The 72,089-nt window shown below is 46.9% G+C and overlaps 1 protein-coding gene and 2 long non-coding RNA genes across 3 annotated transcripts; 1 reads left to right on the top strand and 2 right to left on the bottom strand.

Annotated features, from left to right (window-relative positions):
• Positions 1-39,708: 39,708 nt before the first annotated feature.
• LOC125939852 (uncharacterized) lies at positions 39,709-40,704 on the bottom strand. Its single transcript, XM_049655340.1, has one exon. The coding sequence runs from the start codon at positions 40,702-40,704 to the stop codon at positions 39,709-39,711; it is 996 nt and encodes a 331-aa protein (XP_049511297.1).
• Positions 40,705-53,601: 12,897 nt separating this feature from the next.
• LOC125940412 (uncharacterized) lies at positions 53,602-66,656 on the top strand. The gene is made up of 4 exons (XR_007463626.1): positions 53,602-53,764; positions 61,976-62,154; positions 63,666-64,242; positions 66,438-66,656. It is a non-coding gene; the product is annotated as an uncharacterized LOC125940412 (long non-coding RNA).
• On the bottom strand, positions 63,646-64,268 carry LOC125940413 (uncharacterized). Its single transcript, XR_007463627.1, has 2 exons — positions 64,168-64,268; positions 63,646-63,752 (listed from the first exon to the last, which is right to left on the bottom strand). It is a non-coding gene; the product is annotated as an uncharacterized LOC125940413 (long non-coding RNA).
• Positions 66,657-72,089: the final 5,433 nt, after the last annotated feature.

The raw sequence follows: 72,089 nt of genomic DNA, 5'->3' as shown, positions 1-72,089 counted from the left end.
GTCACTGAGGCGGCGTGTAACCTTGTAGGGACCGAAATACCGGCGGAGCAACTTTTCTGAGAGTCCACGGCGACGGATGGGCGTCCAGACCCACACGCAGTCGCCGGTATTGTAATGGACGTCGCGTCGACCCTGGTTGTATCGAAGGGTGTCGGTACGTTGTTTGCTCCGGATACGATGCCGAGCAAGCTGGCGAGCTTCTTCGGCTCTTTGCACAAACTCTTCCACGTTGTCGCTGGTCGGGCTATTATCAGACACAGGTAGCCTGGCGTCCAGTGTTGAGGTGACGCGGCGCCCGTATACAAGTTCGAACGGCGTAAGCTGTGTAGTCTCCTGTACAGCAGTATTATACGCAAAGGTCACATAGGGTAAAATCTCGTCCCACATCTTGTGCTCTACGTCGACATACATGGAGAGCATATCAGCCAGCGTTCTGTTCAGACGTTCCGTTAATCCATTGGTTTGAGGGTGATAGGCAGTGCTCTTGCGGTGAGAAGTATGGGTCAGCTGGAGAATGTCCTGCATAAATTCGGCTGTAAATGCTGTACCGCGATCCGTGATGAGAACAGACGGTGCACCATGTCGTAGGACGATGTGGTGGACGAAGAACTTGGCCACTTCATACGAGTTGGCTTGCGGAATAGCTTCGGGTTCGGCATACCGGGTTAAGTAGTCGGTAGCGACGACTATCCATCTGTTGCGCGAAGAGGTCACTGGGAATGGCCCAAGTAGATCCATTCCTATTTGTTGGAACGGTGCTTGAGTAGGGTCCACAGGGTGGAGAAAGCCAGCCGGTTTAAAGGGCGGTTTCTTGCGACGCTGACAATCGCGGCAGGTCTTTACGTACCGTTGCACAGAAGAAAAAAGCCGGGGCCAGTAATACTTTTGTCGTATCCTTGCTAATGTCTTAGTGAATCCCAGATGTCCCGCGCATGGCTCATCATGGCAGGCTTGCAAAATGTCTTGGCGCAGCGCCGACGGCACGACAAGGAGGTACGTATTTGGACCGCTTCCGCAGTTTTTCCTGTAAAGGACGTTGTTGCGTAAACAGTACGATGATAAGCCGCGCAAGAGCGAGCGTGCTAAAACACCTTCAACTCCTTGAAGGTGCTCGATAAGCGGCAGCAGCTCAGGGTCAGCGCACTGGTGCTCAGCCATCTTTACGGCGTCGACAATGCCGACAAATGGCAAGTCATATTCAGGGTCCGATGATATCGTAGGGAGCGGTGCGCGCGGTGCGCGTGACAAACAGTCAGCGTCACTGTGCTTTCTTCCAGATCGGTAGACAACGGTTATGTCGTACTCTTGTAAGCGTAGGCTCCAACGGGCTAGTCTGCCTGAAGGATCCTTGAGGTTGGCAAGCCAGCACAGGGCGTGGTGATCGCTGACAGCCTTAAAGGGTCTACCGTACAAGTAGGGTCGGAATTTACTAATTGCCCACACAACCGCTAAGCATTCTTTTTCAGTGGTTGAGTAGTTTTTCTCAGCCTTGGTGAGACTGCGGCTTGCATAAGCAATGGTGCGTTCCGCACCATCTTGCCATTGCACAAGAACTGCACCGAGACCCGCATTGCTGGCGTCAGTATGGATTTCTGTGTCTGCGTTTTCGTCGAAATGAGGAAGTATTGGGGCAGCTTGCAAACGCTCGCGCAGTTCATTGAACGACTGCTGCTGCTCGTCCGCCCAAATGAAAGGCACATCATCGCGTGTAAGGCGCGTCAGAGGTTCAGCAATTCTCGAGAATCCCTCGACGAAGCGTCTATAATAGGCGCACAAACCAAGGAAGCGTTGGACAGCCTTCTTGTCTGTTAGTGGTGAAAACTCGGTGACGGCAGCTAACTTGTCGGGGTCTGGTCGGACGCCTTTAGGACCAACGACATGGCCAAGCAATTTGAGCTCTTGGAACCCGAAGTAGCATTTCTCAGGCTTGATGGTGAGGTCGGCAGTACGGATCGCAGCGAGGACGCTCTCGAGTCGTGCGAGATGTTCGTCAAACGTGCTCGAAAACACGACGACGTCATCCAAGTACACGAGGCAGGTTTGCCATTTGAGTTCAGCAAGCACGGTATCCATCATCCGCTGAAAGGTGGCAGGTGCGGAACAGAGACCGAAGGGGAGAACTTTGAACTCATAAAGCCCGTCAGGTGTCACAAACGCTGTTTTTTCACGATCCTGTTCATCAACTTCGATTTGCCAATACCCGGATTTAAGATCCAACGAAGAAAAAAACTTGGCATGTTGTAGACGATCCAATGCGTCGTCGATGCGTGGCAGTGGATAAACATCGCGCTTGGTGACACGGTTCAACTTTCTGTAATCTACACAGAAACGTAGTGTGTTGTCTTTCTTTCTGACTAACCCTACAGGGGAGGCCCACGGGCTTGTGGACGGTTGGATCACGTCGTCTTGGAGCATCTCTTTCACCTGCTGCTTGATCGCTTCCCTTTCCACTGGCGACACTCTGTAAGGATGCTGGCGAACAGGATGTGCGGATTCGTCCGTAATAATGCGGTGCTTTGTGAGGGACGTGCGCCGTACTTTGGACGACGTTGAAAAACACTCGGCAAATTCATTCACGAGACTCAGTAGACGGTCTTTCTGATGGTCTGGCAGAGCAGCGTTAACGTGAATCCTTTCTTTTAGGCTGGGTAACTCAGATTGTTGAGACGATGCGATTTCCATTGTGCCAATGTCAGTAACATCAATGATTTCGCGAAGAAATGCGACTGTCGTTCCTCGTGGTACATGCCGATACTCGTTGCTAAAGTTTGTTAGCAACACGACTGAACATCTGTTTCGCACCTGAAGAAGCCCTATAGCTATGCAAATGTGGCGCTCAAGAAGCATGGGGATGTTTGCCTCAGCCATTCCTTCGGCGTCGTCCTCCATGTCGCATCGGACAAGGGTAAGCACGCTGCTTTTGGGTGAAGCTAAACATTTCGACAGAATTACCTGTCTGGTTGGGAAAATTGATAAAGACTTAGAGATTGACTCCAACCAAATAAGGAAATTTACTAGCCCGACGTTTCGGAACCAATTCGGCTCCTTCTTCAGGGGGTATTCTTCGGAGGTGGCGGTGTGCCGCTTTTAAAGGTCCGTCGTAACTGCTGCGCCAACCTATCAACACAGCGGAAGGCCGGGACATCATCAACAAGGCTCAGCAAAGACTGGTGACAGCGCGGATACACGAGTGCCACACAGTGATTAAGAAGAAAGAAGTCGATGCGTTCTTCGCCAGAAGACAGCTCGAATACAAGGTACCCCATCATCTTTTTTCATCAATTGATTCGTTTGCGAAGACCATTGCGTCCTCAGAGGAAAAGAAACACCGCGAAACGCAGAAGAAAAAACTCTCTTCTTTAATCAAGCAAACCGAAAAACCAGGAATGTTGGACAAGCACACAGTAACAAATTTATCATCGAGAAAACTCACAACAGAAGAGACTTCAGTCCTGGCAAAAGGTCATAAATTCAACGTCACCACAGATAACCTCCCCCTGCCCAAGATTATCGCCGCCCTCGAAAGCGGCATCCAGCAGCTGGACCCTAAAGTACGGGAACCGCTCAGAATAAAAGCAATAGGCTTAATAAGGTGCAATAACAACCGCCGAAGAGAAAGAAACTTGTCGTCTGACGAAATAAGAGCGCTGCGATTACTGAGGGAAGATGGGGACATTGTAATTCTACCAGCGGACAAGGGCAACTCAACCGTCGTGTTAAACACGCAGGACTACGAGGAAAAGGCGTCCACCCTCCTTAACAGCGAGGACTACGAAAAATTAAAAAAGGACCCCACCACAAGGACCCAATCAGTACTGAATAAGACGCTCGTCGAAATTTTCCGAAACCACCCAAGCTCTCGAAATCTTTATCTAAAATTAATGTGCAGGAACGGGTCCGCACCAGCCTTTTACGGCTTGCCTAAACTCCATAAACCCGGAATCCCCTTACGGCCAATCGTAGACTTTTCGTGCTCCCCACTTCGATCACTATCCACATACTTGCACCAGATTATATCACCACTCACTGGAAGGACAGCATCCCACGTGCGCAACCCCGAAAACTTCATCAAGCTGATATCAAATGTACGCCTCGAAGATGATGAATGCCTGGTCTCTTTTGATGTGATCTCGTTGTTCACCAGAGTACCCATTCAGTTAGCTATATCCGCAACAAGGGATGCCCTGGAACGCGACGACACACTCGACGAGAGCTTGAGTGTAGACGAGATCTGCCGCCTTCTCGTGAATCCTTTCTCCGAGCAGCTTTAGGCTGGGGGTAACTCAGATTGTATGAGACGATCCCCGAAGCCAAAAGTTTTCCTCAGGCATGGATTTGCTTCATCGTTGTCGAAAACCTGCAGAGCCATTTAAATTCCATAGACCCGGAATACAGTCAGTAACATTCCTAGATGTACAATGATTCTCAGTCTACCGACAGGCCGATCCGGCAATCCACAAATGCGACTGAAACTCATTGCACATTGGAATCAGATCGGTTCTCAACGAACTCAAAAGGAACGGCTATACAACGGAATTCATTGGTACGAGACCTACAACCGTTGACTCCCCCTGCCGATACTCGTTGCTAAGCTCTCAGTTTGTTAGCTTTGAATAACACGACTGAACATCTCAGCTGTGCCGTTTCGCACCTGAAGAAGCAACATGAAAACGACGTCGCCCTGAAGAAGCCCTATAGCTATGCAAATGTGGCGCTCAAGAAGCATGGGGATGTTTGCCTCAGCCATTCCTTCGGCGTCGTCCTCCATGTCGCATCGGACAAGGGTAAGCACGCTGCTTTTGGGTGGCAACGTGACGTGATCGTCGACAACGGGAAGCGCGATGTCACGGTCGGTGTCATTACTGTTCGCTATGGCTTGTGTAGTAGCAAAGCTGACTCTAGACTCTTGCAGGTCGATGATGGCACCGTTCGCCTGAAGGAAATCCATGCCGAGTATAAGGTCCTTTGAACATTCAGGAAGAATGACGAAGTCGCCGATGTACGTGAAACCGCGATTGTTGACTCGTGCCGTGCACCGGCCCATTGGAGTTATGAGGTGCCCTCCTGCAGTACGAATCTGAGTTCCGGCCCATTGCGTCGAAACTTTGTTCAGTATACGCGCGAGATTCTGGCTCATAACAGACGTATCCGCACCCGTGTCGATCAACGCCGTGACTTCGTGGTCATCTATGGTAACTGGTACGTCGCAAGATACTGACACCAAACTGCACTGATTTCTCTGCGTCTCAATTGCGTCATATCGCGGTCGTCGTAGTGGAGGATCTTCAGCGTTCGCAACATCAGCGACCTCACCTCCGCAGGTCGCTGGACTCAGTTTTCCCGGGAAGCAGGGCTGGGTGAGCGACGCCTTGTAGCACTCGGCGTGAAGAAAGGGCTGGAAGACCTGTGTCGGGCGGGTGACGGTGACCGGGTGTCACGGAATCGTGGGGCAAACGAGGTCCTGGCGTCCGCGATGTAGGCTTCAATCTCCAGGGGGCGTTCGCCATTGCGCGGGCACGGCGCATTCAATAAAAATCCACGGAGCCCAGCTCGGCGGTAAGGACATGCCCTGTAGAGGTGATCGGCTTCACCGCAATGAAAACACAAGGGCCTCCGGTCTGCAGTGCGCCATACGTCGCTCTTGCGGGGTAGTCGTGCTTCAGCCATGAATGGCGTGCGGCGAGGCCTGAAGTCGCCAGTTGCTTGTTCCACGGCGCGCACACCATGAAAGTCCGGGACGTCGCTCATACCGTGAAAAGTCGGGGACAACGAACTTCGCGCAACTTCCGCATACGACATGCGAGGCTGTGGCTGCCGTGTCTCGGGCTGTGGTGTCTCGCTTCGCTCGGGGACCTGGACTGCCTGCCTGATTTCCTCCCGGACGACCTCAGCCAGAGCGAGTCGCGGTACCGATGCCGGAGCCACCTGAAGCTTTTGGAGCTCTTCTCGAACAACAAGCCTAATGAGCTCCCGCAAGGCGTCGGTATTGTCACACGGTATAGCGAGAGGGTCACGCGGTAGGGTCGACACGTCGCGGTTGTACAGCCTTGTTCGCTGCTGCAGTGCCTTTTCCATTGATATGGCTTCCGCGAGAAACTCTGCAACAGTCTTTGGTGGATTGCGTATTAGGCCACCAAATAACTCTTGCTTGACACCGCGCATCAAGTGCCTTAGCTTCTTTTCTTCCGGCATGGACGGATCCGCGCGTCGGAAAAGTCGGCACATATCTTCGACAAACATTGCGACGCTTTCGTTCGGCCGCTGTACTCTCGCCTCAATTGCAGTTTCAGCTCGCTCCTTGTGTTCGGGGCTGGCATTTGTGCAGATTAGTTGCCGTCGGAATTCGTCCCATGTTGATAAGACCGCCTCACGGTTCTCAAACCATGTCCGCGCATAGTCCTCGAGGGCAAAGTAGGCATTGCGTAGCTTGCGCTCCGGTGTCCAGCCGTTGAATTCTGCGACGCGCTCGAAGTGATCGAGCCAGTCCTCAACATCCTCGAAGGTGTCCCCATGGAAGGATTTGGGGATTAGCGGCTGGTTAAGGACGACCGCGGTCGGTGTGGTTGAGGAAGAAGATGGACCTGATGTGCTCATCCTTCTGACTCTGTTGGGTAGAGGCTCGTACTCAGGTGGCAGTCCTTGAAGTCGACGGCTAGTCCGTACGTGAACAGGAGTCAGCTCGACCGGACTTCGTACTGGTCTTGTAGACGGGGTTCGATCTGGAAACGGTAGCATGTACCCAGCACCTCCACCAGAAAAATGTAACGTAGATCGTAGACGGAGACTTGAAAGAACAGACGCTTCTCTTTAATGGCGGACCAGGAAGAAGAGCGTGCAGCCTACGCGCTTCGTCGTCTTCATGGCGCCGACCTTTGCGTGCGCCATCCCGCGGTGCGGGAGCCCCACATCATTGTGTCAATATCTTGAATGACGCAGTTCGTTCACGGGCCCCTACGCAAAAACTTTCAGTCTGAACAAGATAACTGACTCATGCCGTGAACTTGCGGCTGTGCAAAGAGAGCTACTGGAAGGCTAATCGCTATAGCTCTTCAATCAGCTAAAATCATTGTTAGTTTTTTTTTCACATATTGCTCACTGTGCTAACCAGCTGCTAGGTACAGTAACGCTCATGGAATTTTTATGGCTTGTGACGTGCGTATGGCGATCGAAATAGGCTCCCAAAATAGACAGAAACACCAAGAGCAGGTAGGAAGTGTTATCCGTTCCAGTGAAGCACGAAGCGTCTGCATAACCTTCTGTTTTTCGTGGTACGATTGAAGTGTCAAGATGAACAAGTATGCTAGTGATGGTTTTCTCAAAACAAGTGATAACTCAATGTGGCAGGGGACGTTAGTGTGCGTATATTGCTAAGTATCTCTAATAATTAAAAGTAGTATTGGCATGGCAGACTTCTGCTTACAGGCTCAATCGGCAGCTGCCATCGATGCCGTACGTCAATGAACGGTGCGCAGTTGCAAATTTCTTTGCTCGCGCGCTATCGCGCTTTTACAACCAATGTTCGCGTTAAACGAAAAATCATCGTGCAAACCCATTTGTTTTGTACTTCCTAAGGACTATACGAAGTTTTGTGAGCCCACATACGTTCAAGGAAGCCGTATGCGGCCTAAGGCTGCTTGCCGTTTGCACGTTCGTTCGCTCACACTGCTGTCCCATGCAAACGAAAACGTCGAATGAAGGAATTCCAGTATCTAAGGTGCCTTACGAAGGAAGGCGCACACAATTGGACAATGTGCATCGGTAGTGGGAACAAACTGACATGACGGGCCAACACGGGGTGCAGCAGTCGCCAGCGCAGCAAATAGATGTTACCGCGACAGCTATACTTATTTCTGCATTTACTATTGTACTAGTATATGCATTTGAATAAATTAGTTATCTATAGGCACCGTTTTCAAGATCAGTATACTCTCTGGTAAATAATAAACATTTCGGGAAATCTTAAGTTTCAAGAAACCGATTGTTTCATTTGTGGCCTCGTGTTACAGCCAGATGAAGGTCATTTTTTTTCTTTCTTACTACGGCTAACGTATAAGCACCTAATGTTTCAGGCCTTTGGCAGAGTATGTTCAATCATTCACGAATACAATAAGAGGTCTGCGAATTCCTTTATATATCTTTAATGACGAAGTTCGTTAACTGGCCTCCTCGCAAAAACTTCCAGTCTGAACAAGATAACTGACTCATGCCGTGAACTTGCCGGCTGTGCAAAGAGAGCTACTGGAAGGCTAATCGCTGCATGTTTTCAATCAGCTAAAATCATTGTTAGTTTTGTTTCACATAGTGCTCACTGTGCGAACCAGCTGCTAGGTACAGTAACGCTCATGGAATTTTTATGGCTTGTGACGTGCGTATGCCGATGGAAATGAGATCCCACAATAGACAGAAACACGAAGAGTAGGTAGGAAGTGTTATCCGTTCCTGTGAAGTACGGAGCGTCTGCATTAACTTCTGTTTTTCGTGGTACGATTGAAGTGTCAAGATGAACAAGTATGCTAGTGATGGTTCTGGCAAAACAATTGATAACTCAATGTGGCAGGGGACGTTAGTGTGCGTATATTGCTATGCATTTTCAATAATTAAAAGTCGTATTGGCACGGCATACTTCTGCTTACTGGCTCAATCGGCAGCTGCCAACGATGCCCTACGTCATTGAACGGCGCACAGTTGGAAATTCCTTTGCTCTTGCGCTGTCGTGCTTTTACAACAGCGTTCGCGTTAAACTAAAAAGCACCGTACAAACTCATTTGTTTTGTACTTCCTAATGACTATATGAAGTTTTCCGAGCGCACATACGTTCAAAGAAGTCGTATGCGGCCGGAGGCTGCCTGCCGCTGGCAAGTTCGTTCGCTCACACTCCTGTCCCGTGCAAACGAAAACCTCGAATGAAGGAATTCGAGCATGTAAGGTGTCTTACGAAGGAAGGTACACGCAATTGGAGAATGTGCATCGGTAGTGTGAATAAACTGACATGACGGGTCAGCACGGCGTGCAGCAGTCGCCAGCGCAGCAAATAGATGTTACCGGGACAGCTATACTTCTTTCTGCATTTACTATTGCACTAGTATATGCATTTGAATAAATTAGTTATCTATAAGCACCGTTTTCAAGATCAGTATACTCTCTGGTAGATAATAATCATTTCTCAAAGATTTTCGGCTCTGCGGCCCGCATTGGCCATGTCCACACTCACACTGGCCTCTCTTGTCGTCGTTCCAAGTTCGTGCGTGCCTAGTTTCTTTCCATTATTTAGGGGCGGCTGCACCGTCGTGCATTGTCGGCAACACAAGCTGCCCTTCTTCATTATGAATTTCCTTTCCCTCGTCGTAATGGGGAGGCCGTTTATAGTGCGCACTCCCGAGAAGCAGCGCTTCTACGAAGAGCGACGGGGAGAACAGGTGCGAGAATGCAATCGGCGGCGGCTGGCGGCAAACACCGATGAAGGTTGTTCTCGAGAGGCCAGCAGCAAGCGGCTCGCCATGCAAGACGACACAATTCGTGTGGTAAACAGCCTCGCTGGTCAACCACTTTCACAGAGTGGAATGGCTCATGATTTTTGAGTGTTTAGCGCAAAACATTAGACTAGAGGATCATTAGATGAGACACACACAAGCGCTTGCATGTCATTTCTCTTGGCTGTATCGCGAAACGTTCCTTCGCTAAGCACTAGAAAAGATCGTAACCAAGCCGCCGTGAGCCGGCCTCTTTCTCTGGCACAGACAGCGTCGACATCTATGCGTGGTTTGAAACAAAAGAGCAAGTCTTAACAAACAGTCGGTGTAATGAGAGAGCCATGCAGATGAATGTCGTTTTCAACTTGAGTGAGACAACACGGCTTCTTCTAGAGGCTCATGAAGTGAAGTGAAGTTTATTCTTCTTTTCAGAGAAAAGAGGCGATGGTGTCTCCATACATATGAGGCATCCATATCCAGTATGGATGTAACAAGCAGAGCTTTCGTGTCAACTTCTGGAAATCAGTTTGTTGCGAGAGCACCGCTTTGAAAGATCTCTCATGTCAGGCACAAACACCTAAAAAATTATTTGTAGCATACACGCTTGACGTTCTACCTCGTCTTTGCTGCGTTGATGCCAACGCCACCGAAGCAGAGAACGTAGACCACAAATTCAAATGCACTGCAGATGTTGCTTTACGTTGCTAGTCGTGGAAATCATCTACAATAGACGATATTTTCAAGGAGTTCCTGCGTTTCAGAAAACGTGAAGAGTCGCCACATGACCCAACAGTTCGTGCGCCTTCCAAACACTACCGCTACGTCGTCCTGCGAGGGCACTCAGCCTCGAAACCCATCTACCATTTCTTTAGTTCAGGCCGCTGCGCAGGCTAACGTAGAATTACAGCCGGCATATTCTCCACGTTGCCTTAGTAAGCTGGCTCCCACATCTCGAATGCCATCTATGCTTTGTCATTGTTGTTATACCGCATATTGGGCAATGTAGGAGGACAAGCTATTCTGGTTTCACTGCCACAGTGTGAGGCATATTTTGCACTACTGCCTATGTCACCAACCATCATCACATATATACTCTTTTGTTACTATCGCATCACAATAAACGGATGACGCATTTTATACTCATAATCGCGCACCCTTCATGACGATCGAGCCCTTCGGCTTCTCCGCGCATCGTCGTTGCGGTCACCACTTTACCGTCGCTTTTCGTCACCACAGCCCTCAATATGCCCTTTCCGTGAAAAAGGAGAAATAAAGCTCTTGAAGATAACCCTTTATCAGAATCTCGATCTGCAATACTGCTCCTAAAAATACTGACGTATCAATGTGAGTTAAGGCCAGACTTAGGAGGGTCCCGACCATTTCGTACTTGGAGCGTAAAAAATCTTAGTTGGGAAAAAACTTTCTGTAGAAAGGAGCGAACGTTTGTTTTAAAAGAGGCTGTGCGGATTTCCAGAAAAATAAATTGTACGTAATTAGAAGTTAAGAAGAACATTTTAGCGCTAGCACATTTCATAAACTACAAGTGCTACAAACTACAAGTGCTACAAAGGTCAAACATTTACAATCGTATCCTCAAAGGGTGTCATAGACAGTGCCCTACCCGTTTCCGCCGTAAATGACGCAGGGGCACAAATTTGGATCGTGAGCTACCCACCGTGCACGACCAAAGAAAATCCTCAAAACCCTCGAGTACCATGGTGTCCGTGTCGCTGGCGGCGGAACTACGGCCACGCTCTGGATGTGCGCTTCACGTGGGAGTGTTGGGTTCCTCCACACAGCCGTTTTCGTCCATGTTGTTGACCGCAGTCCTCAAGAAATGATAACCGGACACAAGTTTCTTCTCTCAACGTTCAGCTACAGTTGACTGCTTGACCGATGTGGAACATGACTTGATCGTTTCACTCAACCTTCAAGGGACAGACCCGCGCCATTTTATTTTGATCTGGGTTTGTTCGTATCCCACACCAAAGATTGTCCGAAGCATCGCCGTACTCAGCCCTATGTAACGAATGTCGACTATGCTGACAGTGCCAGTCCCCGTGTCCTCTGTCAACCAACGATTCCTTTGCCCACTTCATTGTGAATACTGCGGTAAGTGAGACTTGTCTTTTTTTTCTTGAATTTCGGACTATGTCTTCAACTTTTCCCGAAGGCCGAGCATCCGCCACGCTCTACTCATCACAGGCGTGCCATGTTTCGTCGCTGTCACCTGCTCCAATTGCTGTCAGCTCTTTCGTCCCAAGCAGTGCCGACGCAGTCACTTCTTTGTAGGTAAATAATTTCTTCACCAAGATTATTGCGCCGCACCATCTGTCATCACAAGTGAACGGAGAGAGAGAGAGAGAGAGAGAGAGAATTAGAGGTCGGCCTGAGCTAGCGCACTATTGATCAACGGTAACTTGTCAAACATGGCGTATACACGGGTTATCCTCCTCTAATTCACGGGTGGTCTTACTTAGTGTTACAACCAGAGCACCAAGTTATTCAACAAGAAGTTGAGAACACGCTTACACACGTTAATATTACGACGTCATCGAGTCCGTGGTCGTCACCCATTAGCTAAACTGAAGCAAAAATTGAAAACTGCTCAAGGCAAGTTTTTCTACAGGTTAAGAGCAATTGTATGGAATGCTTGAAAAGCTTCCCTGCTTGACGACAGAAAAAAATGCGCACATCAAATAGCATTTCCAGAATATAACTGAAAATTGCTCCTTATGTCATTGAAAAGGTCATAAATAGAGGCAGTCGATTTCAGGGAACCCTTCGTCTAAGAAATAAGCTACTGCATAGCAGCTTTCTCTCACTGCAAAGACCAGCACCTAATTTTCATTTGCGTTCCTTGTCATCAAATAACTGCGTTCACCCACTTTGAAGAACCAGACAAGAAGTCAATGGTTATAGGCGGTTTGGGTAGGGGGGAAACGAGTGGTCATATAAAAGGTAATGTACTAATTGCAAAAAATGATGATAGAATATTTACGAGGTAATTTTAGTGCTGGGTTAGTACAGAAGGGACAGTGCACATGGATTATATGAATAATGTCTGACTAATTTATGTCTGACTTACGACACTACTTTTCTCTATGAGATCATAATGATAATGGTGGTTGTGGAATTCGAACTACGTTACATGCACATACTTTAGCACTCTCAATCATCCCCTAACGAAGTACTCTAACGACATGATTACATGCACAGCATTATGTAACCTTTGATTCGCCTGTGCGTGGATAAAGGCCGATCCTAATCCTGATTTATTTTGTTCAACAGGGTTCAAGATTTTAGTATTTCAATATAATCGACGTGATAATTTTCGTGCATCATGTTTATTTTGTTCCTTTTCAGTGCTAAAAATATTAGGTACTGTTTTGGTCAGTGGAACAATCTTGAAGACCAGTGTAAAACACAAAGATTTTTCTTCTCTCCATTCAGTAGAACAACGTGCAAGCGCCTACCAAGCCGACGTGAATGCCGCGTGGCACTGGGCAGATGGAATAGGGCTAAAATGCAACCATCGGACTAACTTTGGTCACTGGATATGTGCCACTCTGCAATGATGCTTTTTGTCGCCAAGACGGCTCTCTGTGTGTGGGCCACTTTTAAATGAAAGAATTATAAATATTGTCTCTTACTAAGCCGTATCGAATGAGCCTTATGCACAGGTTGATCATTTTTAGGTTTTAAGGCATTTTTAAAAAATAACCTGTTGCAGTTAACATAACTCAATCATTGCACTGATTATTCACATAAGTGGACATTATCTGCTGAAAATTAGAAACACATATTAAACTAATTGCCAAACATTCACTAATTATCCTGTGAAATAATTACCTCCCGGCATATATTGCAATAAAGAATTGTAGCCGGTGAGTTTCCAAAGCGTATCTACTGGGAATGAATTTCCAGACTGATGCCACTTTGAATATATGGGCCATCAAACTCGCTGTGAAGATGCAACGTTCCACTTCATATTTTAACAAAATGCTCTTCTGTGCACTGAAGCAAAAAGTTACTGGAACGCGTATGTGTTTCATTCCACACATTGGGAACAATTATCTCGAAACTGGTGTAATCCTGGAAATTAATTTCGAATGGATATGTCTAGCAAGCTCACGGGGTTCAATTTGCTGATTGCAAAATGGGACGTAAAATTATTTATGAAGGTTATTAGCGAAGGTGCGTTAATAGTTAAGTATGTGTTTTGATTTCTTGCGCTAATTATGTTCGACTAATGGAATGATCGAGCGCAAGGACAATAATTATGCTATCTGTCACAAGCAATTCTTAAAAATTAGAAAAACCTAATAAATGATTAAAATAAAACTTGTTGCTGGGCTAATGGATTCATGTTATCATCACATCATCATCATCATCATCAGCCTATATTTAAGTCCAATGCAGGACGAAGGTCTCTGCCTGTAATCTCCAATTACCCTTGTCTTGCGCAAGCTGATTCCAACTTGCACCTAGAAATTTCCTAACTTCATCAACCCACCTAGTTTTCTGCCGTCCTCAACAGCGCTTCCTTTCTCTTGGTATCCATTCTGTAACTCTAATGGTCCACCGCTTATCCTTCCTACGCATTATACGAGATGCCCAGCTCCATTTTTTTGCTTCAATGTCAACTAGAATATCAGCAATCTCCGTTTGGTCACTGATCCACACCGATATCTTCCTGTCTTAATGTTAGGCCGAACATTTTTCGCTCCATCGCTCTTTGCGCGGTCCTTGTTCTCGAGCTTCTTTGTTAACCTCCAAGTTTCTGCTCCATATGTTAGCACCGATATAATGCAATGATCGTACACTTTTCTTTTCAACGACTGTGGTAAGAGCTCAGTCAATTTGGTAATGCCTGCCGTATGCACTCCAACCCAATTTTATTCTTCTGTAACTTGCTTTCTCAGTGATCAGGGTCCCTTGTGAGTTTTGACCTAGATAACGGTACTCTTTTACAGAATCTAGAGGCTGACTCGCGATCCTGCATTATTGTTTCCATGCCAGGCTATTGAACATTATGTTTGTCATCTGCATATTAATCTTCAAGCCCACTTTTAAACTTTCTCGGTTAAGGTCGATCAATGATTTGCTGTAATTCGTCCCCATTGTTGCTGAACAGGAGAATGTCATCTGCAAACCTAAGGTTGCTGAGATATTCGCCGTTGATCCTCACTCCTAAGCCTTCCCAGTCTAAGATCTTGAATAGTTTCTAAGCATGCCGTGAATAGCATTGGAGAGATTGGGTCTCCTTCCCTATAAACCATAAACATTTCCTGGATGTCCATTAGATATTTCAGTTGGACATTCAATACCTTTATTAGAGGTTCAAATAGATCTAGTTTACGTAAAGTCTACGTAGGTGGTACTGTCAAAACTCCTCTTTTTTTACGTTGAAAAGATATTATATGAATGTAATTGCTGCACATCTGTTACATTGTTTGGATATTAGTTTTGGGCCGAAATACGTAATAAGTACGTTCCCAAGATGTAATTTTATACATTCCCCAGCATGTGCGGCAATCGTGCAGTCTCTTTTTCACCTAATAGAAAAATGATACCAGCCTTGAAATTTTAGTTCCACAGCAAAATTTTATTTTAGAACAAGCATTACACATAATAAAGTAACCTTTCATAGAAAAAATAGAACTAAAACAAACTCAACAAACTCACGTGTACATCCTCAAAGAGTATCTCAAGCTTTTATTCAGGATATGTTTAACAAAATGAAAGCTATGTTGAACAGCAAAAATGAGACCTATATCATACAGAATCTTAGGATATCGTTGCTTAGAAAATATAGAACTAACTAAACCAGATAAATAAATCCCTAAATCATGCCCTTACAAAGTATACCTCAAGCTCTCACTGAGGAATCCCTGTTATACCACACGTAAAATGCAGCTAAGACAATATTGCATAAAAAATACTAAGATGAACTGCAAGACCTGAAATGTTGAAGCGATGAATAGCGTGAACTTCAATAAGAGTTCTTTTGAACACGCAACTCTTACATCTGGCAGCATAAAGCTCAATATTTTCTCAGATATATTTGTGACCTTGTCAAAATTCAGACAATTCATGTGCAAGTAAAACAAAATCAATAGATGTACAAGTAAAATCTGCGAAATGTCTAGAAAGTCGGTCGAAGCAAAATCCACAAAACCTGACTAGAAATACACAAACTTCCAGGAGTGATGCACACATCTTCTGTGAGTAAAATATTAAATGCAATGCATTGTGCTTGTGATATCTGCAGAATGTTAGTAGAAATAAACAAAGAAGTACCATCTTCTTTATATATTAGAGTGAAATGAAAATTTAAAGATTATATTGTGCTGTCCAAGTTTGTGCTGTTATTTATGAAGGCTGTATTGGCAATGATGACATCAAGTGGCAGCAGCACACTGGCGTGACAAGTCTCGGCAGTTGCATAGCAAGCTGGGCACTTGATATAGGAGACAGCACAAAGGTGCCAAGAATGGTAGAAAAACATTTGAGCAGAGTAACCAGTTGGGCTTGCTGCTTGAACATCATAGAAGGCCATGGCGCAGAACCGACTGAAGACAGGAGAGGCACACAAAGAACAGACACAGCACTGACTTTCAGAAAGCTGATTCTTGTTGAAAGTCAGCACTGTGTCTGTGTTCCTTGTCTTTGTTGGTTCCACATTGTAGCCTTCTATGAAGAAAAAACATGTTGACCCACATCTACTCTACAGGAACAGTAACACAACTCTACAATATGTGTACATACTGTCATAGAAGTCTATGTGAAGACCAACTGTATGGATAAATTATGCAGTAGAGCTATTGGTTGAACTTAAGACATGTATATCATTTACAAAGTATACACTTGGCACAGCAGTGGAGCACATGGCACATTCCAGACCTGGTCAAGCATTTGACAATATTGGAGCACTTGGTAAAATGGAGACGCAATGGGGCACTTGGTATACTGCAGAAACGGAGAGCACTCGGCAAAGCAGCGGAGCACATAACACAGTACTGGAGCACTTGGTGACTTGGTAATGCACTTCGCAAATGGAGACGCGATGGGACACTTTATATACTGGAGATGTGGAGAGCGCATGGCAGAGTGGCGGAGCACATAACAGCACTAGAGCATTTGGCACATTGGTGACATCATAAAGCACTTGGCAGTATTGGACAACTCAGTACACTGGAGCTCGACGCCACGGGTGATCGGTGAAAGTACAGCAGGCCTAGGAGACCATGTCACACATGTCCGGGCTGTTCATTGGCGCGGCGCTGAAGAAAACAAGGTCACTCTGGCAGCTAGATGCCGCAGGTGATAGGTAAAGGTGCAACAGGCCGAGGGAACCATGTCACACATATCCGGGCAGTTCAGTGGCACAGTCCTGCAGAAAGCATGGTCACGCAAGGTCCAAGAATTCAACATAAAATGCCGAGAGCTAATAACTTTTAACACAGACTTTGGTGAGAAAAAAAATAATATACCATTTTTAGATATTACCATTTTTAGATATTATTAATTTGTTAAAAAACATCGATATTTTAGGCTAAGATTTGCTCTCAATAAATTTTCTATATTCTTTCTACGTAAACATGAAGCGTAGGGAAAAATTTTAAGGGGGCTAAGGATTGTGCAGTAAGCTGTGAAATAGAGGAGTTTAGTGTGATGGCATAGAAAGATCGCTTCAGTGTGTACGCCAAGGTATGTTATATATCAGTTTGCCAAGATGACTGCAGAAGATTACGTGAAGTGATAAGTTTAAATATTAGCAAGGTGTACGGTGTGGATTCATTTGAGCAACAATGACGCTAAAGATCATTAGGATAAATATCTGTCTAGCAGTGAACTTAGAGGTACGAGATTTCTGGCTTCATATTTTTTGCTTTAAATGGCGGTTGTGGACATAACCCTAAAAGAACTCGTAAGTATCATAGTATCCTAAATATTATACTGCATAGCTTTTTTATCAACCAGCCTCCCAAAAACCAAAACTGGTTCTAGAAAACCTGTATAGTGCATTATTCAGGGTGGTCTGTGGCTTGCCAGAATAGTTTTTTTTTTCAAAATCCGGTATCAAGTCACTGGTATCGTGTCAGTATTTACATATACAGAGTGTTTCAATTTAGCTGCACAAAATTTTTAAAAATTGCCTGTGGCACATAGCACAATTATAATCCTTGATCTAAACTACACGATGAGGCAGCCACTACTTCTGCAAGAAATCAGTACGCCTAATTGAATAATTAACACAATTATCCTAATAAACCGTTTAATTGTTTTACGGTACATCTTTCAATCTACGAATTACAGCCGCCAAGTTCACAAGGCATATGCACTTGCAACGAATTCTCAGGAGTGAACCAGTCTCGAGATATTAATTTTCAAAGTGTCCTACGAAATGCATGGGCGTTCCAGTGAACTTTTAAAGGAAAATGCTGTTTTATGCATTGAAGCAAAGTTAACTGGAACGTCCATGCATTTCGTAGGACGCTGTGAAAATTAACATGGCCCGTTGCAGACGTGGTCAAGCATTTGACAATATTAGAGCACTTCGTGAAATGGAGACGCAAAGGGGCACTTGGTATACTGCAGAAATGGAGAGCACTCGGCACAGCGGCGGAGCACGTAACACAGTACTGGAGCACTTGGTGACTTGGACCACAGACCACCCTGAATAATGCACTATACAGGTTATCTAGAACCAGTCTTGGTTTTTGGGAGGCTGGTTGACACAAAAGCTATGCAGTATATTATTGAGGACACTATATTATTTAGGACACCATGATGGTTACGAGTTCTTTTTGTAGGGTTTAAATGTCCACAACCTCCATCTAAAGCAGAAAATATGAACCCAGAAATCTCGTACCTCTAAGTTCACTGCTAGACAAATATATATCCTAATGATCTTTAGCGCCTTTGTTGCTCTAAATAAATCCACACCGTACAGCTTGATAATATTTCAACTTATCACTTCACGTAATCTTCTGCAGTCATCTTGCCAAACTGAAACATAATGTACCTTGGCATATACAGTGAAGCAATCTTACTATGTCATCACACTAAACTCGTCCATTCCTCAGCTTACTGCACGATACTTAGCCCCCTTTAAATTTTTCCTTACGCTTCAAGTTTACGATGAAAGAATATAGTAAATAGGTGCTTCAAATGCACGGCTACACTTGACAGTGCCTAGTGTAAATGATAATAAGTGTACGTTTTGCTAAGAAGCTGACAGTTATTTTGTTATAACTGTTGAAAAAAATTAATGTTACCCAATTGTATCAATGAAGTTTACTACCTACCTGTCTACCCAATTGTACGACAGTTGCTTCCTCTTCAATACCGGAGAGCTTGAGTGCGAGCCTCACTACTGCTATCTTGCTCAGTTAGAAAAAATACCTCACTGCTGCTGCAGTTAACATGCAGAAAGGTTTTTTTTTTAATCTGCTTTCGTATCCTAGGAGTGTCTTTCATAGCTGGTTTCAAATTTGAAATATGTTTAAAGCATTGCGACACATATGAAGACACATTACCTTGGCAATGGCAGTTCTGTGCCTGGCAGGAGCGTGACGCAGCCACTCCCAGATGGCTGTTTCTAGAGCAAATTCGCTGGTCTCATGGCCAGTCTGGACGGCACCTATGTTAAATAAAGATTTTGTCATTACATGAAAAAAAAAAGCATTCAAAATCAAACATATTTATTTATTGACACAGTAAGCAAATTACTACATCTCGAACTTCCTCACCGCAAAACTATTTTATCACCTCAACAACTCAGCCAATAAAAAAGATCACAAAAAATTTGGTGGTGCTCCAAATGCTCTGATGTATACAATGTGCAAAATACGCATGCTTCCACTGCAACCACGTTCCACCTAGATATGCTCGTGTCATTATCAAACAGCAGATCCAAAACACGTAGCAGGTGCATTTGAAGTGGAAGCGTGCTCTAATTTTCTTTAAATTTATCAACGAAATTTAAGCTAGTTTAAGGCAACACATACACATACCTCGACAGCCCCACAGGGGGTCTTCTAAAAAATTCTAGCATCTTTTGGAAGATTCCGGAAACACCCGTGTGCTCTTAGAAGTCGGAGAAGCGGTGTCAGGGACCTGTGGGTAATGTTACATTGCAGAGCCCACTTTGCAAGCGAAGCTGCGAAATTTTAGCTGCTAGTGCTTTGGCTTCCTGCCCGTTCTGCGGTTTCCTGCACGTCAGCGTTAAATACATCGGAAACCATTCTTCTGAATCCTCACCGGCTTCGGATAGACACCAGTCGCCGAAAACCTCAGCATTACGATCTGAACAATCTGAGCTGCTTTCTGTGCAATCCGGGCCGGTATTTTGAAGCGATGCCTTATGCTTTATTTACTGGTCTTATCATCCACCACTCACGGCCGGCTGATCCCGTTGATAACGTGAGCGGACCGTCACTCTGCCCACTGACCAAGCGCGAAAAGCGCGAAGAGGCATTAGCATCGGAAAGGCATCGCTGTAAAATACCAGCCCTGATACAATAGCCTGTAGCCGCGCTACTGCTAACAGGCGTTGCGCTTACTGCACTGAAGCTAGGATACTCGCTTTCGGAGTAGCTCGCTTGCGGTTCACTTTTGGGCACGCTACTGCTAGCCCGTCGCGAACGCTTACTGAGCTGCCGGTGCGCAAGGCTGTCGCCTGCCTCGACAAGCTGGCCAAGCGCTTTAAAGCATTTCGGCAACCTCGCGGCGTGGTCTGCTCTTGACATCTCTCAACATAGTGTTCATAATCAATACACATAAGCATGCTGGCTACGCTAACAAACGTTTACTTACCGTTACGAGACAAAGGGCTGCTTGCTGTTCCCCCCGGAGCTCACATCGCGCCTTCTGTGCCGCCGCTTTCGATGGTGCGATAAACAGACGTTCAAAACTTGCGGTTCGTACGACTTTCTGATCGGTGGGCACTCTGGAAGGACGCCAGTGACGATCACGCAGCCCCAGCCCCAACAGCACTTCAAAAAACGAATGCAAACACGCGACTTCAAGTTCACTCCGGCTCCGAGAAGAATGATGCAATTGCAACGCAAATACGCTGCCAAAGCAGGCAGAAGGAAAACGCGAGACGTTGCGCCAAACTGCTTCTTGCTAATTCTTCTTTAAAATTGCTACTATATTAACGTTATTATTTTATAATATTAAATAGAATAATTATACAATAACGCAACGTTCATAAGGACTTGCCTTTAAAGTACAAATGAAAGGCTGTTGATTACTGTAGGCGCCATTTTATTAAGGACAATTTTCAGGATTTACGCGCGGAAATTGAAACTTTACGTTCATTTGCTAGAAAAAGTTATTTCGTAGGAACAAGCAATTAGCACAATACTAATACCGATTGCTATACCTACACGTGCACCAACCAAAAATTATCGAATTAGGGTAGGCAAGAGATAAAGGCGAACTTTGGACGCAATGATTTATAGCACGTCGAAACAAAAAGATAGCAATTATGTAATATTGTTTATATTTCAGGGAACTGTCACTTCTTGAGATTATTTAAACTATACAAAAGCAACAAAATAAACAACACAATCATATTAAAATAGTGCATGAGATAAAAATAATAAAATAAAATAGCACAGCAATTATATAATAGAGATTTAGACAGAATGTCGGGTGCAATATTACGAGGCTGCGCGGGGAATATACTTACATTGTGGAGTGGACTGCAGTTAAGCCTTGAAGGTCAATCATATAAATTAACACGACAGCGTTAAGGGCCCCGTGTCGCAGAAAATGCGGCGTTGGCGTCGGCGTAAGCGCCGGCGTCCGTGGCGGAGAAAATCATCCCGAACCACCCCGACCGAGCAGGCCCTCCGTGTGGCGCAAGGTGTTAATGAACAAAATTGAATTTCTCACAGTAAAATCCGTCCAGAAAAACCACAACCTACAGCCATGGTGGCATCGGAGTGTAATTTGAATGTACGAGAAAACAATTCTGCTACGAGGAAACGCAAGGACAAACGCATTTTCCAGCATTTCTACCATACCAACAGTGGTGCGCTCGGGTAGTTTACTTGCGAAAATCCTATCCAGATGTCGCTCGCATCCTCGACAAGGTCAAATTGGGACTAAGCCTGCCTATTGCGTTTTGGACAGGCGCGCGCGTCGGGGCAATAGCAAACAAATAATAAAATCAATAAAAAGGTCCCAGGGCCTTCACATTTTAATATAAGACGACTTATATTGCCCCTGTAAAAACGTCTTCCCAGCAATCCATTTCTGTTCAAAAGTGAAGCCCACTTTAATGTGATTGGTGTAAGTTTGGTCTTTTAAGCTGGATTGCCCACATTCTGTGTTGCAGTGAAGCCTAATCAGAAAGAAAAATGCGATGCGAACGGGGCTCGATAACTCTATCGCGTTCCACTCTTAACGGCGAAGCTTAAGCGTCCTCCATTTTTTTTGCTGCCCGAGATTTCAATGTAGTTCTTATTTACTCAAACATCTCAGGTATTAAAATATATTACAGCACTTCCTAATGTCGGGGTCAATCTATCGGTAATTTCATAGCCCTAACTTCGGGCGAGTTAAATAATAATAATAATAAGAAGAAGAAAAACCAAACAATAACAATAAGAGTACACACCACGTAAGTGCATACATACATACATTCACACATACATCCTGCATGCCTTCGAAACGTAGGAGGTATGGTTCAAGTGCTATGTGTACCAATTAATTTTATGGTGCCTGAATGATATCCTATGTGCATTCATAGTACGTTATCTGGTAGTCTAACATTCATGTAGATAGTACATCTTATAGACATCCATGCATTTCCTTATAAAAAAGGTACGTACTCGAGACGTAATATGGACGTCACCTCAAGATGTTGACGTTTGGATCAATTATAGACGTTGAAGAGAGGTTCGTGGTTCACATGGTTGCCTGAACCCTTTCTTGATAGGTATGTTTCTACGTTTCTTGTGGAGAACCAAGTTTGATGTGCAATCTTTCTAGATATTTGCCAAGGTATTCACATATGCCTCCTGTACTCCTTGATTACGCAATGCCTCTATGACTGCTGGTATCTCTACTGAATCAAATGCTTTTTCATAATCTATGAAATCCATATAGAGAGGTTGATTGTACTCTGAAGATTTCTCTATTAGCTGATTGATGACATGAATATGATCCATCGTAGAATATCCCTTCCTGAAGCCAGCCTGTTCTCTTGGTTGGCTGAAGTCAAGTGTTGCCTGGATTCTATTGGAAATTATCTTGGTGAATATTTTATACAATAGGGAAAGCAAGCTGCTGGGTCTATAATTCTTCAATTCTTTAACGTCTTTCTTCTTATGGATGAGTATAATGTTTGCGTTCTGCCAGCTTTCTGGTACACTTGAAGTCGGGAGGCATTGCGTATAAAGAGCCGCAAGCTTTTGAAGCATGCTATCTCGTTCATCTTTCATTAAATCGACTGTTATTCCATCTTTTCCAGCAGCTTTTCCCCTGGTCATGTTTTTCAAGACCCTTCTAACTTCATCGCTAGTTATAGCAGGTGTCTCTGTATTCCTGTTCATCACTACGTCGAATGAAAGTAGCTTGGCTGCTCTGCGGACTGTACAGGTGATTATAGAATTCTTCTGCTGTTATTACCATGTCATCGAAATTGATGATGATATTACCCTGCTTATCTTTCAGTGTATACATTTTGACTTGTCCTATGCCAAGTTTTCTTCTCACTGATTTCATGCTGCGTCCACATTTTACTGCTTCCTCAATCTTTTGCACGTTTTAATTTCGAAAATCCCCTGACTTTCTTCTTGGTGATCAGTTTCGACAGTTTAGAGAATTCTATCTGATCTCTCTCGAGTCTCACTTTCATGTATTGCCGTTTCATTGATAGGTCTTTTGTTACTTGGGAGAGCTTACCTACTGCTTTTCTTGGTGCCTTACCTCCTACTTTAATTGCTGCTCCTGAGATCAGCCTAGTCAAGGTTTCATTCATTACCTTTATGTTGGCTTCATCTTCCTGTTCTAAAGCTGCATATTTGTTTGCGAGCACCAGCCTGAATTGGTCAGCTTTTAACCTTACTGCGTCTAGGTTTGTCTGTTTCTTCTTGGCTAATTTTATTCTTTCTCTCTTCAAATTGAGAGAAATCCTAGACCTCACCAACCTATGGTCACTGCACTTTACCCTACCTAACACTTCCACATCCTGCATTATGTTGGGATAGGCAAAAAGTATGAAATCTATTGCATTCCTTGTTTCTCCATTAGGGCTTTTTTAGGTCAATTTCCACGGTTCTTACCTTTGTATGCGCTGTGCCTACGCCGTTAAGTTTCCGTTGAAGTGATAGACCGCACGAACCTTCACTGGCGGCTGTCGCCGCGCTTGCTTACGCCAGCGTTTTGACAGTGCGTGTCCGCGGTCACCGAGAGTAATCTATTCATGTTTGCTTGTACGCGCTGACACCATGCTTGTTAATTCAGTTAGTAAGCGAATGTGTCAGTTTATGCCGCCGATAAAACTACTATTCCTACTCCGTGATACTAATTTTTTACTCTACTAATTTTCTATCAAAATTGATGCTTCGCCTTTCGGGCGGGAATGCGTATTTTTATCGGATACAAACTACTGCCGTCTTCTTTGGTGAACAAAAACTTTGGTAAATAACCTTAAATTGCATATAATACAGAAAAAAGACTGTTGGTGTTATTGCAAATGTTCCCTATAGCAGTTACACTGCCCACTCTATTACTACTGGTTAGCATTTTATGTGAAGTTATATAACCATCTTTCTTGGAATGCTCACGCGCATAATGTCTTCCATGATTTTGAATATATAGATAAACACACATAAGGTGAAAGCGTGGAGTTAGCGCTGGATTCTTGAGCTGAGAAGGGCAGAAGGCTATGTCTCGCATATTCTTACTGTTGTTCTTGAAGTTCGATTAAAGCCAGAATCGCTTGAGAGAAGGTCGAGACACGAGCACGTCGGCCTGGGAATACTCTGGAACTTCTGATGTGTGACTGTACAAGCAAGGCGGGTGCGAGTGCACCACAAAGTACGGAAGATGGCTGTAATTTTTATTTATTTATTAATATTGTAAGCCTTGACAGGCTCTCACAGGAGTGGGAACAAAAAATAAAAAGTACAGATTGCAAAGAATACATAAAAAGTAAAAAAAAAACTTAAGCAGTACAGACTAACAGGAAAGGGTACACATTAGACACTAAGTTTGGAATAAGAACTGCAAGCGGCATACGCAGTAAAAGCATACACTAAAAAGAACTGCCATCAGCAATCAGCATCAGCAAATAAGATATTCAGAACCCACAAAAAATTATTGAACGTGCTTTGTGCATTTTGTTGGTATTTTCCTTGGAAATTACACAAACTGGGTCACTAGTTTGTGTAGTTTTTCCGTACGGAAATTATGACCGTCAATTTGAACCAAATCGACGCAGTCTTCTTTGGACAGGTTTCAGAATGTGAGCCCCCAGTGTAAACTTGCGCTGTACGGTGTTGTAGCTCTTGACTTCTACACTTGTAAGTAATAACACAAAAAATGGGGCATAGCCACAACAAGTGATGATGCCTCACCATTGCAACCGTTAAAAGATAGACTTCCAATCACTTGTTCCTATGGATTCATACCTACGGCATTCTCTTATTGAATACAAGGTGCGGCATTGGATTCCAGAACTTGTCGGTCCTATTCAGATGTGGCTAAAATGAAAAAGGATTCACGTACGGAGCTTCCTGGACACGTCAAAATAGTTGAGGTAATAAAAATTGAACATGTGGAGGACTAGGAACGAGAACAATGGCTAGAACAATGACAACCCGTTCTTCAAAAAGGCGAATCAACATAAATCAATTGTCTAGTGTTGCGCACTAACCGCAACTGAAAACAAGTCGTTCTGCCGGGGTGAGTCCCTGGTTAAAATTACTACTGCGTTTTTCAATGATAAATCTACGTGGAGAGCGAAACATTAAGACGCAGTCGATACATGTTTACATTTAAACGGCTTGTTCAGGTCTCATGATGTCCGAACAGCATACCTCTCGTTGATGACAGCCAAGGACCTCTCAAAAAGCTTAAGCTCATCGTCTGACTTCAGGTAGCTATGGGAGTAGCCGTCTTCATGATGATGTAACCCTTAGAGGTACTTTTCGATTTCCTTCTGTCGGTCACGAGGCTCGCTCATCGGTGCATTCCACGCTTTCACAAGCGAAGCAAAACAACGCAAGCCGCGAATATGATATGCACGCCAACTTCTCACTCAAGTGGAATGAGCTGATCCGAACTGAGGCGCTGCACAACGACCGCGCCGCCAAACAGAGCGGAAAAAAAGAAAATGGTGATACGTCATCGAGGCGAGGCCACGTCATCGAGGCGAGGCCCCGTCCCTGCACGGATTTGTTGTGAAAACAGTCACACCCGGTTAACCCTGTCGAGGAGGAGACCGCGAGCGCATGCGCCGCGACGCCCTCATGAGTGTCGCCACCCTCCTGGTTGCCATGGCTACGGTGTGACAGTTTCTTGATACGAACCACACATTACGGCTGGCTTAAAGAGCTTCGCCGTTAAAAGAAGTGAACGAAAACAATATACATTAATGAAATAAATAGAGGGTCCGTAAAAATATAAGGTCTCGCTGGATCGAGCAAAATATTGCAAATAACGCAATAGTCGCTCCACCGTCATTTTGTCTTAGTGATTTCCATGGTTGTGATGTCATCGTGGACACGTTGTCGTCGTCATTCCGGCATCTTCATGCCATTGCTATCCAGCTGTCGTTTTAGCATCGTCATTCGTCCTATTGTCATCATGCCGGAGCTCCAACGCAGACCCTTCCTAGGAAGAATGATCACCGGAATCCAACCGTTTCAACCAAAGCCTGTGCAGTTTCTTCTTTTATCCGGGGTCTTACGTACGAGAACCAGTTCTGATTATGAGGAACGCTGTAGTGGAGTACTCCGGATTAATTTTTACCACCTGGGGTTCTTTAACGCGCACTACAACGCAAGCATACGGGCGTTTTCGCATTTCTCCTCCATCGAAATGTGGCCGCCGCGGTGGGAATTAGATCCCGTGACCTCGTGTTTACAGCGTAATGCCTTAGCTAACTGAGCCACCCCGGCTTTCTTTTTCTCATGGTATTTGTTACGAACATAAAAGGTACACGCGTAAGCTATTTTCATAGCGGCAAAAACAGTCACCGCCGCGTCTACAAGCACAAAAAAAAAAAAACACTTTGCCACCGCGGCGGGTTGCTTGTGCAGTGCACTTTGTGTCTGGCAAATGGACATCGGGTGCATATGTGCCCCGATGCTACGACATTCATCGGCTGTGATAAGTGTGGAACTGAACTACCTCCGGATATTCAACCAGAAAGCACACCACCCGAATGTGAGCTCAGGTGCGCCAAGATGAGTCCAGCGCCGAATGGCTGCCACCGCAGGCAGCCATTTAGCGCTGGACTCATCTTGTGAGAAGAATAAAGAAGCTCGTGCCAAAGCAAAGGCTGCGGCAGAGCAGTGAGAAAGGAAACGCCACGGAAAATACGACGACGATGAAAATAGAAGAAACCTAAAGCAAAACGTTCACCGACGATTACGATACTCCCTAATGCGACATTAGAGCGCAGCTGTATGCGTGTTTTCATTTCGCCAAATATTAGCAGGCGCGGACAATCTGTGTCGTGCGGCACTTTAAAACGGAATGAAGTGTGGTGTGACTTTCTGGCTAATCGGCAGATCGCGAGAGGCCGCGCGTGGGCGATGCGTGGGCGCGATTCAGAGAAAGTGCCGCAGACAGACCTCCGCTCATGCAGTCCTTTGTTTCCTTCTATGTTATCATTGGACGCGCTCGCCGCATGCCATCGGTGAACAGACGACGGCGCGCTACTCTGGCGCCATCTCGGAGCGGTCGTCGCTCGTCTTGCACGGCACTATGCTTGTCTTCTCATGGTTTCGCCGTACCCTCTTCCCCCGCTTTCCTGCTCATGGCTCCACTGCACCCTCCTCGCGCTCACTTTGATATCGCCCTATTTCATCACTCGCTGCGCTTCGCGTTCCCTCTCTCATTATTCGCTGTGATCGTTCGCTCCGTTACGCCGAGGAACAACGCCGACGCGGAAGCTCAACGCAGGAATGGGCGTCTAAAGCCCGACGCACATGGAGCGACTTTTTCGCGAAAAATTGGCGAACGGCCGCTGGCGGCGTCCGCCCTGCGGCCGGCGGCTGTTCACCGTCGATGTAGGCGCGCTAGATATGTTCGCAGGCGGTCAACCGCTCACCGGAAGCGGCGAATGAAGACTGGCAGCACAGACCAATCAGGGTGCGGTCTTTTCCAACTTCCTACCATCGCATTTGAATCGGCTAGCCAGCGAAAGAGCCTAGAGCAAACATAGCAACAAAGCTGCGCGCATCGCGTACAGTGATCGATTGATCACAGCCGCCCAGGCGCGACCAATATGATTCAGTTGCAGAATATATAATGATTCACTTGCAGATACAAAACTATTTTTCACAGCATTTTACTAGGAATGGAATCACGTTGTTTCTAGCCACATTGAAATAGCGGCGGTGTCGGCAGCCTGTTTCTCGCAGCATGTGGGTGCAGCATGGCGGCGGCACGCTGGCGTTTCGCCGCGCTGGTGCGGGCTGCGCGAAGTTTGCCGCGACAGTTCGCTCCATGTGTGCCGGGCTTAAGAGCTGCGCTCTCAAATCTGTGCAGTGGCCGCTGCGAAATGAAGCGAGTGCACACACACACACAAAATAATCAAATGGGCAAATTTGTCGGCTTTTACTTGGTGTCGAATTATTCTGACCGTTGTTAGGGACGTTCAACAACTGTTGTCGCTCTCCTTAGTGGGAAAACAAATGATATAGCTACTGCGACACAATCTATTTTCTGCGCTGGCGAATGCTGCACCCCACGCCGACCCGTCATATCAGTTTGTTCAGACTACTAGTACTAAAAATCCTATTACGTGTGCCATCCTGCGTAAAGCATCTTACATGCTCGACTTCCTGCATTCGACGCTTCGGTAGAAATAGGACAAGCGTGTGAGTGAGCGAGAGAGCGTGCAGCACGTAGCGTCTGACCGGTGTCGACGTTCTTGCACGTATTTACGTTCGGAAAACTTGTTATAGTCGTTAGGAAGTATAATAGATATCTGTTTGTACAACGCTCTTTTGTTCAATGCAAACATTGTTATAGAATCAGGAAACCACGCGAGCAAGAAAAAATGTGCAACGGCGCGCCTTTCAATGACGTACGGGTTCTATGACAGCTTTTGATTGAGAATGTATGCTCAAGTATGCAGTGCCAATGCGACGTTTAAATATTGAACATAGTTAGCAACTTACGCACATTAACGTCTCCTGCCACATTGAGTTATTAATTTTTCGCTATTGCCATCTCCAGCATATTCGTCCATCTTGACAGTTCAATAGTACCACGACAAGCCGAAGCTAATGCAGAAGCTCCGTGCTTGACAGGTCAGGATAACACATCCTACGAGCTCTTGGTGCTGACTTTTATTGTGGGATCCCACCTTGATGGGTATACGTATACCAAAAGGTATTAAAAATTGCCATCAGTTATACTGCAATAGGCAGGGGTTAAGCACAGGAGTGGAATGTCAAAAACAAACCCACAATGGTTTTAGAGGATTGATGACAAATAGCGATTAATGTTCGTGCAGCTCTCTCTGCACCACAGACAAGTGCACTGCACTAATAAATTATCTCCTTCAGACTGGAAGTTTTTACACAGAGTCGAATGAGTGAAGCACGTCATACAAGAAATATAAAGGAATTCCCAGACCACATATTGTATTGGTAAGTGATGTAGCATGAATCCACTAAGGAAATAGATCGGCGTCTTAAAACTAAAGCGTCGCAGTGCAAGAAAACATCTTGCACGTTGATAGACTGAATCTGGCATGACCCAATTTCGCTGCGATCACTCGATCTACCATGTGAGCTAACCAGAACTCTAGTAGATTTCAGAGCAAGGGCGAATCATTGAACATCCGAAAGCACGCGCACACTGTTTTTTTAATTAGTTCTTGGGTTTAAATACGTGGCATGCATATAGTTTGTGTAACTGTTACCGATGCTTAGGTTGTTGGTGATACAGTAAAGATGTATTAAAATGACTAGCATTATACGAATGCCGCTTTCAACAGCTGTCATGCGAGGCGGGAAGGCTCAACGGGGAAAGATTACGGAGCATGGGAGCTGCACGAAAAGAAAAACCTGCTTCGCCAAGCGAATGTAGTTCTTCAATGTTTTCTCTTTATGCACTATGCTGCGGATTGTTTGCTGCAGTCGCTGTTTAACCGCCCAATTGGCTTAGTCTGAGAAACTTTCAACCTAGTTCACAAGGTTCAGTTAAAACTGATCCGCCGCCAACATGCACACGTGCAACTATAATTAACTGCACCTGCTTCAAGGTTGCACTGGCTCGAAGGTATAGCGACAATATGGCTCCGCTATTCTGAGACGTCGAATAAGTGGGCGGGATTTCACACGCACGTGTACGTTTGTTGAACCGACAAATATTTCCATTCACCTCCGCTGGCGGCAACAGGGAAACCCTGTCCGTAAGACAGACATATAGCTTTTGTGAGTACGACCAAGATGCTCTCGAACCGTACCTTTTATGACTCTCCGTTTAGTTATTGATTCAGTGTTTATTTTGAAGCAGCAAGGTGCGTCGGTTTCTCCGCCCGTGTGCCTACCATAAATGCATTGCAAATGTCCGAAGCTTCATTGCTTTGCACACGCTAGCTTGTCTTCACCCCTTCACCTGCCAGGAGCATGGGAGGTTGCGATGGTCGCTAGCTACCGTGGCCATAATTGCAATGCCTTGGAGGTTAAATGAATGAAGAGAGAAAACAAATTGAGGCGTGTAATGAATTTATATTGTGGGACTAAGCCTCCAGAAATTGCTGTGGATTACGATGGACGCAGTAAGAGAGTCCTACGGAATAATTGTGGCCGTCTAGAGTTATTTACCGCGCACCGAACGAATGACACAATCGTTTTTCTATGCTCTTCAGAATGTGACAGGCGCGGCAAAAACGCTAGTCACCTTGTTACCTTGGTGACTCTCATCGAAAAAAAAAAACGAATCAGCTGTTTTTAAATGTATAATCCGGCGGGATTTTGCCGGCGTATCGAAACTTACAACGGATAAATTCCTAGCCTTGCAAGCCTATATCATCGACGCAAACTGAACCTGCAATAACCGCAATTTGACCATTGACCCTCGCGCTAGATTTGCATGATCAGAACGACCACAATGAGAACTTTCTGCTATCTGGAACGCAAGAGATACTCAGTGCGGAAGACGACCGCATTCATGCCAAAACTACTTTTAGTTATGTCAGTATAAAAAAACAGTGTGTAGACTGTATTAAAGTACACGTGCTGTATTAAGCGGCACAACGCTATTGAGCTGTGTCTGGCAAAGCAAGGTGTGCCATGAAGTGGTTGCAAGCAGGTGAGATGCACTGCATGCTTGCATACCTAATTATCTCGAAGGAGAGATAGAATTCGGATTTGTGTATTGTGTATATGAGTTGAGTGTCTCCCCTCCGTTATATCAACTGCACGCTATATACACAGTTAACAAAAACTTAAGTATTTCTCCTGCCACCTGAAGTATGTGTTAGCGAGTGCTCACTTCATTAGTGTACACGATAGGAAACCATGCTGTAGATTAGTGCAGACATGTTTATGCAGACAGACACAAAACCTTGATGATTTTAAGCAGAATGATTTATTTAACAATACAATAAAATGCCGAGAATACTATAGCTGTAGGTTTTTAACACAGAATGAGGACTTATATACCAAGCTCTGAAAGTAACAAGTAAAAGAAAACTGCAATAGGAAATACAAAACAAGATTGGCAGTGTTCTTGCCTACAGTTCTTTTAAACGTGAAACAAGCATTACGCATCAACTTGCATCAACTTTATACGGTTGTGATCAACAGAAGTTGCGCCTCTCGCTTTGCCATTTATCGTTTAATAAAAAAAGTTTTGTTTACAACCAAGATTGTGGAAAAGAGCAGATATCTACATGAGGAACAGAACATACATACGTCTTAAACTTATTCTAAGGTCACATTTTCTATAGATAAGTTACTTAACAATATAAGCTAAGTGTTCGCAGCTTTAATGAAAAAATAGCTATCTATAGCTAGCATGAAACAATTAAGAATGAAAGTGCTGCATGAAAATGTACGTATCCCCGCAGGGGCGTCTGCGTAAGCTGTAGTTTGGTGAGTTGCGCCACCATGTACCCGTGCACATGGGGGTTGGACCCTCCCGCGTGTAGCTTTGCGCGGCTTAGCCGTGTCTGTAGAAAGGGGGATCCTGGAGGTTCAGCCGATTCCGGGTGTTTGGACCTTTAAGGCCCCCCGGCAGAGGCAACACATCTCTTCGGCCTCTGCTTCACATAGACGGCACCTCCAGACTGACCCACCTGGAGGAAATCGGCAGTCGCCTTTACCTGTCCCCCTCTTTAATCTTCTGTCTTTCTCTCTCGCTTTTCCATCTTTCTTGTCTTCTAGTCACTTCTTCTCACTTCTGAATTTCTGGGCGGCAAGCGTTAACCTGGTGTACTTATCCAACCTCGGGTATTTCATATTAGGTTATAGCGGCGATGCATGGCTGGCGTCAACAAGTATTCCAACCTTGTAGCGTCCCCTTGTTGGGCTCGGTGGTGGGTGGCTACCATCGCCGCTGAATTTTGCAATTTTATATGGCTAACGCTTTTCCCTCACTACCTGATCGCTACCTGAAAAGGGGGTGCACCGATGAAATTTTCAATCTTTTTAATGTCACCCAAAGAAATATTTCCCAAGTACCATGTGTGGGGACCCCTTAGTCCCCCTTCTCCAGTTCGCGCGCTCATTGGGCCATTCACCCGTGCGGTCGCTGGGGACACCCTGTTCCAGCCATATAGTGGACAGCGTACATTCCTCGCGGCCGCTGGCGCCGGCGCGGCGAGGAGCCTGCTGCTTGCGCGCACGGCTCACGTTACGCCACGCGCCGCGCGTAGGAACAGTGCCTGAGGAGCGGCCCCCTCTCGCCCTCTCCCCGCATCTCTCTCTCTCTCTTTCAGCAGCCAAGATATATGCGGGCGCTTTCGCCCGACAGGACTGACTTGCGGTGCTCTTGGATGTCAGACGTGCGGAGCCGCTTGGTCCCGCGCCCCTCTCAGCAAGGCGGCCCCCTTTGCGTGGCGAGCCTGGCTTGGAAGAGCCTGTGTGGCGCAGCAGACTTCCCGGGAGCGGTCAGCCGTAGTCTGCGACGGCCACCCTAGTGCCGTAACCCCTGTCCTGTACGCTCATTTTGTACCTAACAGGGAATAAACCCCCCTTTGTGTGTAGCACGGCTGGAGTCGTCTCTACGCCTTGCCGGTGAGTCAGCGAAACCGCCGCGGTGCCCTTTTGTGTGCGCTGCGGAGTGGGGACGAGCTACGTGTCTCCTTTTTAGACCTTAGCTAGCCGGGACCGCGGGCACGGTAGCCCGCAGCCCCACATAACTCGCGCCCAACGTGGGGCCGGCATGGCGTCGGAGCGGGCGCCTTTGCGGCCCCCGTCGCAGCCCGAGTCCTTGGTTGCGGACCTTCTGTCGTTTGAGGCGGCGGACAATGCTGTAAGTTTTAGGGATATTCTTCGTGGCAACCATATGCTGTCAGACGCCAGGTGCGACCCGCCAGGGACGCCCATTGGCCAGTCCGTCCCCCCAGCGGCACCCTACGATCCGAGCAGCGCGAGCCCTTTAACCGCTCAGCTGCTTCGTCGGTCTGCCGAGCAGGAGTCATCCCGCTCCGCCCGCGACTGTGATCCGCTATCCGGCCTCAGTTGGCCTGGAAAGCCACCTTGTCGAAGTACCGTCGGCCGGCCTCCCATGAGCTCGCACGACGTGTCTCCGCCGTTCGCTGGCCCCTTAGGGCCGCGTGCGGGCACATCCCAGCAGGCACCCTGTGAGCCTCGCCCGGAACAATCGCCGCTGCACACAACAGCCGCGCAGCTACTATCGTCGCTGGTGGAAATGGCACAATCTCAGGCTAGTGTCAGGCCTCCCGTGGTGGACCCTAGTCCCCCTAGGCCTGCCCTGCCGAGTAACTTCAAGGTATATATGCCGACGTACAGCGGTTACTCAGACCGCATGAGCGCTACGGAATACCTAGAGTCATTATGCCATTACCAGAAAGCGATGAGGCTGGAAGACAGCGTGATGATAGGCACCATATTGCCTGTCTCGCTGACCGCCCAAGCTGCGCGGTGGTACCGCCTAGTCGGCCAGCGCGCTTGTAGCATGGAGGAGTTTAAAACGCTGTTCGGCCACGAATTCCTCCCTCCTGACTATGAGCGACGCATGCGGCGCGAGTGAGAGCTTCGAACCCAACACAGGGACGAATATCTGCTCGAGTACGTGAGAGCCATGCAGGAGCTTTATCTCCTAGCAGAGCCCTCGGCGTTGAACTCTGAGAAGGTGGAGCGGGTGATTCGGCAAGCCCATCCAACCTTCGCCGCTTACCTTCGAAACGGCCGGTTCTATGACCTGGACGATTTGGCCGCTGAAGTGGAGCGTATTCAGGGTGACATTCTGGCCGCGCGGACCTACCGCCCGCCGCCGCCAGCGTCATCGTCTCTTGAACCCCGGTGCGCCTGGAACGGCGGCAACGTACCGCCCGCCCCTTTCCGGCGAACCGACGGAGCGGCAGCCCTTGCTGGAGAACCGGAGCGAGGCGCGTGGCAGCTTTCTGACCGCGCTCTCGACTCGTACTCATACGCCAGGCGGGCGCGCCCAGTCGCCCAGCCCAGTGGAGAACAAAGCCGGGACCGCCGAAGCGGCCCGGCGGTGGAAACTGATAACAATCCCCATGAGATGCACCAGAAACCACCGCCGGCGCGTACTGCGCCGCGAGTAGCTCGGCTTGCACGCAGCGTCGTCTGCTACAAGTGCAACGAGACGGGCCACATTGCCCGGGAGTGCACAAACCGCCGCGCTACCGAAGGGCCCGGTCGCCCGACGGGAAACGGCGTGCGCCGCCGGTAACTCTACCTTTGCCGGCGGTGCCAGAAACAAGAGGTTCCTTGGCCCGATGGCGTGTAGGGTCGGAATTAATAACCCGTCGCCAGCCCCCTTCCTAGCGCTCACAGTCGCTGGTCGAACGTTTGCAGCGCTACTGGACAGCGGCGCCACAGCCTCGCTGTTCAGGGAGGAAGTTTTGGCTCACTTACGCCGGCACTCAGTCCGGCTGCGAGCCTACAACGCTGCCTTCCATCTCGCGAGCGGTGCGGCTACCTCGTGTGGCTCAGTGAGATTGGTTGTGCACTGGGAGGAGCGTGTACGCCGTCACAGGTTCGTGCACCTTCCTGGCCTGTCCGTTCCCGCGATAGTAGGCCGAGACTTTCTGGCCCGCACTGGGATCGTGATAGACATTGCTAACAAAGGATACAGGGAGGGCCCTAATGCGCCCCTGAAACTTTTGCGAATTTCCCTGTCGGTTCGGTGGTACTTTTAGCCCCGGACGCGACATTACAGTTGGAGGAGGGGTGAGTCCCATTTACCCCCCAGACTCTTGCTGTCACAAAACCCGCTCTACGCGGCCCCTCGTCGGCCAGCGAAGCAGGCAGAGCTGGTTGCGAGACTCATTCTCCCGAGCCGAGAACAGGGCTAGCGGATAGGATTTCACGTAATTCTACGATCGCAAGCCCGTGCGGCGAAACGAACCGCTCGCTGCCGTCTTTGCCTGGCAGTTTGTCGGAACGTGAGAAGGCGCGCCTGTCATCGCTGCTGAACAAATTTCACGCGATGTTCACAGATCGGCCGGGACGCACCACTCTTGTGCGACACCGGATCAACACAGGCGATGCGCTACCATGGAAATGCAATCCTAGGCCTGTAAGTGTGGTCAAAAGGAAAGCTATCGACCTCGCAATGGACGAAATGATCGAGACTGGGGCAATCCGCCGATCTAATAGTCCGTGGGGCTCTCCGGTAGGGCTGGTCCCGAAAAAAGACGGCTCCTCTCGTCTTTGCGTGGACTACCGCCGACTCAATGAGGTCACTCGGAAGGATGCTTACCCTATGCCGAGCATTGACTCAATCGTGGCAAGCCTGAGTGGTGCACATTATTTTACCACTTAAGACGCTAGCCGCGGTTACCTGCAAGTGCAGATGGAGCCAAGGGACGTGGAGAAAACCGCTTTGACCTCGCATAGAGGCTTGTACGAGTTCACTGCATGCCCTTTGGCTGCTCTGGTGCTGCAGCCACTTTCCAGAGATTGATGGGCAGAGTTCTGGGAAGTGCAAAATGGCAATACGCCCTAGCCTACCTAGACGATATTGTCCTCTTCTCTCGCACCTTCGAGGAACACCTCCGCCACTTGGAGGACATCCTCAGAAGGCTGCATGCTGCCGGGATCACTCTGAACCCGAAGAAAGCTCCGATCGCAGAGAGCCGTGTATCGCTGCTGGGCTTTAGAATAGAGCGAGGCCGTGTTTTGCCGAGTGAGGAAAAGCTCCGAGCTATCCTCGAGTACCAACGCCAGCGAACATACAGGCCCTCAGACGCTTTTTGGGCATGGTGAATTACTACCGCCAATTTGTGCCCAACTGCGCCGCTCTACAGGCTCCCTTGACCTGGTTGTTGAGGAAGTCTACAAGCTGGAGCTGGGGTCCGGAGCAAGAAGCTGCCTTCAGGGCTCTCTAAAGCTCTTGTGGACACAGCCGAGCTGAAGCTACCCGACCTGAACAGGGAGTTCGTAGTCCAAGCTGACGCGAGCGACCTGGGCCTAGGTGCGGTGCTGCTCCAAGAACATGAAGGCGTTCTTCGGTAAGTTGCCTTTGCCAGCCGGTCGTTGACGCCCGCAGAGCGTTATTCCGTAGCCGAACGTGAGTGTCTAGCGATAGTGTTCGCTCTGCGTAAATTCGATCACTACGTCGACGGAGTGCCTTTTGTTGTTGAAACGGATCACATGGGGCTCACCTGGCTAAACCGCTTGCGTGAGCCGTCAGGCCACCTCGCGCGCTGGGCACTGACGTTGCAGCGCTACAACTTTGTTGTTCGCTATCGGAAGGGGAGCACAAATGCGGTGGCAGACGCCTTGTCGCGCGCCCCCGTTCCAGATCCGGACACTTTTGACCGGTACCCCTCCGACATAACGCTGCCGAATGAAGCCGGAGCCCTTGTCTCCACTGGCACGAATGGAGCGAGTTCAGGTGGCTGTGCCGCCCATAAGCAGCCGTCACTGGACGAAAGCGTGTACCTGCTGGACCACCTAACGTCCGTGGGTATCGCATTCAGCAGACAAGAGCTTCTGGAAGCTCAGCGGAACGATCCCTTTTGTCAGCAAATCGCTCACGAGCTCGAAAAAGAGCGCAGCCCCGGAAGGGAGCGAGGCGGAAACGCCGATGGGCACAAATTGGCAGCTGGTATTGGTGTTGGCGCCGGGTGCGACGCAGCTGGTATTGCTGCAGGCACGTTGGATTCGTATCTGCTGGATGCTGACGGAGTGCTCCTGCGTTATATCCCATCGGAAGAGGCTCCTCACGAGTCATTTAAGGTCGTTATTCCCCGCAGTCTACGGAGAGCCACTCTGAGCTACTTCCATGACTCGCGGTTGGCCGGACATGCAAGTGGCCCTAAGACTTACCTTAAGTTGTGCCGCTCCGCAACATGGCCAGGCATGAAGCGGGATGTACTTCATTATTCTCGCTCGTGCCACGTGTGTCAAAGCGTGAAGCCCCGTGGTGGCAGACCCCCCGGCCTCATGCAGCCGATCGACAGCCAGCTACCCTGGCAAATCGCGGCCTGTGACGTCATGGGACCTTTCCCAAGAAGCCGGCAAGGTCACACATTCCTGCTGCCGTCACAGATCATTTCACGAAGTGGGTGGAACTTTCTCCCCTTTGAAAGCTAACGGCACGCGTCATATGGGACAAGTTGATCGAGGTTATTACCCGCTTTGGCTTTCCAGCGGAGCTGATCACTGACAACGTGTCTGTGGAAATTAGGGCAGGTCAAAAGAACCGACTGCTTCGTGTGAGGTGAACAAAAAAAACTAACTTTATTTCGATAGGGATGCCCGTTGCCGAGTGAGTTCGGAGGAGTACAGGATTGCCCGTTGACGAGGAGAATGAGGCTGATGTTGGCAGTTTCTTCATACTCCTCCGGGAATGAGCTTCAGGTCATTCGTCAATGTATTCCATGGGGTACAATAGTTGAATCGGTCTTCTCAATGTGGTTCCATTAGGCATGCGTGCCATGCAGGCTCTAATTCTTCCATGTCGTCCGAGGAGAACTTCTGCCACTTGTCCTATTTTCCAGAGCTGCCTTGGTAGATAGTGTTCATGTTGATAGTGTTCAGATAGTTGACCATGTGTATACATGAGCTGTGTCTGTAGCAGAACCGCTGTCAGGAAGAGTGGTCAGTCGCTTTCCTATCAGAAAGTGCGATGGTGATAGAGGTTCGGGTTCGTTTGCGTCCGTGTAGACGTAGGTCAGAGGTCGAGAGTTGATGACAGCTTCGATTTCAATTAGTATTGTCGTGAGCTCCTCGAAGTTGCATTAGCTGTTTCCCAAGACGTTCTTCAATTATGTTTTCACGGACCGAACCATCCTTTCCCAGAATCCACCCCACCAAGCGGCTTTCTCAGCTATAAGTTTCCAGTGGATCTGGTGGCTTGTGAAGAAGTTCTGAATGTATTCTCCTCGTACTGTTGTCCACAGTCGCTTTAGATCCTTAGAAGCACGCTGGAATGTCTTGGCGTTGTCAGAAAAGATGACTCGACAGACTCCTCTTCTCGAGATAAATCTTCGGAACACCATCAGAAAGTTTGAGGTGGACATGTCGGTCACCAGTTCAAGGTGTATTGCGCAAGTCACTGCGCACGTGAAAATAACGATGTAAGACTTCCGGTTATTTCCTTGATCCTTTGTGTTCAGTGTTCCAGCAAAGTCTACACCGGTAATATCAAAGGGTGGCACTTGTGTCACCCTCTCACGAGGCAGAGGGGCGACCGGCTCAGTAGCAGCACGGCTGTTAAAACGGTTGCAAGTCACACATTTCCTGAGCACCTTTTTCACCATTTGTCTTCCCCGCACGATCCAGTATTGTTCCCTCAGTTGGGTAAGAGTCTCCAGTGCGCCAGCATGCAGGAGACGTTGGTGGGTTGCGTTGATCGTTAGCTCTGTGAAGGGATGTCTCGACGGGAGAATAATAGGATGCTTGACTTTGTACGACAACTCGGCTGCATTAAGTCTTCCTCCCACTCTAAGCACTCCATCGTCGTCACAGATGACGCTGAGATCACGTATCGGGGAATCGCTTGGCATGCGTGTCGAGCGGCGAAGACATTGGAGTTCATTTTGGAAGGCCTCGAATTGTGCTTGAAGAATCAAACAGGTGTGTGCCTTTTGAATTTCCTCTGTCGTAAGAGGCCCCTCGTATTTCTGGTTGGGGTGCCTGGCGTTGTAGGAAAATCGTTAAACCCAAGCTGTCACGCGAACCAGTTTAGAGAGGGAGCTGTATTGTTGCAGAGGCAAGACAGATTCCTTTACAGTTACGTTGTGAACTCGAAGTGTTCTTCTTTCTTCCTCAGCCATGGTCATGTCAGTGATGCCTTCATGACTTGGCCAGCAAGTAAATGGCTGTGAAAGCCAAGCAGGTCCATTCCACCAAATTGAGCTCGATTTGAGCGCTCTAGGTGTGACTCCCCTTGTCAAAAGGTCGGCGGGATTTTCGATTCCAGAACAGTGATTCCAGATGTCTGGATCCGTTCGCTGCTGAATTTCCACCACTCTGTTGGCGACAAAGGGCTTCCATTGTTGTGGGGGACCTCGCACCCAATGCAGAGCAATAGATGAATCTGTCCAGAGATACCATTTGGCTATTGGGAGGTTCAGGGATCGCTCCAAATATTCCCTCTGTCGAGCACCTATCACCATGCCCATCAATTCCAGTCGTCGGAGAGAAATTCTCTTAATCGGTGCTACTCGAGATTTTGAGAGGACTAGAGTCACCTTTGCTTCTTCGACCCCGGATATGCGCAGATATACAACTGTGCCGTAAGCTTTGGTGCTTGCATCTGTGAAGATGTGTACTTCCTTTGAGCTATCGTTGAGTAAGCTACCATATCGTCTTGGCACTGTTACGTCCGTTAAATGGTGTAGCTGGGTGTGCCACAATATTCAAGCTGCTTTGACTTCTTCAGGCAGAGGGGCGTCCCACTCAATACCCAATTCCCACAGTGTCTGAAACATCAACTTGGTTGTCACTGTGACAGGAGAAATGAGACCAAGCGGGTCATATATACGAGCCGATGCCTGAAGGATGAATCGTTTCGTGTTGCTGTTTCGGTTGAGGAAATCTGAGATGGCCTCCATGGAAAATGCCAAGTGATCGCTGTCCTTACCCCATACAAGTCCGAGGACCCGTGAGACACTTGCTGTTGGACATTCCACGTAGCCAAGGTCGCATCCGGTTCCCTCATCGTTGAACAGCTGTTGCAGTTTCTTGGAATTTGAGTTCCACTTGCGCAGTGTCATACTGGCACGATTCATGACATCTAGTGCCCCTCGGTAGAAGTCTGCAGCCTCCTCTTCTGTGTTCGCTCCTGTTATGAGGTCGTCTACATAAAGGCTTTCACTGATGGTTTTCCTTATTTCCGGATAATCTCCTGTCGTAGACAGATGGTGGCGCACGGTGGCTGCGAGGAGGAATGGACTACTTGTCACGCCAAAAGGCACCCGTGTCATTCTCCAGACTTCATTAGGAGGGTCTGGGTCTTCTTTCGTTGGAAGATATCCATACCAGAAGAATCGGAGGGCGTCGCGATCTGCCGGTTGCACCGAAATTTGCAAAAATGCCTTTTCAGCGTCGGCAGTTAATCCTATGCGATGAATTCTGAAGTTCAGCAACACTTTAAGCAAATCTGGATTCAAGTTCGGTCCTGGTTCCAGGGCTTCATTCAGAGATATACAACGTGCATCGGCAGACGATGCGTCAAATACTACTCTAATCTTGGTCGAAAGGCTGTCAGGCCTAAAGACCGCACGATGAGGCATGTAGTATACTCTGCTTGCGTCGTTGTTGATTTCTTCTGATGGAAGTCGTTCCGCGAACCCCTGCTCCAGGTACTGACAGATAGCCTCGTCATACTTGATGAGTGTCGCCTCATCTTTCATTAACTTTTCGTGAGGCTAGTCAAGCGATCCTTTGCAACAGCTTTGTTGTCGGCGAGTTGCATATTCAGGGGTTTCCAGGGGAGTGCTACCTCATAGCGCTTGTCCCTGTTCTTTACCGATGCCGAGAATGTGCTCATGACTTCTTTGCTTTCTTTGTTTGTTGGGGCACAAGAGTCGATAATTTCAATGCTCTCAAGTTCCCAAAAGGATTTAAGCTCCTTGGACAAGATGGTTGTGTCAGCGAACACGCCGGCACGAAGCACTGCCACGGTTGAGCAGCAGGCAGCTGAGCTACTGCTGGGAATCGCTCCTTGCAGCGTCCAGCCAAATTTGGTCTTCACCGCAACCAGTGCACCTTGCAGCTTCTTCAGTTCACCACACACCAAAGTCCAGTAATAGTCAGCACCGATAAGAATGTCAATCCCGCTTCCCGTCAAATGGGCTGGTGGCACAGTGACATCTACCAGTTCATCCATGTCCGCTTGCACCTTCTTTAGGATGTCCTCAGGAACATGGAGCCGATCAGAGCAGATATTCGGTATTTTCAGAGCTTCGATAGAATGCTCTTTACGGTCGTATTGACTTCTTAGCCAAATTCTTACTCTTCTGCGCTTTTCTTTGGTAACGTTTCCTGCTCCTCCTAATGGGTAGATTGTGATGTCGTCTTCACCTGCGACCTCTAGCTGCAGTTCACGTGAGAGGCTTTTAGCGACAAAGCTTCGTTGGCTACCTCCGTCAAAGAGGAGACGGGTGAGGGCTCTTCTTCGTCCTTATGCCCATACTTGAGCGGTTTGGAGAAGCACAGTTGGTAATTTTTCAGATTTCTTTTCTGTCGAAGAGAACTCTGTGGCTTTGTTCTCGGGTGGCTTCCATGTCGGGTCACACATCTGAGTCAGATGTCTTCTGCCACATTCCTTGCATTTTATTCTTTTTTTGCGGCAATCCCTTGAAGTGTGTCCTTTTATGCAACACCGGAAGCACCGACCAGCCGCAGTGAGTCTTTTCTTCTTTTCATCCAGTGAGATTTGCGCCTGACACTCGTGAGTCGCTTGATTCTTTGTAGCCCAGAATGCACATGAATCGAAGTGCTTTGAATTATCAGCAGAGAAAAGAGAAGCTGCTGAGCCTTTCTGAGGTTTGCTCTTTTCTTTGTCTCGATGTTTTGGGCTTGATTCTCTGGCTTCGCGATTACCAGTCTGCAGTGCCTTTTCCCGGCTTTCTACTTATGTTTTCAGAAAAGTTTGCAAACTCTTGATGCTGAGCCCGTCATCTTTGCTTGCAGCGGAAAGTCCTTTATGGTATGCGACAACAAGATCGGTTGGCAGCATTTGCGGGAGTGCGGAGGAGAGTAGTGCGCCGTAACTCTCTGCTTTGACTCTGAGCGCCGTGAGACCAGCGATGTTGCGTTGCAGGTGGTCATAGAGCCGACGTAGGCCGATATGCTCCTTTTCGTTCCGTACCGGTGGCAAGTCGAGCAACTGAGTCAGGTGTTCTTGTATGAGCACATCTCGTCTACCGAAGCGCTCCTTTAGAAGTTCGATTACACTGGTGTAATTTGCCCCAGTCACATGAATGCCGGTAATGGCCGCTGCGGCTTTTCCCGAAAGTGACGATCGCAAGTACAGAAACTTTTCAGCGTTGGAGAGGGCGTCGTTTCCGTGCACCGCTTGCTCGAACTGCTCCCAGAAGGACTGCCACTCCGTGGCGGCGCCGCTAAATCGTTGTAACTCGAGCTTCGGCAGTTTCACTTTGGACCTTGCCCCCGCCCGAGGGCCGTCGGTCTACACCCGCGTCGCGGCCATTTCTGCTTGTCTTTCGCGCGTCTTTTTCTGCTTCCTGGCGGAGTTTTTCCATGTGCACGACGATACGGTCGTTGTATTCTATGGCCCGTACATAATTTTGCTCTGCGTCTTGGTCTTGCACTAAAGGTTCGATGGCTGCGTCCACCTCGTTTAGCTGTATTTGGAGGGCGCTAAGCCTCGCAGACAAGACATTAAGAGCTGCTTCGTCTGCATGACTCTCCAATAATAAGTCAGCTTCAGAAATCAGTTTAGTCACTTGAGTTCGCAAAGCGCTTCTCTTCAGTTTGAGCCGTTCCATCGCAGCATCAATGTTAACAGTTAGCTTACTGCGAAGGGGCTTGAGTCGTGGCGTCGGTTTCTGTTGGGTATGGCGTCCCTAGGCCTTTGTTGTTGAAGGTGCGCCTCGTCGACCGTTTTTTCCAGAGGATCGTCGCTGGTTTTCCCCGAGCTCGTTGTGCGGTTGACGTCTGTTGACCTCGTTGCCTCAATGGTAAGTTCGATCGTTTATCCCGGGTTTCGGCACCAAATGTATGAGGAAATTATGGCAGGTCAAAGGAACCGACTGCTTCGTGTGAGGTGAACAAAAAAAACTAACTTTATTTCGATAGCGATGCCCGTTGCCGAGCGAGTTCGGAGGAGTACAGGGTTGCCCGTTGACGAAGAGAATGAGGCTGAGTTGGCAGTTTCTTCAGCGTCCTATTTCATGGCCAAGGTGATTGTCAATGTGCGTGCAGCCTTTGGCATAAAGCACCGCAAAACAACGACTTATCACCCGCAGGCTAATCCCACCGAGCGGATGAACCGAAACGTGAAGCCCTTGCTCGCGGCCTTTGCCCGGCAACACAGGGACTGGGACGCCTGTCTCCGCGAGATAGGTTTCTCTTTACGCACATCGGTGAACCACTCGACTGGGTACACGCCCGCTTTCCTCAACTTCGGGAGAGAGCTGCCAAACCCAATGGATCGCGTTCTGCGAACCGGCAGCGGGGCGAACGCCACTTCGTCGGGACTCTCCGATTACGCGGCGCAAGTGCGTGCTAGGATGAGCGAGGCCCTTTCTCATGCCCGCACTCACCTGGCGAAAGCACGCGCTGGACAGAAGGCACAATACGACCGGTCGCATAGAGAGGTACATTATCAAGTAGGTGACCTCGTCCTCAGACGAAATCATGTGCTGAGCGACGCAACAAAGGGCATCTCAGCCTCTCTTTCGGCCAAGTGGTCGGGCCCATACCGAGTGGAGACCAAAATGTCACCACTTGTGTATAAGCTGGTGGACTCTAACGGTAGACCGTCCGGCGGTCCAGTGAACGTCTCTGATCTCAAACCTTTCGTTGCCAGAAGCAGCGACTGGGAAAAGGAAGAGAAACAGCCGGCGCAACCGAGCAAGACGGCGGATCTCAATCCGCGTACTCCCCGGTACAACCTGCGAAAACGCTCTTAGTCGCCACTTCTCGCTGACAGGCTGTGGGATCCTATTCCCTGCCGCGCTGGCAAGCGGAGAGGTGTGACTATAGCGGGGAAGCACGCGTTAAAGTGGGAAAAAAGGCGTTCATTAGCCGAATAAGACGCTTTTTCTTAGTGCACAGCTTCTTCCGAGGGTCGCGGTGACTCAAATGATCCGCGCGCCCGCCAGTGTGAGCTGCGAAAGCTGGCCTAGTCGTTGCCTTGCTCCTCACGCCCGGGGAACTTTATCCTCTGTTGGCACTCGAGTGAGATGAAAGGCACGGCTAGCGTTTCAGCGCTGGCCGGAGGGGCGCATGAGACTTTAGTATAAGCCTAATATGCCCCCTTTCCGAGAGCCTCCTCTTTCCCTCTGGCAGCCACTTGCAAAGGTGAATGCGCCAGAGCGAAGCGTCATTTGGCGAGCTGACGGGTGCAGAGTGATCTTGGGGTTCTGTGTTTGAACATTGTCGTCGGACTGGGAAATTGGCGGTTGGTGTGTTGTTATCATCATCGGAGTGCGAAGTTAGCTTTTGAAGTGCTAATATTGTAGGACCTGTGCTTCAAAGACGCCTACGATGAAGCCAGCCCAACAGGCCTCCCGGACGTCGACTGACTCGCCGAGGTCTCACGGGCGCCGTCGCCGCCGCCGCAAGCACCTCCAGCCGCAAGCTCTCCGGGAGGCCACTACGGTTGCAGGGCCTCCTGGGGCCATGGCAGGACCCGTGGTCCAAGGCAGCTCCTCTGCTGCCTCCACATCCTCCCTGGTGCTGTCAAGACCTTCGTTACCACAGCCAGGTTCCCGTTTGCCTTCACGGTGCCATGTCGCTACGTGAACCTTCCAATCAAGCTCCGAGGCGCCAATTTGCATCGTGTCGATGAAACGCTGGAAGGAGCAAAGAAAGGTGGAGAGCGGCATGAGCGAGCTAGAGACTCCGCGCGTCTTCCGTGGCCGCACGGTGTCAGCCATGGTCGAAGCATCGGGCGGAGCAGCCATGGCGCCTGACCCATCGGCGGCGTACTGTGAGGTGTGTGGTGTGCTGCGCCTGTGCCGGGCCCGTGATGCCAGTAAAATGCACAAGGTATAGGCGAAGAAGACGGAGCCAGCCGCCGGAGAGTCGGGGACGGATCCAGCCGTACAGGAGCCAAAGAAGACGGACCCAGACGTCAACGAGGCCCTGTTGCGTTCCGTTGTCGGCGCTCTGGCCTCGGACCCTGCGTTCGCGGCCACCATCGCAGCAGCTGTCCAGCAGGCGACAGCGCTGGCACCCCACCACAACTGTGCCCATTCGCCGTTGGCCGGGGACACAGACCCGCCTGGAGAGAGCCTTGACTTCGATATTTTTGGTTGAGAAAATAAAACAGGTCAGACGTCAGCTTTGCCATTGATTCCCGTCGGCTCCCTTATGAGCCGGCCCGAGTCTTTAGGAGGGGGGATGTGGGGACGAGCTACGTGTCTCCTTTTTAGACCTTAGCTAGCCGGGACCGCGGGCACGGTAGCCGGCAGCCGCACACATGTAATACATAGTCAACACGATACTAAGACAGTCCGAATGATTTCAACCTTTGTTGTAACAAAATCTCTCAAGGAAGCAATAGGCCCAGGCTATAAGGTAACAAATATTGGAAGCGGCGACCTTCTTCTCGAAGTCCGCGACAAACTACGGTACGACAAACTTTCTAAACTTGTGGCATTTTCAGGCATTACTATTTCAGTGGGCCCACATAGGTCGATGAGCACAGTGCACAGTGTCGTCTCGGCAGATGACCTCCTTGAACTGAGTGAAAGTGAATTACTTGAAGGATGGCAAGACCAGAACGTAGTCAAGGTGCAGAGGATAACACTAAGGCGAGATGACAAGCAAATACCTACCAAGCATATTATCATTACTTTCGGAACTAGCCATCTATCAGAATCAATTGAAACCGGCTACTGCAAGCTACGTGTCAGACCATAACTCCCAAATCCCCGTCGATGCATCAAGTGTCAGCGTTTTGAGCATGGGTCGCAAAACTGCCGAGGGCGCGCTACTTGTGCTAAGTGTAGTTCAAATGAACACGCTGCTGACATCTGCACTTCAGCAACCCGTTGTGCTAACTGTGAATGAGATCACCCCGCCTACTCGCGATCCTGCCCCTCGTGGGAAAAGAGAAACAAATTATAGAACTGAAAGTCAAACTAAACCTATCTTTCCTAGAGGCACGTGAGTATTTCTATCTCCACAACCAGTCCAGTCCTTCATACACCGATGTGGTGCGCCGGGGGCAGCACCACATCATCCGGCGGCCGCCCAAGTCACACGGAGTGTGACGGCGATCACGCCACCAGACCCCCCCCCCCCCCGGCTGGAGCAGCCAGCGCTGTTCCGCCCCCTGCCAAGGAGGGCCAGGAGACCCGCGGGCCTGCTGGACCCAGGGCCACTGCCCGTGCAGTAAGGCCCGAAACCCCCGGGAATGTCCCCGCTGAGCGGGCACTTTCCACCGCCTCAGACGAGGTGAAACCACCGGCGTCTCAGACGCCCAAAGAACGGCGCAGCTCCCTCGAGCGCGTCGGGAAGAAAGGCAAAACCCCCATCACGGGGCCTGTAAAGGTCTCGTGAAGTAACTTCCATCTTTCTTTGCACACATCACTAACTTCTTTTCCACTATAGATACCCAAGTATTACAATGGAACGTTAGAGGACTTCTCCGCAATCTTGATGACGTAAAAGAACCCTTCCTCAAATTCAATCCAAAGGTGATGTGTGTACAAGAAAGACACTTAAAATTAACACAGACAAACTTTCTAAGGCAATATGTCACTTTCCGCAAAGACCGCGTCGACGCTCTCGCCTCGTCGGGGGGTGTAGCCGTAATGGTCGATAAGGGCGTTGCATGTCAGCAATTAAGCCTCCGAACGTCCCTTGAGGCAGTTGCTGTCCGAGCATTGTTGTTTGGTAAGCTAGTCACCATTAGCTCTGTCTACATCCCGCCTTCCTATCAGCTTTCCAAAACACAGTTTCAGAGCTTCATCGATGAACTTCCTCCGCCATACATAGTCGTAGGTGATCTTAACGCTCATAGCCCCCTGTGGGGCAACTCTCGTTGCGATGCGCGAGGACGCCTTACAGAAAATTTTCTGTTTTCTTCAGGTGAATGTTTATTGAACAAGAAAGAACCTACATACTACAGCATTACACACAACACATACTCGTCCATAGACTTAAGCATTGTGTCGAGCACACTAATGCCATACCTGGTGTGGTCCGTCCTCAAGAACCCCTATGGAAGCGACCACTTCCCAATTATGTTATGCTCAACGAAACGAGATGGATGCTTGCCACTATCACCTCGATGGAACGTAGACTCGGCCAACGGGGAACTGTTCCGAGAGCTGACACACTTAGGCCGTGACGACATGGTTGCTCTTAACGTAGACGACGCCGTAACATATCTAACAGGTTTTATTATTGACGCTGCTACGAAATGTATTAAACAAACTAACGGACTGGCTAAGAAGCGCCGCATTCCTTGGTGGAACGAAGAATGTCGTAAAGCACGCAAAAATCAAAGTAAAGCTTGGAGATTGCTTCGCGATTCTCCTACTGCCGAAAACCTTATTAATTTCAAACAGGTTAAATCGTGAGGCAGAAGGACACGTAGACATGCAAAGAGAGAGAGTTGGGAGAGGTACATTTCTGGTATAAACTCTTACACAGATGAGGCAAAAGTATGGAATAGGGTGAATAAATTAAAGGGCCGTGAGACAAACCCGCCGCCCTTAGTGAGTATCCAAGGAGATTGCCTGGAGGATTAGGCAGATTGTCTGGGCGAATACTTTGAATATGTCTCCAGTGCATCTCATTACACACAAACATTCCTTAGGTTCAAAGAGCGTGCAGAGCGACAGCCCCTCGATCGGAAATGTGCCCGAAATGAACATTACAACTGCCCGTTCAGTTTAGCTGAACTTAAAGCTTCTCTTGCTTGTTGCATCGGTTTGGCACCAGGTGCTGACCGCATCATGTATGAAATGATCAAGCACCTACACCCTGAAACACAATAGACACTCCTTTCTATATTTAATGTCATGTGGGCCGCTGGTTACATTCCATCTTCTTGGAAAGTAGCTATAGTAATCCCCATACATAAACAGGGCAAGGACCCGTCCTTGCCCAGTAGCTACAGACCCATTGCTTTGACAAGCTGCCTGTGCATGCTCTTCGAAAAGATGATTAACCGGCGCCTAATTTGTGTCCTAGAAAGCAACGGCATACTAGATCCTTACCAATGTGGCTTCTTAGAAGGTAGGTCGACTACAGACCACCTCGTCCGCATTGAGACAATCATAAGGGATGCCTTTATACACAAACAGTTTTTTCTCTCCGTATTTCTTGACTTAGAGAAAGCGTATGACACCACATGGCGCTTCGGTATCATCCGAGACCGTTCCACTATGGGCGCCCGCGGCAACATGTTCAGTACTATTCAAAGCTACCTTTCTAACCGTACCTTTCGTGTAAGGGTGGGCCAGGCCTTGTCGAGGTCTTTCACCCAGGAAACTGGTGTTCCGCAAGGCCGTGTGCTTAGCTCCACACTGTTTATTGTGAAAATGAATTCTCTACACACGGCTATTCCACGAACGATGTCCTACTGCGTATATGTAGATGATGTGCAGATTGGATTTAAATAGTGCAACTTTGCAGTCTGCGAACGACATGAACAGCATGGCTTAAATAAAGTTGATAAATGGGCTGATGAAAACGGTTTTAGATTGAGCCCACAGAAAAGAACATGCGTCCTTTTCACTAATAAGATAGTACCAGACCCTGCTATTGAGCTCTCTGGTACCACATTACCTGTAAGCGCAGAGCACAAGTTTCTCGCCATCATATTGGACTCGAAACTCACATTCGTTCCGCACATCAAATACTTGAAGGCTAAGTGCCTGAAAACAATGAACTTATTGAAGCTGCTGTTGCGTACAACATGGGGCAGTGACAGGAAATGCATTTTGAACTTGTACAGGTGCCTTGTCGGCTCACGACTTGACTACGGGGCGATAGTTTATCACTCTGCTGCACCCAGTGCTTTAAAAATGTTGGATCCTGTTCACCATTTAGGAATCCGCCTCCCGACCGGGGCCTTCAGGACAAGCCCCATACAAAGCCTTTATGCGGAAGCAAACGTGTGGTCGCTCTACCTTCAGAGGTCTTATGCCAGCTTTACATATTTCCTGAAAACAAATTCAAACTGCACACATCTTACCTATTCTATCCTAAATGATACCACGTGTGACACACTATTTAATAACCGACCAACAGCGAAGCAGCCCTTCTCGCTACGTGTGAGAAAGCTCAGTGAAACAATTGGTGCTCCACTACTTGAACATCACCTAATGCCTCCAGCGAAGCTGCTACCGCCGTGGCAGTGGCAGCTGGTTGAATGTGACACATCGTTTATTGAAGTCACAAAACACGACCCAGATGCACACATTCAAATGCACTTTTTAGAACTGAAGTCAAAGTGCTCTTGCCCTGAATTTTACACAGACGCATCAAAGTCACATGCTGGCGTTTCTTATGCGGCCGTTGGTCCGTCCTTCTCGGAATCCGATGTACTTTATCCACAAACAAGTATCTTTACGGCAGAGGCCTATGCAGTACTATCCGTAGTGAAACACATTGATAGACTGAAACTCCAAAGGCTGTAATATTTACCGACTCGTTAAGCGTTGTTAAAGCGTCAATGATGCCGCAGAACCTAAACACCCTGTAATTATCAACCTCTACTCATTCATCTGCTCTGTTTATGCATCTAAACAACAAATCATAATATGCTGAGTGCCTGGGCATAGAGGCATCGAGGGTAATGTCCTTGCCGACCAAATGGCCACGCCAATAACATTGCACGCTATTTATCCTAGAGCTGCTATACCTGCAACAGATTTGAAACCTTTCTTGAGTAAGAAACTGCGAAGCCACAAGCGAAGCCACGCTTGTGGAATGCGGAAAAAAATAACAAGCTTCACTTGAATAAGCCACAGTTAGGTTTCTAGCCCTCTACATCGAAAACACGGCGAACAGATGTCCTATTCTGTCGTCTCAGAATAGGACACACATATGGTACTCACAATTTTCTATTGAATGGTAATGATCCTCCAGGCTGTGGTAGATGTGGCGAGAGGCTCACCGTCCTCTACGTCCTGCTGGAGTGTCGGGAAGCCGAGAGAGAGAGGAAGAAACATTTTCCTGTCGCATACCGCCATTGTGTTCCTCTCCATCACACTATGTTTCTGGGTAAAGAACCGCTTTATATTACCAAAGCAGTCCTCGCTTTTTTGAGTGATGTTATCTTGCATTTATTAGCCCAAGAAATACTTAGCGCATCCTCTCTCCAGAGGATGCCACTGTGATAGTAGCTCAGTATAGCACATGCCTCCAGGCCCTTACATTTCATGGGCTCTGTTAAGGCATTAGTGTTTTTTTTTTAATTTTAGCCTCTGACTAATTTTAGTATATCATCAATCTTTCACAATGCATCCCTCGTATCCATAGCACACTTCATTAGTCATTGCCATATTCTTAGTACCTATACATTTTACGCACTTATACAGCGACTATTTTAGGCCTCTTTACAGCCATGTCACATCTGTTTTATCAACACCTTATAATTCACCATTCATGTACCACTGACAAGTCATTATCATCGCCTTGGCGCTCTTTGGCCACATGTGGCCCTTGCGCCAATAAACTCCAACAATCATCATCAAAATGTACATATATGAATTGAAGAACTGTTCTGGGAGCCAAGCAAGATAAAATATCTTTTGTCTTGCGGTGCGCACTCCGTATACATGCCGCAGTGTTTGGTTGACAGCAGAGAGATTTCATTAGAGTTTTTTATGTACACATTGATAATAGGAGAAAAAATGCCTTTTCAAATGTGTTTCATTTTGACATAATTTCTTCGTAATCACAAACACATCAGATATACTTCGTACTTGTTCAGAATTATACGTCCTGATGTCTCCTGCAGCTGTAGGCGACCGTCATACCTTGAAGGAAAAAAGAAATCCCGCTCAATGTTAGACAAATTTAAAGCCTGTTTCACCTTGGCCCTGTTAGGACTATGTTTTGTTCAATAGTTGTTCGAGGCAATATAGTGGTGACCTTGCAGAAAGCAGGTCTTAATGTTAACCGTAAATTTCTGAGGCTAAGGAATAACGACTATCGGACTGCCCTCATTGTGGTCTGCCTTGAAAACCAAACTCGACTGCGCGTAATTGCACCTTATTGTGGGAGAGAAGCATTGTCCAGACTGTGCTCAACGCCTTTGCTTTGACCTGCTACTTGACATGCAGACTGTTGCGGTAGTGAATGGCATCGCAATGGTGTGCATACATTCTTTTCCATTTTTTACTTCAAATCTCGGCTCTCTTGTTGCTTTCCATTCCCTTTATACCCTCTTTCCCCAGCACAGAGTAGGTCGCTTGTATTTACACTGCTTACACTGCCTGTCTTCCTATCTTTCTTCCTCCTTCCTGCAAGAGCACGTACCAGCATTATAAAACTAGGTGTGAATGATTTACTACAGATAGCAGGACATTCTATAACACACTTCACATGTGCATAACTCATAAGAGATTGTGAACGACATGCAAATGTCTTCGACCGTAGAAGTTACAGTACTGTATTTGAAATTTCACTGGCATTATTACCACCAAAGTCAATCCATTCTTAACGTGATCACAATTAGCGCATACATAGTGTAAGCAAACTAATCAAGCTACGACAATAGACGAACACACGTAATATTCTGCCCACGCAACTAAATCGAACAACATAGCGTTCAGTTGCGTTCTTTACATTATGCACAAACACATTTCACAAATACTTGGCCTCCTCAAAATCAACTGAATGCGCTTGGGCTTATGGTTGACTTCACAGTCATATTTCGTCACAATTGCAGTGAAACATTGAAGGACACTTTGTAAATTCCAAAGTGTGTTCGGCGAATGCCTGTGCCCATTCGGCTGACTACTGCCCCATGCGCATTCGCTCATTCTTCTTCTTGCGTTTGGTAACGGGTAATCCACATTCTTGAAGAGCTTCTCCGAACCGCTTGCCGTGGAATCATCACCGGGCCGCTTGGGAGCCATCCGACTAACCCAACTGCTGCAACGAGACGTTAGACCAAGTAGCGTGGCCGCGCGTGCCGCTATGCCATCACGTGATTGCTGAGACATTGTAAGGGGGAGAGGCCACAGCTGTGCCGGCGCAACTGTTGCTATGCGCCGCTGTGCCATCACGTTATTCTGAGAGAGTGTGAGGGGAAGAGGCCACAGCTTGCACCGTTCCAGGGCACGGATGGACGGACAGACGGTCGGACGCCGCGAGTATGAGCCATTAAAGGCTTTCCCCTTAATAACTATTTGCCCCACATTGTCATTTGACACTCAGGGCACGAAAGTACACGGCGCGAATAGTGTACATTCTAGAAGACATGCGAACGCTAGCTGTTACGCTGGAATCTTCCGTGAGTCATGAATAAATAGCCGAAACACTTTACTGCAGATTAGACGTTTTTAGACGTTTTTATTTTCTGTTCTTGGTGTAACACAAGTGCACCAATACTAAGGCCAAGAGCTGTTCTTGGGCACTTTCTTGCCCACGATCGGGCCGTCAAGCTCGGCTTGGCGGTCCCTACGTGGGACTAGCCGGGTGGCGCGAGGTCTCTCCTGGGTCTTCTCTGGACCTCAATAAAGTTATTTCACTCACTCACATTCAGAAATAAGTGAAATGAAATGAATTATGTCGGACGAGCATCACATGCGCTCCTCACTGTCGTTTGGCCTGAATGTAGCTTGTTTTTGTGGGTTCAAGCTTGTCCCACAAAGAGCTGGTGTTGCGACCCGTCGTTGTGAAATAATTTAATGTTTCACCCTCGCAACAGCGTGACAATATGCCGTATGCCTGATGAATGTTTATCAAGTTATACGTGGTAAACATTAAGAGTAGCAGCTGCAAGTTTTACTGCATTTATAATCTTTAGGCATGGTTGTTGTTTAGTCGTGCTTGCATATTGCTGATGAAAACATAGTGATTCTTTCAGATGCCCACCGAGGCTGTTTTTCAGATAATATTACCGTCGCATGATCACGGCAGTGTTTGACGAAAGTGAAAAACACCTGGACATATCAAATATATGTGTGGTCTATTACAGCTAGGAAATGAATAAATTTCAGCATGGTACATATTTCTTTAATGAGCCTTTAATTTTTTCTCAGTAGATCAGTTCACATTACAATCAAATTCATCTACAGCGTTGCTTTAAAAGGTTTTATTATTGTAAGGACGATCAGAACTTATACATTGGTATGCGAGAACATTAATTACCACGGGGCACTGTCTTGTCTATCTGTGAATTTTTGTTCTTGTAGCGCACGTTCACTAAAATGACGTGGTGTTCGTAAATCATTTATTCTGAAATGACACTTACTGCGCTGGTGATCACATCCGCTACTGCGCCGATTGTAGTCAGTAACTGCTGCTAAAACGTTGAGAACAATACGTTTTCTAAAGGCGATCATTCGAGACCTTCTTGATTGATGAAGTATTGTGGAGCTCGCAGTCCTGACTATATATTTTGGATGAGGAGTTGCTGGTGCGTTACTCCGCTCTGGAAGTGATATCAAGATGAAGCTAGTGCTCTTACTTACCTTCTTCAACGCCGCCCTTTCCACGTCTTCTCAAGAGACGGCCTCTGCGAATAATGGAGACAACCCACTCTGGGCGAATGAGCAACTGCTTGGGAAATATCAAGCTGCCTGGGAAGTAAGACATCTTTTTGGCTAGGGATAATTCAGATATATTGTTCACTAATGATTGTAATTTTTGAAAGCGTATAAATACCGAGAATTAGGATCAGGACTATTTCTTGTTTTATGCAGCTGCACAACTGATGTTGAACATCATATATTGAACACAGCAGACGTGCTTGATGAAATATATTTTTGTACAGTTTATAAAAGCGCAAATCAAATGTTGCCGTAATGTCATGCTCTCAATTGATTCGTTATGTAACTTGTTTAACGTAATGTCCTAATTAGTCTCGTAGATATTCTAAATTTTGCCACGCGAGTTCTTTATCCTATCACAGAAAGCACTATAAATTGACTTTGCAGTAATCAAATATTCTTTTGGACAACATTTTAAAGCGAAGCTTTGTTTGCATGTCGTCTCATGGTTTTGGAAGGGTCGGTCGATCTGCAAGTCAGCCGGTAAGCCAGTCGCTAGTCAAGTTCTCGGTATTTAGATTGCTCTAGTAAAAAAAAAGCAGAAACAACAACAACAAAAAATTTAAGAAAAGCACACTGTGCCGTAATCGCACGTTATCAGTTATCTTACCAACGCCAGTTAGCTCTTTCTCATGAACACAGCGTGCTGGTGATGATTATTGTTGCGATAGTATGGCATATACACACATCGAGGGATCGACGGGGATCATTTTTCCGTGTGTTGTTTATCATTTATGATTTCCATTCTATGGCAAATAATCTCATGAGGGGATTGGCCAAGAAGCAGGCCATATATAAGGCGCCCGTGCCAATTATATTTTTGAGATGATTGCCCTGTTTGGATTCTAATCACCATTTCCATGCTGCGGCAGATACTCAAAGCGCCGGATCAGCCAATAATTGGCGGGTACATTTCGAATAAATGAGAAGAAGCTAAACAATACAACGCAATAGTAGAGATGTCATCTTGCCTAGCACATGCGCGTGTGGCAGCTTACGCCAAAGGCCCATAAATCGCACGAGCAAAATTGAAGGGCTTACTCAACCACTTCAAGAAAACTGCGCGTTATATAGGTTCCAAAATGCATGTTCGATCTGCATGTAAGTTTTCTGAAGATTAACCAAGCTGATTATCTAATCAGATACACATTTTGTGTGTGGCTTGATAAATTAAAAAATGCGAACGAATGAAAAACAGGTTGAAATTTCATATTGTTACCGGTTATACTTTTCCCAACCTACGCGCCGCTACTGACGCTGCTAAGCAGCGCCTCTCTCTTAGGCAAATGAAAAAAATCACCGGCGCTTCCACACCGTGAAGATGGTCGAACAGGGAAGCTGTGTTAGTTACACCGAGTGTTATATCTGCATGTGTTGCACGTGATGCAATTGCGTAAACACAATAAACACAGATCTACAGCAGGATGTTATATTATACTGGAATGTTGCGACGCGACAAGAAGCAGTGACTTCCGACGCTAGACGAAGAGTGTCTAGTTCTCTGGTCGAAACCTGCCGAGCCGCCGCGAGAGGCATCGGCTGCAGTAAGGGACAAAGCGCGCGGTCGGCACGAACGCGGGGAAACGTGGACGGCGTCGGTAGCAGCTCTATGCGTTGCGCGTTATCCGAAAGTGCACGCCGCAAATAAACATATTCTCTTATCGCCTCTCCGCATCGTGTCCAGCGTGGCCACTCATTGGTCGCCTTCTCCCCCTGCACGCCTCTCCTCTTCTGCTGGTGATGCGACCTGCCCTCCCCTGGCGCGGCTCTCATCTTCTCCTAGTCACGTGACCTGCGTGGCGCCGGTCAGACGGCGAAGAGTCGACTAAGAACAGCTAGGCTGTTAAAGAACCATGAAACGGTTTGGTCAAATTTTGTAGACACGTAGGGTACAGCTACAGTAAAACATTCGCGTCACAAATTAAGTGAAGCGTCTTATATTAAGAGAGCTACGGACGATTACAAGTTACCTTCCTCCCTAGGCATGCATTTCTTCCTCAACTCGTTCGCTGAGTGATCTGGACTAAGCTGCGCCTTCGCTGGCTCAACGTCATGTTGCGACGTGAAGTCGTCTACTTCCGGTTGTCTAGGAGCCAGCTATAGTGTACTAGATAATGGTCGAGTGGGCCGAACGGCGCTCTCCCGCTGAGGCGCCGCGTGTGGAAAAATTTTGCGAGGGCGCTGCGAGCGAACTGGATTGGGGCGGAGACGCGCTCCGCGGCATATTCAACGCACTTTCGCTGCGGGCGCCGAGGCCGATTGCGCATAGTACGCTCTTAAAATAGTGCTTTATTTCAACTGCAAATTTATGTTTACACCATCTTGCCAAACATATATATTTGAGGCATGGATTATACAACGCGTCGTCTTCAGTTTTGTTGTCGTTGTCAAGCGCGTCGTCTGCTAGCGAGCGCGCGTTCGCTACGCGGACGCTGGCGGCGCCCAGTTTTTCTCGCAGAACGTCTGTGTAGTACATTTGTTTTTATGTTTTAGTTGCTTTAGTGCGCTCATGACTCTTGACGGCGGGTACCAAAGGTAGTTTCAGTCAAGTGAACCATTGTTTTTAACACTGTCTTCTAAAAGCAACTGGCATCTCTGCAACATGAAGCTACGTACGAAAATTTTATTATTGATAGCGTGTCATTTTACGCGCGCTTCTTGTCGGTGGATATTGATCAGGAACAATGATCGAAGAAAACAATATTAAAGCGAAATAAACCAGGTTTATTAGCTTCGTGGCGCGAAGAATGACCGATCTATTTCTACGTAATTAAATCAAAGGGTACATTGAGAATGGTACAAATGGTACAGTGAGAACTCCCGACCGCGCACGTTTGCATATGAAACACACGTATTAGCGAATACTGCACATAAAACTCTCATTCGCAGAAATAATATTCATAGCAGGCAGTTAATATATATATATATATATATATATATATATATATATATATGTGTGTGTGTGTGTGTGTGTGTGTGTGTGTGTGTGTGTGTGTGTGTGTGTGTGTGTGTGTGTGTGTGTGTGTGTGTGTGTGTGTGTGTGAATGTGTTATTGATATGCTGTACGACGCCGAACAGTCGTTTCCGTACGAATGTAACGCATAACCGCACTATTGCAGTCTCAAAGGTGAGAGACCATGCAGGTGCGGACTGTTATTCCGAATGATTGTGCTGTCGGAGAGTTGTGGCTGTTGCGCAGAGGCGCAGTTCCTGAGAAAATTAACGCAGGGGTGTTAATAAGTCCGGCTAATAAGCTGCTAATAAGCCCTGCTAATAAGTGTAATAAGCTGTCATTCAATATAAATGCCCCGTTTTGGGGCAGCCTGTAAATCTGCTAACTTGATTCAGGCAAGGAAAACTTTTTTTTTGACAGTCTCACCATCTTTGCAACCCATTAAAACTGGGTGCCCCATGTGGTACTACACTTATCTTCTTGAACGAACGCAGAAGATCTACACATATCTGTACGTGTATGTGAGGTATGCCGTTTCTCTAATTGCTTCATTATTGTCGTTATGATAGTGCGTCGAATAACTGAAAGCAGCCGTTTATAATATACAAGCTGCTTATATAGTTGAGCGGACAAACATTTGGGAATGGCATTACATTTATGTATGAAATATAGGATAAGCGTAACATGTTTTTCTCGGAAATCAGACTCGAGAATAATTTATTTTGTTTACACTCCTAGCAAAAAGACGAAGAACGCAGCCACCTGTCTTTTTTTTTTTAGTTCAAACAAATTTGTGGGTTTTACGTGGCAAAACCACGATATGAGTATGAGGCACCCGGTTTAGATTTCCCCACCTGGGGCTTTTTAACGTGCACCTAAATAGAAGTACACGAGTGTTTTCCATTTGTTCCCATCGAATTCCACGACGGATTGAACCCGCGAGCTCCAGTTTAGCAACGCAACGCCGTATATCCACTATACCGGGTGTTCGAAATAAAGTTTTAGGGGATTTTTAAAAATCTCCTGTGGCAGTTAGCACAATTCTCATTGATGAGCTGGGTTATTCGAAGAGGCGGACATTAGTAGCACGAGAATCGAAACACCTATTCAACTTATTAACAAAATTGATTAATGAACTTCTTAGTTAATTACTTTACGACACATATTGCAATTTACGAATTGTAGCCGGTGAGGTTGCAAAACGCATCCACTTGAAATGAATTTCCAGAATGACACCAGAATGACACCGACCGCGATAAATGACCCCGTGCCCATTACTCCGCATTCTGTTACGCGAGTAAGGAGGAAACTTGAATAGAATGTTGCGCTGCAGTTTTTTTTTTTCAATAACGATGCTTCCCGTAAATCTGAGTACCCGCCGCGGGGGCTCAGTTAGCTAAGGCGTTGCGCTGCTGAGGACGAGTTCGCGGAATCGAATCCCGGCCGCAGCGGCCGTATTTCGATGGAGGCGAAATGCAAGAAGCCCGTGTGCTTGCGTTGTAGTGGACGTTAATGAACCCCAGGTGGTCAAAATTAATCCGGAGCCCTGCACTACGGCGTGCCTTATAATCAGAACTGGTTTTGGCACGTAAAAAACCCCAAAAGAAGAACGAAATCTGAGTACAAGGTGCCGGATGGGGCAGATATGCTTTACTTGTTTGAAGCGGCAAGCAGGAAGGTTACATATGTTTCTCCGTTTGCGTTCCGCAAGACCTACTGATGGAAAACTATATGCGGAACAATACACACGAGAGATACATGCTGCTTGAAGAACGAGAAAAATATTTCTTCTTCAAAGGGAACCGTACAATAACATAGTAGAATGAAAGCCGACACTGCGGCCGCAATGCACGGGCAATCACCGAGCGGCATTAAAAAATAAAATGAAGAGAAAGAAAGGCATTTGTTCTTAAGACATATATACATGTCATATTCGATTATGAACACCATTTGAGAGGTCTGAACGCAAATACGAGCGCGCGAAGTAGTGCGATTGACCCTGCCGAGCAGTATCGCCAGCAGTTTCCAACGGCGCGACCTTGATGCGGCCCAATCCAGTTCGATCGCAGCGCCGCCACAGTATTTTTCCACGTCGGGCGCCTCACTGCAAAGCATGCGCCGCCCCAGCCGCTCGTCCCACTCGACCATATTCTAGTACACTCTAGAGCCAGCGCACGAAGGCTCTCTACAGTGTTGGCTCTCCAACTTTTCCGCTAGCCGCCTGGCCGTCGATCTCCAGCGAGAGCAATCAAGTAGCGTGCGTTGCAAAGCGTTCTGTCGCAGCGACGAGCGTGTCCGGTATTCCGGTAACCGTAGACGAGCTGGGTGGTTTGACGGATAGGCAGAGGCGTAAACTAAAGCCCCTCCATACTGCTTTGATGAAGGAGCTTCGTAGACGTACGTGAGTGGCCTGATCGGCATGCATGGTACAGCCATCTTGTGGCGCAGAGCTTAACCAGTCAAATACAGAGCTAATATTGCTGTAACCAAGTGTAAAACCTTTTAAACGTATAAAAAGACAAGGTGTTCATCATTACGCTCCTGCCGAAAACTTGAGCCAGTAGCAAAGTAGAAAAGACTTGGTTACTCCTATATGAGCTCTGTGTTTGGTTGAACTTTGTGCTGCCAGGTGGCTCCACCGTGCAAGTAGTTCACGTTTGGGCATCCGTTCATCACGTAAAACGCACAGCACACTTGCGCTTACCGAATACCGAACGCGCTAAGCTATGTTGTGGTAGTAATCCTTCGGCGTGAAGTTACGGCCGCAAACTCGTAGATGCTGTCGCCGTTTTGATACCGTCAGTCCGATGCGCTGCAACCACACCGCTCGTCTGCTGCCTAGCAGCGGGGCCCGATGTCGCAGCTTGACATGTCGCCGATTGCTACGTTTGCAGCCCACAACGCAACAAAGGCGAACCATGGGGCCCGCAAGGAGGTTTAAAAAGAAAAAAACTTGGGTGCTCGAGAAAAGAAAGAACGAGACCAACAGTAACCGCGCCACTCTCGTCAGCACAAAACACGTTGTAACACAAGCAGACGACACATGCTGGGGCCGGAAGTGCTTTTAGTGTGGTGATACATGTCCGTGTGCATTCTCTTTCTGTTACTTTCTTTTTATAGAAAGAAATTAACTAATATCTAAACTATTATGAACAACACTTGTTCACCATAATGTTGGAAAAATTATCAATGACGCGCCCTGGGCAGCTGATCGGATAGCTCGCCCTACATACATGTGGTAAAATCGCGTCATTTGGTGAGGGGCAGTTGAAAACTAAGTCGATTGGCATGCTGTGATCGGTAGCGATGTACCTTTTCAAAACCTTACGATAAATTACACGCTCTACGTGGACCGCTTAGGTGCGTCAATTAATGATCAAAAGGCCCTACTCTAACGACTCAGTAGGTTTGTACAAAATCGTCAAAATTGTTTCAGGGTCCCTTTAAAAGTCGCCAGGCAGCGTGGTTGCGCAGGTGTGTTTGTAGAAGAAAACTCGCGGCGTAATTCTGGCTCCATTGCATTTGCTCGCGCAAGCCTGCCGTTCAGTGCCACATCAGCATCAAAAACATGAAGGGCTGACACTTGCCAGTGATACTCTACACATTTCTGTTCAAGTAGCGCCAAAGAAGGAGGTGACAAATGTTTGACGTTTTAGCATGCGACGTTTTTATCCGCGTGCCAGTGTCAGTGAAGGGTGCTCTCGCATGTAACTAGGGTCCCTTATCAAAGGGGAAAATGGGGCGAAGTCTTGCTAGATACCACCGCTGAGAGGCATCATTGCACAGGTGTAACGAGTGGTGCGATGCGACGTGATACACTACATGTTATAAACGAAAACGAACAAAGTGGCTCAGTACTAGTTTTCGTCAAAGACTCCATACAAGTGGGAAGAAACTCGCATGAAAAGGCGCCTCACAGGTACGAAGTGAGACGATTTTAGCATTGCGTCGCGTGGCGAAATGACGGTGGTGTCGCTGAGGTGTTTAAACTCATGAGCATTTTATACCCTAGTCACTCATGCATCTTGGAGCGTTGTCGAGTGCAATCCTGATCGGGTGCTCCTACGCGGCAACTTTCGACTGCCATTTTGCAAGATACGGAAATGGTAGACCTGGATTGTAGGCTGTCGTCTACACCTTAATGCTGCATGAGCTCGACCAACTGAATCCACATTGTTGGACCATGAAACAGCTACCATTCTCGATGATGGCTGAAAACTGTGGTCGATCTCGTGCATGATCGCGATGGAAAGGGCCCGTGTTGCAGCTGCTATTATAAAACGACCGAGAGCCAAAGCGAATCAAACCGCTGCTTCCCTCCTCTCGCAAGACAAATCGCGGAATCAAGATGCGACATAGTACGGTCTCAGTCTTTTTTTGGAAATGGGGTACCGAATCATACGCCTGTGCTCAACTGATTGCAACTTGATGCTAGAGAAATAATAGCGATCGAGCGCGAGCTGTTAAACAAACACGAGCAAGCACAATGTACGTCGCACGCGCAAATCAGCCGACCCTCAATGCGTCACTCAAAGCACATGGAAGAATAGCAGCCGCAGTATTCTCCTCGCCACGCGTAAACTGTCATGTCTGAACTACGGGCCGAAGCAGCAACGCTGGCGCGAATAATGGCAAACATTCAGTAAAACGGCAACCTTTCCGATAAATTTGATTCTGCAGAGTGCGGTGATCCATCTTTCCCTACGTTCCTGTTCATACCATTTACGCTCGGAACTGTAGAACTTGACAGGTGGCTGCATGCACGAGGTGTTTTTGTCACTGTTGTGGTAGTTCATAAAGTAACAGTACTGTTCAACTTGGCTATGCTACCGCAGTACCATCGTGAATCAATGCTTCTATTGAAAAATAAACATGTGACGTCGACTGAATTTTATTTTATTATTAGGAACATATAACAAGTCTCAAGGACTGTAAATGAACTGACCATGTCTACTTAAAAAAATATCTGTATTTCCCTTCATATTTTCGGGATAAATATTGGTAGCGACAGTAAAGTATGGAATATTCATTTCGAGAAACTTCACACCACTGGCAAAAAGCCCTGCTCTGTCCACCGTTTATTTTCATTAGCTTAGCAATATCATCTATTATAAAATTATGCGGAAATATTCCGGACGGCAAAGAATTAACCCATCAAATATCACATTATAAGGCAATAAAATTTCATTGGCGTTCTCGGGATTTGTACGAGAGTGAGCTTATTAAAAGAAAACATGATTTCTTTATTTCAGTTGAGTTTTTTTTTCTTTTTTTTCTATCTATCACGCTTTTCAGAGCATCAGTCAGCCTGAATCGGTGACTTACGTCCTCGCAAAGACAACGTACGAAAATGACACAGGATCATGGGGAGCCCAGTTTAAGTGCCTGCAGGTGCAAGAAACAGAAAGAAATGAAACAGAATATACTGTGAAATCTGTTTTCACGTTCAGAAACGCTTCTTCTATAACAAAGTAGTAAGTACCGCTACATATCAATCAAGATATCGAAAGTTACTCGCTAGACGTTAAAATTGTATATTTACCTAACTACATTCGAATGTTCAACATCGTCCCGTAGTGTGCTTGTATTTGTATAAACGGAAGACACAGTGGTAAATTCACGTTACTAAATGCTTAATAATAAATGGAAATTGCCACACCATATAAGTACAATGTGCAAATGAAGCACTGTGACAAAATTTGGGCAGATAAATATCCCTGTCTTTGTCATAATTATAACATTATTGCCTATTCTTGCGTCATTGACATTTAAATTTAAATATCTTGCGAAATTGTTGTTCATACTCCTTCCGAGCGGACTAGCTTTGGGAATATTGTGGTAATTTCCAAAGTAGCAGCGTAATAATGAGAACATACGCTATATAATAATTAATTCACTTTCATTCTATTTGTTTTCCCTTTATATTGCCATGCAGAAAAAGCCAATTAAAGATCACGTCGTTACATTTTCTCCTTCTGCATCGTTAAAATTCCACAGTTCTGATGACCACGGGAACGATATTAGTACACTTTACATGTCGGTGCAAAGTTCTGATGACAGCCACGGATATTAACACTTGCTCCCTTTGGGTGAACGTTGCAAGCAACGGACGTTTAAGTAATATATAGATACGGAATTAAGACGTAAATAAAAATGTCCCATGTTATAGTTGGTTTCACATTCCCACAAGGCAATTTTTAGTAAGGTACTATTTCATATTCACACGGTTCCAATGCTACGCCCAAGTACGCCATAATTATTCATTTAGAGGTGCTCTAATTCATAAGAGTATCATACTGGAATAATTATTAGGGCAGCATGCATCTCCGTAGTGTACACTCGCTACCTGATAAACAGTCCTCTCCACGAATGGCATTAAGGAAAAAAAATATCATCGATGCGCATAACAGAACAAAACGGTGATCTGAGCAACTGTTTTTTGAAGTACGCCAAAATGTGGCTCGTTAGGGTTTTCGCGGGCGCGAAATCTGCATTTAACATTCGAATAACAATTGACATTAGGAGCCATGGTGTCACGCTGGTATGGAGAAATATACACAGATCTCGCTCAATGGCAGCGCACACGCGCTGTCAAACTTGCCTCCACTAAATTTGCAGAGGCTGCCGCAGCAATGAACACAAGAAATTTCCTCTGAAATAAAAAATAAACCGGAAGATTGATTAGGGAACGCCTTGCAAATATTTTGCTCAAATAGAGAACTGGGCCATTTTAATTTTAATTTATAAGGTCCCACGACATCGCTTTTTTCGCTGTACTTCACAACGCAGAAAAGAATAAAATTGATTATTTATTTTCACAATCATCATTGATCTGAATTAGCTTTATGTGACTTATTACGGCGATACATAGGCTGGGTTTTTATTTACGTTGTCATTATAGGTATTAGTTCTTGTTTTCACTAATTTATCAGTGATACCTTAGTTTTATAACATCTTTCGCTTCATCTTCCTCTTTTACCTTCAGTTACAACGTGTCAGAAACAGTGAAGGCCTGTTTTTCAATATGGATACAAGAAAACAAGGAATGCCTTTGAATACCAAGTGGGTAAGTCTCTTTAAACACATTGAACAACTAAGCTTAATATCTAAATCCTAGTTAGGAACTATTTAAGGGATGGCGAGAGTATGCCAGCGAAGATTTAGCTTCAGTGGCACACACTCGATTTTTTTCCCTTTTCTCTGAGAACGTTCTTGTTCAAAGTGAGGAGACCACTGAGCAAGCCTATACTTACACAGGTAATACTTGCATAGCTGGATGCGGTAGGTTAGCAACAAAAATGCTACCAGTTTCTCACGAAAAACGTATAGCCCTTGGTCCTTCAAGCTCTTTTTATGAGTGGAACAATAAATCTTTACTTATGGCCTTAGAATACACATCAAGGTTAAGCAAACACTCTTTATGAAATGCTGGTTCATTGCGCAACACTTTGGTAACATGCATACATTTGTATACTGACAGGTGGAACTGAACTTGACCGACACGCTCATTTTCACTGATCGAAAACTATGTTATGTTTTTCATGTGCCTTATGCAGACAACGGTAAGTAGCTATGCACACTTTATTATTCTTGCATTTACGTGATATGGTAAATGTGCACAAAATTGGCCATGTTTGAAATAGTAATTGCCCGATAAGGTCAATTATGCCTAATACTGATTCAGAAGCGAAAACTTTTAGCAATACGTGTAAGGGCCACAAGCCTAAATTTTGACATACATATTGAAGGGAAGAAATAACAGAAGGTTTGCCTGCGCCAATCGCGGAATATCGAGCGAAAGCTAATTTTCTTGCGCGCTTGTGGAATCTGTTGTGCTCGAGACGCATTTGTCTTTCTTCGGTAGTTTCGGTGGCTCGTTTAAAAGCCACGAATTACCCGCCGCGGTGGCTCTCTTAGCTAAGGCGTTGCGCTGCTGAGCACGAGGTCGCATGATCGAATTCCGGCCACGGCGGCCGCATTTCGATGGAGGCGAAATGCAAAGACGCCCCTGTTCTGACGTTGTAGTGCACGTTAAATATCCCCAGGTGGTTAAATTTAATTCAGAGCCCTCTACTACGGCGTGCCTCATAATAAGAACTGGTTTTGGCACGTAAAACCCCAGACAGAACGCCATGAATTGTCCACTTTGTTGCTGCAGTCGCAGTCGCTTGGCCACATCTTTCGTAGCTATATGCTACGAATACCTCCTTTAGAAATTTGCGACAACGATTCACTTTCGACATTCATTTCACACATACGCACGCGGTCGCCGTAGCGCACAACGCGAGGCGTAAGAGAAGAGTGACTAAGTGGATGGCACGCGTGCATGTTTTACACGTAGCTCCGTAGATTTCCATGACGTCACGAGTGGCGGCGCTCGCGATCATCGTTAAAGGGTAATGGAGGTGGAGCCGGGCGTTTGCGGGCATAGAGTTGGCTGTGCGCACGCCTTCGCGCAGGGCGTATGACGACACTTTATACAGACAGAGGCGAAATCCGGGCTGGAGGGCTAGGAGTGCTTTCGCAGTGAAAAGTACTCATACATGTGCACTAGAATGCACGTCCCACGAGCCCAGTTTGTCAGCCGCAACTGCAAAGCAATATCACTGCACGTTGCTAAAGCACTACGCGGCTGGTCAAGGGGTCTCCTCTTCGGTAGCAATGGCAGTTGATACTCGTTTGGTAGCAACTTGAGGGGAAATTCCTTTTCCAGCCCAACACAAGGCGCACCTTGCGGTTCCGCAGTTCTTTGTAGACAGCTGCACGCCGCTCTCTGTCAGAACAGCGCACGCGAGAATTTCGTGAATCGTGCATATGTTTTTGATACCTTGCTACCAGAAATGTACACAGGTGTTTGCAACTGCTCTCTTCACATTGCGCGTGAAAGCCTCACGAGTTTTTCGTCGCACAAGTTACGTGCGGCCTGGCGTTCACACCTGCGCCAAAGGCCCCGTTAGATTTGAACAGCGCATCATCGGCGGTGCACAGAGGTGCATCTCCCCTTCAATTGTCTTATCAGTCGTCGCCACGTGCTTTGCGCTTTGTATATACTGTAAATGGCAATTCAGTAAGCACAATTACGTCCCGTGTCGCCTAATTCAGTGCCAGGAGCCCACGCTTTACAGCTCAACTCTCTCAGTTTATTCACAGCACGATCCTTCACGTTTGACGTGGCCTCAGAGACCAGGGCCGAGGATGACTTCCTCGCGTAACTCGTGCTTGCGATGTATCTGATTCCAGATACTCTAGCTTTGTGGTTGTGTAAAAAACTACAGCAAGTGACATGTTAGACGAACAAGATAATTAGCGACACCATGTTGAATTTCAAAGCAGGTACAAATTGATTTACGTCGTACTCGTGTGTGGGCTGCACACATAAAATTTTAGCTGGAATTTCCGAAAGAAATTGGCTCCGACTGTATGTTATAGGGTCTATAAGCTATATTGTCTGAAATAATTTATCCTTATGCGTTAATTTTCCGAACAAGATCCCCCCACAGGAAAATATTCTGCTATATCAAATGATCGTTGTTATAAATTTTTAGGCAACAATGTTTTATTTCACTTTCCCGCTGCTACACAATGACGCTGGATCATGTTTTCGCCGCTTAACGCGAAAACTTATCATTTGAAGCGATAAATTATTTTAGTGTATTTATATTGTTCGGGAAAAGTCATTTTGAAGTGGCCTTACAGTAACGGTGTAGTATGAAAAAAAAATTCTTCTAATATATGATTTTGGCACCCATTGTTTCAGGCTGTGAACTCTGGGTCAAGAAGAGCCACTACAAACAGATACCAGACTGCTGCATGTTCGTGTTCAATGTTTTCTGTGCGAAAGGCAAAAACACCTACGACATATTTAGTGAAGAAGAATGTGTTTATAACTACGGTGGCTTGATTTAAAGACTCCTCCTCAATAAAATACTGATTTTCTAGCAAGTAGTATGAATAACTGAATAATAAAGAGATTGTACCCAGTCAAAAAATCCGTCAAAGCGTTCTTGTCGGAACGACAGCATTCTTGTCGGCAACGACAAGATTCTTGTTTGCAACGACAGACTTCCTGTTTGCTGCCTTCCGACACCGACAGCAATGCTGTTTGCAACGACAGCATGTCTGTTTGCAGCCTTCCGACACCGACAGCAATGCTGTTTGCAACGACAGCATGCCTGTTTGCTGACTTCCGACACCGACAGCAATGCTGTTTGCAACGACAGCATGCCTGTTTGCTGCCTTCCGACACCGACAGCAATGCTGTTTGCAACGACAGCATTCCTGTTTGCTGCCTTCCGACATCGACAGCAATGCTGTTTGCAACGACAGCAAGCCTGTTTGCTGCCTTACAACACCGACAGCAATGCTGTGTGCACGATTGACTAGCAGATCGACACTAACGACGGAGCCCCAATATGGCGCCCGCGATTAGATGGGCACTGCGAAATGCGTCGCGGCGTCGACGCATGTTAGCTAATGCACGCATTTATGAGGCACGAGGCGACACCAAACCACAGGTATTCGATAAAGTGTATCTTCATGAAAGATCGATGCAAGTAGATTGGTATGGTGAGCCATCAATGAAGTAGGAAAGACGTCGCGATGAGTTGCCAAGGAAGCCCTCTCTTCTGCATGGCTCCGGCATTATTTGTAAACGCTGAAAACAGTCGTCCACGCGTGTCAGCTGCGTGAAGGCAAGAGCGAGTCTACTACGGGTGCATGCGCACATGACCAAAGTTGCCTTCTCAGTTGGCCTACATGCCGGCGTATTTCTGAAGCTGCGCGCTGCAACTACATGCGAGCACCGGTACAGACTATATAGACAGTTTTAGAAGAACGCTGTTTACGCTCCGCGCCGCTCAGATTTCATGCTCCGAGATACTGCAGGGAACTGCGTAGATTTCGCATTTGATAAGCGCGTCTTGCCGAGACGCGAGCGACGCGCTATCAACTCGGCTGCAAAACGACGACGAGGCCAAGTAGTCACCGCTATCACGCTCCGCTCAGTCGGCTTTGTAGCGGAGCGAGGGATGCGGTCTTCGTTCCGCTGCCGGTATGAGCGTCGTGCGCAAGCGCAATTATATCGTCCCCGCTAAGCGGTTGTGTGGCATTTGCTAGCATATGCCGGTCTGAGCGGGGCGGACAGCAAGCGCTCAGCTAAAACAGCTGATCGTATGCGCGCTCGATGTTATCGGAAGCGTATCAATGTTTCGTTCGGTGCAAGTCGATCACCGCAGGGAGATTGTATTATGCTTAATTTTGACTTCGTGCGTAGCTCTCGTGCCCAGTCTGCGTGTACGGTGGCAGCGCATTCAAGCTATTTTACACATATCTTTTTTGTGTATGGATATTCCCCCTCTTGTAAGAATGAATACAAATTTAATTTCATTTTTTATCATATAATAAATCAATCACTTTATTGTTGTATCATAGGTTAATTACACCAGGGTCTCAATGTACAAGACTGCAACACGTAGAAGCAGCTGTAGAAAGCCTCACACAACACTGCCCAAATGTTTGCTGCTGGAACAGCATAGATTTATGCCATGCATGTTCCTCGTTCATTACAGACATGCAAAAGTTTGACCACATTGCACAAAAGCAAATGCATAGGAAAAAAGTGCTTGTAAAATGACAATGTCACTTCCTAGCACTGTGCACAATAGCCACCAAGTGAATCACAGTGCTAAGACTTGCATGACTTAGTATTACAACCATACATACTTGCAATAAAAGTTCCCTTTGTGCTAGTGTGCAAGATACGGTTGACGGCACCATGAAAAAACAAACCAAAAAAAATGTGTAGTATACAGGAAGCGAACATTAAAATAACTGACTAACAGAAGTGAATTTGGATCGCTGCTACAGTCCCCTTTCTAACACTACAAACGCTTCTAATAGGAGTCAACCCTCTTGGTTTTCTGCCATGTATGTTCTAAGCAAGTCGATGCTCACAAATGCATGTTACAAAAATGAAGCAGTACTATTTTCTTAATATTTATTTTTTAATATTCTCCCTCACTGTCATTTACACAGCATCCAGTCATGACCTATTAACCTTTCATACCACAACAGCAACAAAACTGACAAAAGGCATCTTGAATTTTCTGTCAAGCAGCTGCTTTTGTCCACCAATGCAACAAAGCTATGCTGTCTTTGCCAAGGCTGAGAGCACAAGTGGCACGTGGTTAGCAACCAATGAGTAGAGCAACCAGTAGACACAATGCAAGAGCTAAGGCCACTTAACCCTTTCACACCGTTCCTTTCACACTGCGGTCAAACGCCAGCTGCACATTCAGCCCAAAGCAAGAACAAAACCTATACAAACTGCCACAGGGACACAGTGTAGAGAGCACTCACCGTCGGACAAGCAGTTTTCTTTTGAAACTTCGGAGAGAACCCTATCTGGACAGAGGGAACAGTTTTGAGAAAGCTAGGGCACAGATTGCGGCTCATTAAAGGTCCTAACAGGTTAGTACGACAACAATGCGATCACATCAAGCCCAGCACTTTGAGACACAACATAGAAGATTGAGCGATATAGGATAACAGCTGTACGCTAACCATGAGCAGCGTGCCACTCCCATGTACATTTGGGATACGAGCAGATAACCCCACGTCATTGGAAGCCGCTCAGGCACACTGGAGCCTCTCAGGAAGCTGGAACACCAGTGACCGAGCTAGACATCGGTACTGTCCCTTACCCTGCAATTGTGGATACAGAGCGGAACACGACTGCAGCGTCATGACCACAGTGGGAAAATGACGCCCTCGAAATCACTACGGCGACTCCATCCGAGAAGGGAGGGAAGTGTGTACAAGCAATGCACCACCGCTCCTCAGTTGGAGGAAGCTTCACCAGTGCAGCAGAAACGGGAAGCGACCCCAGCCCGAGTCAAGTTCCAAGAATCCCGTGAGGATCTGTGAAGTGAAGTGTCAAATCCTTGAAAACCACCAACTGATGCTTCAACTGTGGAACAGATGTATCTCTCTTAAGGGACACTGAATACTATCATTCACAAACACCTGATGTTCCGAAATGTCAGTGAATACTGGATTTCAAGACAACTGGCAGTCTTCGATTGGCACAGTAGACTGCAAACTAGCCTAAAGCTTGAAGAATGTTGTGACAGGAAAGGTTTTGTGACAGGTTTATTTGCCAGGTCATCACCTATGACAAGATGTGGGTGAATCATTTATAAAAGTTACACTTGCCTAAACAATGAACACATATGGAAGCTTCCCAACACAAGAAGTTTCGAGCAACTCGATCGGCAGGTGAACTCATGGTCATGGGTTTTTGAGTGGATAGATGTAGCATCATCTTGATTTCCTCCCTAGTAGTGAGACTAGCTGAGCAAGTACACGAGTAGTGAGCAAGTACAGCTGTGAGGTTCTCCAACGTGTAGACAGTGCACTTAGGAAGAAATGGCCCTGCTTAAATACCATGGGGGTTCTCTTCATCCAGGAAAATATGTGTGCACATACAGTGCACCACACAATGGGCACTTTACAAATAATCTTGGATGAGAGGTGCTGCCGCATCTGCTATAAAAGCCCAACTTCACTCCAAGACTCATTTCTTTGGGCCACTAGGATAATGAAATACAGTAGGCTGTCCATGCATGGCTGCAACATAAAAGAAATCTTTCTACGCTGCTGGCATCCTTGTACTGCCAAAATGAAAAGGGATTACCTCGAAAAATGAGATCACTTCCATGCATGTAAACATGTTTCATAATCCTAAAAAATAAAAAGTCCAAGCTTGACTTGAGCACCTCTCATGCGCTCACCAACAGAATTAGATCAACTGATGCATTAGTCTTCATGACTTGATGAATTAATTTGAGCTTCAGTCCACTGCAACACTTTTGGTGATAGCCATGCACTTCGCTTAGACATAAAGCAGTTGCCCCAGAAAGATGGATCATAATTTTTCAGTTACAAGCCTATATTTTGAAGAAAGTACATACGGTTAAATTATAGCAGCCTGCTACAGTTCGACGGATGACACAATTCAGAATTCATAAATACAACTACTCTACCTTAATATTGACTCTATAACTCACTTTCCAGAGTCAATTGTACCTGCAATCTTGAAATATGAAATAAACATTCAAATTCCGATTAGTTCTTTTCCACCTTATTAAGTAACTCACACAAATATGATACGTTGCCAACAGAAAACACACTGCAATGTTATATCGCCAACACAATACAAGACGTGGTTCTCAGATAGGAGGCGGATGACGGCGGCACATCAAATGCACCGGGTGCAGTGAGCAGCTCCTGGCAGTGAAAATACATAGTACCCGAAACAACATAAATGGCTGAGATATAACAGTACATGCCATCGGACATTTTTACATAGGAAGAGCACGTTTTTCTTGGAACAGAGTACTCAGAACTGTGAAGACAATCGGGCCAACCTGGCACCTCAAATACTTGCACATTTGTGGGAGGGTACCAAATCATGATACGAAAAGCCTTTTCACATTTTGTGGAATATCATGAATTGGTCGTGCTTGTCCAAGAGCACATGTTTGAAAGCACCTCTTAAACGTGTTCTCCAGCTCTTTCTTTGCAGACAACAGACAAGGCGAAAGTTCCACTTGTGCTGAAGCAGTCCGGTGGGCCTGGTGCATGATGCACCGTTCAGCAATTTGAACAGGCACATGCTTGGCAGCTGTTTCAAGCTGGAGTGCCTTACCAATGCCATCTTCAAATGGAAATGTTGAGGTACCCCAAAGAGGGATAAAACATCTGTGCGCACTTTGAAAGATGCAACAACTAATGCATGTTAAATGTCATTGCACTTTCTCCGTACAGCTTTGCAGTCTGCTGAACAAATGCTAAGAGCAAGTTTTCAGCGGCACAGATTTGAGCTTCTGTGACAATATCTTTCAACAAAAAAGACTGCTTGTGTAAGTAGCACAAAATGCGCCACGTATGCTCGAGGAAGTATGCATCATGACAGACAATACTACAATAAAAGCCGAGAGCGCCATTCAGCAGCCTTCCAATATGACCGATCTGACAAGGGCCGTCCCGACCTTGACAAAATTATGGGTGGCCTTACTGAACGTAATCTTGCATCCACAATTAAACTTCAAGTGCCTGCCTATGTACCACGAAGAACCAGTACATGATAGCCACAATTCAATCACTTTCTTTGTCATGCCTTCCCAAACACAATGCATATAGTCAGGTGGCAGCCCTCAAACAAGATCAAGGCCTTGCAACTTGATAAGAGTTGATGGTCCCTTGATGCCACAAACAGGTTCCTTAAGCTGAGCTGTTTGAACCATTCCTTTGAGCCCACCACTGTGTGTCCTGTCAGGTGCATTCTGGCTGTTGAAAGGGTACTTCATTGTGTCTGCAGCCAAAGCATCAATTGTACTAAACATCAGGA

This window comes from Dermacentor silvarum, chromosome 9 (genome assembly GCF_013339745.2).
Source record: "Dermacentor silvarum isolate Dsil-2018 chromosome 9, BIME_Dsil_1.4, whole genome shotgun sequence".
Taxonomy (NCBI): domain Eukaryota; kingdom Metazoa; phylum Arthropoda; class Arachnida; order Ixodida; family Ixodidae; genus Dermacentor; species Dermacentor silvarum.
This window is presented reverse-complemented; position numbering and strand designations above follow the sequence as displayed.

Excerpts from the sequence above, each read along its gene's own strand:
- LOC125939852 (XM_049655340.1), bottom strand. The coding sequence starts at position 40,704 with ATGAAAGATGAGGCGACACTCATCAAGTATGACGAGGCTATCTGTCAG.